General features: G+C 43.7%; 7 protein-coding genes across 15 annotated transcripts; 2 read left to right on the top strand and 5 right to left on the bottom strand.

Moving 5' to 3' along the window:
• Nucleotides 1-18,399: 18,399 nt before the first annotated feature.
• On the bottom strand, nt 18,400-19,298 carry LOC133917162 (uncharacterized). Its single transcript, XM_062361166.1, has one exon. The coding sequence runs from the start codon at nt 19,161-19,163 to the stop codon at nt 18,654-18,656; it is 510 nt and encodes a 169-aa protein (XP_062217150.1). The 5' UTR covers nt 19,164-19,298; the 3' UTR covers nt 18,400-18,653.
• Nucleotides 19,299-19,426: 128 nt separating this feature from the next.
• LOC133917161 (uncharacterized) lies at nt 19,427-32,559 on the bottom strand. 4 transcript variants are annotated; one of them, XM_062361162.1, is made up of 34 exons: nt 32,337-32,559; nt 32,155-32,248; nt 31,971-32,068; nt 31,377-31,855; nt 31,083-31,290; nt 30,628-30,957; nt 30,270-30,420; nt 30,036-30,173; nt 29,232-29,313; nt 28,522-28,790; nt 28,323-28,436; nt 27,964-28,202; nt 27,553-27,780; nt 27,316-27,468; nt 25,936-26,073; nt 25,593-25,823; nt 25,358-25,485; nt 24,762-24,882; nt 24,409-24,573; nt 23,382-23,529; nt 23,160-23,260; nt 22,805-22,951; nt 22,423-22,470; nt 22,221-22,328; nt 22,012-22,086; nt 21,843-21,893; nt 21,632-21,778; nt 21,426-21,556; nt 21,084-21,171; nt 20,841-20,900; nt 20,527-20,773; nt 20,166-20,317; nt 20,012-20,082; nt 19,427-19,935 (listed from the first exon to the last, which is right to left on the bottom strand). In XM_062361162.1, exons 1-34 carry the CDS (start codon nt 32,505-32,507, stop codon nt 19,611-19,613), a joined length of 5,436 nt encoding a protein of 1,811 aa, XP_062217146.1. In that variant the 5' UTR covers nt 32,508-32,559; the 3' UTR covers nt 19,427-19,610. The 4 variants fall into 4 exon arrangements, with proteins under 4 accessions (XP_062217146.1, XP_062217145.1, XP_062217147.1 ...); XM_062361161.1 differs by having other exon boundaries at nt 32,155-32,251; XM_062361163.1 differs by lacking the exons at nt 32,155-32,248; nt 32,337-32,559 and having other exon boundaries at nt 31,377-31,830; nt 31,971-32,067.
• A 4,001-nt stretch (nt 32,560-36,560) lies between these two features.
• Nucleotides 36,561-42,783, bottom strand: LOC133917163 (DNA repair endonuclease UVH1). Of its 5 annotated transcripts, none has more exons than XM_062361168.1 (10): nt 42,314-42,783; nt 41,273-42,221; nt 40,833-41,062; nt 40,636-40,745; nt 40,094-40,252; nt 38,829-39,635; nt 38,009-38,119; nt 37,734-37,916; nt 37,221-37,444; nt 36,561-37,092 (listed from the first exon to the last, which is right to left on the bottom strand). In XM_062361168.1, exons 1-10 carry the CDS (start codon nt 42,561-42,563, stop codon nt 36,882-36,884), a joined length of 3,234 nt encoding a protein of 1,077 aa, XP_062217152.1. In that variant the 5' UTR covers nt 42,564-42,783; the 3' UTR covers nt 36,561-36,881. The 5 variants fall into 5 exon arrangements, 4 of the variants coding, with proteins under 4 accessions (XP_062217152.1, XP_062217151.1, XP_062217154.1 ...); XM_062361167.1 differs by having other exon boundaries at nt 37,656-37,916; XR_009909579.1 differs by lacking the exon at nt 36,561-37,092 and adding an exon at nt 37,656-37,733 and having other exon boundaries at nt 37,384-37,444; nt 37,859-37,916.
• A 20-nt stretch (nt 42,784-42,803) lies between these two features.
• LOC133917166 (uncharacterized) lies at nt 42,804-45,598 on the top strand. 2 transcript variants are annotated; one of them, XM_062361174.1, is made up of 7 exons: nt 42,804-43,083; nt 43,225-43,370; nt 43,463-43,577; nt 43,650-43,730; nt 44,213-44,350; nt 45,019-45,106; nt 45,291-45,598. In XM_062361174.1, exons 2-7 carry the CDS (start codon nt 43,249-43,251, stop codon nt 45,455-45,457), a joined length of 711 nt encoding a protein of 236 aa, XP_062217158.1. In that variant the 5' UTR covers nt 42,804-43,083; nt 43,225-43,248; the 3' UTR covers nt 45,458-45,598. The 2 variants fall into 2 exon arrangements, with proteins under 2 accessions (XP_062217158.1, XP_062217157.1); XM_062361173.1 differs by having other exon boundaries at nt 42,804-43,370.
• A 144-nt stretch (nt 45,599-45,742) lies between these two features.
• On the bottom strand, nt 45,743-47,359 carry LOC133917164 (ribose-phosphate pyrophosphokinase 1-like). The gene is made up of 3 exons (XM_062361171.1): nt 46,329-47,359; nt 46,187-46,256; nt 45,743-46,111 (listed from the first exon to the last, which is right to left on the bottom strand). The coding sequence occupies exons 1-3, from the start codon at nt 47,196-47,198 to the stop codon at nt 45,849-45,851; spliced, it is 1,203 nt and encodes a 400-aa protein (XP_062217155.1). The 5' UTR covers nt 47,199-47,359; the 3' UTR covers nt 45,743-45,848.
• A 950-nt stretch (nt 47,360-48,309) lies between these two features.
• On the bottom strand, nt 48,310-50,869 carry LOC133914927 (protein NRT1/ PTR FAMILY 7.3-like). The gene is made up of 4 exons (XM_062357886.1): nt 50,670-50,869; nt 50,127-50,344; nt 49,488-50,056; nt 48,310-49,156 (listed from the first exon to the last, which is right to left on the bottom strand). Exons 1-4 carry the CDS (start codon nt 50,863-50,865, stop codon nt 48,310-48,312), a joined length of 1,830 nt encoding a protein of 609 aa, XP_062213870.1. The 5' UTR covers nt 50,866-50,869.
• Nucleotides 50,870-53,386: 2,517 nt separating this feature from the next.
• LOC133917165 (protein TORNADO 2-like) lies at nt 53,387-54,519 on the top strand. Its single transcript, XM_062361172.1, has one exon. The coding sequence runs from the start codon at nt 53,598-53,600 to the stop codon at nt 54,408-54,410; it is 813 nt and encodes a 270-aa protein (XP_062217156.1). The 5' UTR covers nt 53,387-53,597; the 3' UTR covers nt 54,411-54,519.
• Nucleotides 54,520-69,153: the final 14,634 nt, after the last annotated feature.

Below are 69,153 nucleotides of genomic sequence, written 5' to 3' on the forward strand. Positions count from 1 at the left end.
AATTTCTGCTCCCATATACCATGACTGCAACAACTTATTCTTTATAAGAATTATTACACGGGTTCACAATATGATATTGATAATGTACTCGTGTTGATTCGAGGCCGGATAAAGGTGGAAGAACTACTGGGAGCATCCCTTGTAAGTAGTTTAGTATGATTCAGTAGCTTCAATACTTTCTATTATTATTTAGTAGTTTTTGTTATTTGTTCAGTGATTCAGTTATATGCTTTTAGTAGTTTTTTTTGTGGTAGCTTTTTGTATGCTCAATAATAATATGTTTGGATATCACTAGGTTTTGATGCCTATCCACAACAGTCGACATTGGACGGTATATTGCGTCAACTTGCATCATGGCCAAATTGATATCCTAGACTCCTACCCATAGTCAACTGAAAAGGCAAGGAACAATCACCATAGAACAATCTATGCGCGTATACGGCAGAGACTCAGTGACCTATTTAGAGTGTTCACTGATGGTGCGTTTCCAGACTTCAATAGCTAGGAGATGCCATTTGTTACAGTAACCTTATAGGTGCTTGAGAACGATTGTGCATTCTTTGCCATGTTGTTCTTAGAACATTATGATGGCATGCTTCGTAAGCTGAGTGTTCCAGTTATACCAGTTAGTAGTTTTGTTTTTGTTCTTCTGTGGCTTTTTGTTTTTTCAGAGTATATTTACATGTGTTCGATGATTCAGTAGTTGAATGTGTTTATATTTTCTCACTGAATTTTTAGGAAAATGGGAGTGAGTACAGATCTGAGCTTTTATACTACATGTTGTTTCACAAGCTCAATCAAGCGAAAAGGCCCTTCCCTGGAGGCATTAAGAAACTAGGGCCAAATTATGTGCCACCACAAGAGACTTTAGATGCAGAAGCGACGAAAGGAGCTAGGCTATTTGGTGATGATAGTGCTACCACTGAAGATGTTTCTACAGAAGCCATTGCGCCTGCTGCTGATTCTAGTACTGGAGCACATGTGTAGTGTGTGATGATGTGTGTAGTTTGTAGGAGTGGACCTTGGTGGATGTCGCATTTTGTGGGCAAAGAAGACCTGATATGTTTTTTGTTTGCTAGTGAACCACTATGTACCTTCATTTTGCGAAGACATGTGTAGTTAACCACTATGTGTTGTCATCTGTTTGGCATTAGCAACATTTCATGGTGAACAACTTTGTACTATCAAACTCACTTGTTTTGTTAAGCAGCATGTATATATTTGCGTTCAGTAGTTTTGTCATATCCTTTTTGCTGTGTGAACAATACTAAACCATTCAGTACCTTCTCGGTAGATGGTCAGTTGCTCACCAGTACCTAGTCGATATCTCATTAGTATTCAACACCTTGGTGGATGTCGCATTTTTGTGTGGCAAAGTGGACCTGATATGTTTTTTGTGTTTGTTAGTGAACTACTATGTAGCTCCATTTTTTGAAGACGTGTAGTTAACCACTATGTACTCTCATATGTTTTTCATAGCAACATTTATAGTGAACTACTTTGTACTGTCGAATTCACTTGTTTTGTTAAGTAGCATGTATATATTTCTGTTCAGTAGTTTTTGTCATATCCTTTGCTGTGTAAACAATATCAAATCATTCAGTACCTTCTCGGTAGATGGTCGGTTGCTCACTAGTATCTACTTGATAGCTCATCGATATTCAACACCTTGATGGATGTCACATTTTGTGTGGTGAAGTGAACGTGATATGTTTTTTGTGGTTGCTAGTGAACCACTATGTAGCTCCATTTCGCGAAGACGTGTAGTTAACCACTATGTGCTCTCATTTGTTTTCCATAACAATATTTATAGTGAACTACTTTGTATTGTCGAACTCACTTTGTGTTTGTTAAGCAGCTTTTATATACTTGTGTTCAGCATGTGCATACCAAACCATTCAGTACCTTCTCGGTAGATGGTCTCTTGTCACTAGTAGCCACTCAATAGCTCATTGGTATTCAGTACCTATGTAGCAAAGGATACGTACTGAACACAAATATATACATAATGAACATTAGAAGCAATATTTTTGCACTCGTTAATACTCGTTCAGTATTATACACAGTATAAGAGTAGAAGCAATATTTTTGTACAGATCAATACTTTTTTCTGTAATGAATTATGCACAAGTGATTTTTTTTTATCATTCATTTGACATTGACACAAACTCGTCTTCACCATCATCTGTCCAGTAGTCCTCAAGTTGATCTTCTTCAGCACTCTCTGACAAGTATTCATCATAGCTATCTTCATGAGTAATTGCAGCACCAACTATCCCTCTTCCGTGACTGCCACGCCCTACGGCACCCCTGACCTGGCTGCTTCTTCTCGGTCTACTGAGATGGAAACCATTTAGTAGTTAATCAAACAAAAAAAATCAGTAACTTGTTTTGTTCATTCAATTTGTGTTGATTGTCACTCAGCAGTTTCAACACCTACAGTTTAGAATTCTCTAGCATGTTGTCTTCAAAGCCATCTTCCTCATGATGACGTGAAGCACCACAGCTTCCTCTCTCGTATCCACTATCTCTTGCGGATCCTCTGCCCCAGCCAGTCCCTCTTGGCCTTTTTAGAACCTCAACATGCTCCCTGCCACAGGTCCGTGAATTGTGCGGCTCCCTCTTGCCACATGTACACCACCTTCTATAGCGCATCTTCTTCTCATGTTGTGTATGAGGTTTTGAAAAATCTTCATCTTTAGTGGGTCTCTTTTGGCTGCCTTTAGTAGTTGATACAGGTGGTGCTGATGCAGAAATATTTGTTGCTTCTTCTTCTGTTGATGCAGCATTTGGAGCAACTCATGGCCCATGTCATGTGGTATCACATCGATTATAGCGCGTGCATCCTTGATCAAAGCTCATGCTTTTTCAAAGGCCTGCCAGGTAGAATGTCAGTAGATATGATTTCTACTAGAAATAACTCAATAATTGCAAGATACACTGAAAAACAACACATTTGCTAGTGATTTTTTTTACCTCTTGAGACATCATAGCCGACCTTGCTAGTCCAAACAACTCTGTAAGTATGAGAGATGTGCGGTATGCTTTTGTGGTGCCGTCTGGACCAACAAACATCTTATCATGACTATCAAAGTCTATCTCCACCGCTGGCTCCCTAGTGTACCGCTTGAGTACATATTTGGATGGGATATGATCAACAAATAGATGAGTGAAGGTGCATATCAGATGTGGGCAGAACATGCATGTGTTTCATTTCACACAACATCAATCAGTAGTTTCTTTTTAGATGCTTCCATTTTTTGTTCAGTAGAAACAACCAGTATCCGACATAGTCAGTAGTCATACATGTGTGTTCCCAAGTCATGCACTTGCAACTGAAAATAGATTCTTCGGGGCTTTCTTCATTCATGATAGCTTTCTCCCAATACTCATGTTGCAACCATGGAAAATCAAGTGGCTTCTTTCTGTGGTCCACAAGCTAGTAGTTCTCCCGATCTGGATCGGGCCGAATGCGAAAAGAGGTGCTTGAAAGCATCCTCTCCCTAAATTCCTTGTACACATTCCTTGTGTACACCTGACTCAACTGTTCATAATACCCATAATGTGTATTGAGCACATTTAGATCCTACAACACAAGTATTCATTTAGTAATACTTCAGTAACAACTACTTAAGAACTATTGAAAATACTGATCAAATAAACAACTACATATCATGTAAAACTACTAATCGTATAACTGCTTAATGAATGAAATACCGGATAGCTACTTAAGATCTACTTAATGTCACAAGTATTTATTCAGTAATACTTCAGTAACACATCTCACAAAAATCAGAATACAACACATTTTAAGAACACTCCAGTATTTTTCCCCTTTTTTACCTGAGAGTTGTAAGCCTCCTGTGCCTCATTCTCCTTAGTGTGCTCTAATACTTCGAGGATTTTTTTTTGCAAATTCATGGAATGCAGTTGAGTTGTCCACATATCCGCTCTTCATGGTTGAATTAACACTTTTGCTTCTTTGCCTCTATACGATGCCATTTTGTCGTATATTTGCAGTAGCGTACATATACATAAAAATATAGAAGAAAAAAAGGAAGAAAATCCTGACCGGACTCTCTCCTTTTGGGTCAGCTCAGATCCCTTCCCCTCTTCTCTACTGCCCAAGCTGGCCCAGCCTGTTGCCTCTCCTCCTTATCCACCCGGTCGCCGCTTGCCCTAGGCGCCCCGGGCGCCTGTTCCTCTTCTCCTGTGCACCCGAGCGGCCGCCGCCTCCCTCCTCGCACTCGCGTCGCCTCTTTCGCGTCATATCGCGCGTGCGCTTAAGTCACAGCATGCCCATCTCTGCTCCCTAGGTCAGAGCGTCCGAGCGCGCTGCCTCGGCCGCGCTCACATCGCGCCCGAGCCGTGCCGCCCCTCTCTCGAGCCGCTCTCCCATGCTTATCCCCTCCCCGTGCTTATCCCTTCCCCCAAATCTGAACCATCTCAATCTGATTTTGCCGCAAGGGAGCCCTAGCCGCTGCTATAAAGGCCGGGAACGAGTGCCAACGAGGAGGGGGTGGATCGAGAGGGAGAGAGAGAGAGTCTAGAGAAGAGAGATAAGGAGGAGAAGAGAGAGCCACCACTTCCTCAATCAATCGCCTCTGTCATCTCCATTCTTGCTTGTCCGAAGCGCCATGGCCGCCGTCGCCCTTGCCGGTGGGTCCCCATTGTGACCCGGTTCTCTTCTCCCTCTTTCTGATACAGGGCGCTAGCGAGCCTTCGTGCCGGGTGTTCACTGGCCACCTTTGTGCTGTGACCGCATGAGGTACAGGTGTTCGCCAGCTAGCATTGTGCCGCGACCGCACGAGGTACAGGTGGAGTCCAATCGACTCTCATTGTCGCGACTATCGAGATGCTTTGATCTGGTGGCTGCGTTTTTGTTGATGAGTCCCGACCGGCCTTCGTGTCGTGACCGTGTGAATTGCAGACGACTTTTGGCCACGTGGGTGCTATCCCCGGCCGGGTTTTTGCTACTGTTGATTTGGGTTGTTGCAGTGTGCATGCGTATGTGCCCCAGCCGACGCTTGCGCCATGGCTGCCTGAGGCGTACAGGCTCTTCTTTCTTCTGGTTAGGGCCTTGGGTATTTTGCAGTTTGGTTAGGGCCGGGTTTCTCCTGATGCCTAATGATGCATGTTTCTCTGTGTTAGGTCAATAGGTGGCTGGCTGATGATGCATATTCCCCTCTGTTGGGTTTATGGAGGGTTGTATGGTGGTTATCTTGCCCTTGTGGCTCCTTTCCTTGAGCCCTACTGTGCCTTCACAACCATCTCTTTGTTGTCGCCCCTTCTGTTATCAGGTGCTTATGGGTTTGTTGCTTGTGCCTTGGTTGCCCTATTGCCGGCCATGGGATGTGTGATTGAAGTTTGGATTAGTTCTTGGGTGATGATATATTGCCTAAATATGATGATAGATATACTCCTGATGCAATGTGTTGGCCATTGCTTATCATGTGACTTCTTGTTGTTTGCTGTGTTGGTTCATGGAGCCAGTATTGAGGGCTTGCTCCTCTGTTGTGGTTGTTCCTTCTGTTGGTCGTGCTTCACTATTAATGGTTGTCTTGTGGTCTTAGCTCCCCGAGACCCTTGCTGGTCGATCTGTAATCTTGGAAAATCTGTGGCTGCCCTCATTAAGATAGCTCAATTGTTTTCTTCTTTGATGTTGGCTGCTGTGATTGTTACCTAGCGCTAAGTGTTGACAGTGGCTATGGTGCCAAGTGTCGGCAATGACTAATGATCAGTATGTGATGATTTATGTCCCTGGGTTGATGGTAATGTCTTTGTGGCTTGACCATAGTCTTGCCCTTCTGTTATCATCCTTATTTTGCCTTCATGGCTTGCTGCTGGATCCTCTCTGCTGTCATTTTAGTGTTACCCTGACCTATGTGGTATTGCCTTTGTGGCAGTGCTGTTGCCTTTAAGATATGGCCGATGACAATGTTGAGGTCTATAAGGGGGTTGCCTATTGCTGAGGACTGAGGTTAGAGGTCGTAGATGGGAATCTAGAAACATGCATAGCTTGTCGGGCTCCTGTCAGGTTGTAGCTGGTAAACTAACGTGTAGCTAGACTCTCTCTCTCCCTCTACTTTTTTATGTTAATTGAGGCCAAGGCCGATGATGAGAGACTACAGATGTTGAGGCTATTCAACCGATGATGACCCAGGATACATAAATAGTCTATAAAGCTCGCTAGACTATTTGTCTCGTCTTCTGTTTTATTTATCTCTAATGTTATAACTTTGCTCTATTTTGATGCGTGTGACTATAGACTTGCAAGACTCAGGGATGACATCAGTACGGCGACCGCCAGCGTAGCTTAATCGGGGGTTGCCTGTGACGGCTTCACGAGGCCACGAGAACCAAAACAGAACAGTCGCTAGATCAGAAGCTAGTCAGATAGCGTGTGTGTGTGTGTGGAACAAATTGTATCGATGAAACTTGTGCTTTATAAGTTCAATAATGAATGAATAAAGTTCAGTGTTTCAATTACATTTGTCTCATGTTTCTTTTGTATATGATGGTATACTGGCACGCCCGCAATTAATACATTCAGCGTTATACAATACGGCAATTCAAACGGCATGATTCGAATACGCGAAACAGCGTCGATGTCATGGTGCTGGAGAATATCTCCTTGAAGTAAGTGGATATCCACATCCTTCTATCATCATAAAGGTCTTGTATCGTCTTACTCTCTTGTAGGCTATATGTCTCAACCTTTCAGCCCATGCATTCTCAAACTCAGCAGGAGTTAGTGGGTGGTTGATGACAGATGTGAGCTTATCACACAAACCTTTGTGTTGGGCATACAACTTGTTCAGTGGGTCCTGATACTTTCTCACCACATGCAACCTGTAGTTCCGATGGTGTGTTTTCTGAAACACCTCTGATATTGCTTTTTCCATTGCATTGTCTTGATCTGCACAAAATAGTCAGTAAATACAGTGGTCGATATTTTTGGTAACTAATCAATAGTTTAGCATAGCTTTTTTAACAACTCAGCATCTTTTTTTAATCCTTTGTAAACAATATCATACCAGTGAATATGACTGTAGGATCCTTGTCACACATGCAAATCTGAAATTGTTAGAAGAGTCATTCAAATGTATTGGCGCGCTCATCTCTTAGTAGTGCATGCCCAAAGACAATGTTTTAGAGCTGATTATTGCTCCAGATGAACATGGCGAGGGGCATGCTATATTGATTCATCATGTATGTTATGTCAAATGTCACAAACTCCATAATCAGCATAACACTTCAGTAGGTTCGTTGGTCTGTCAGCTCTAGTATTTTTTCAGTATTTTTCACCAGGATCTAGTATTTTTTTATTTTGTACCTACATAGTCTCTTTGCTGGCTTGCGTGGCTCCAGAATACATTTCTCACCACGTTTTTGTCATCCACTTGGAACTCATAGTAGCATTTTGGATTATTTGTCTTGCATTCTCTAAAGAAAGCTTGGAGCTTCGGTATATCATCCTCGCGCTCCTCACGCACAAGGGTAGCTCGTCTGAGAGACAACATGCCATTTGGGGGGGGGGGTTAGTCTATTACAGAATGGCAATAACAAAAACTAATTCAGTAGTTGCTCAGTAATGTATTTTTAGGAAACAATGGAGTACCTATTTCTAATGTCTCGCTCAGTTAAATTCAGGTTCTCTAACCCTCCAACGGAGTTTTTAAGCATGTTCATAACATAATTGTGCTTGACTTTGCTTGTATGCATTGTGTCCACAAGGTTTAGGAGGCATGGGTCACGTTATTTGTGTATCCGCATACGCTTTGTCATGCGGGGTGAACGAGTCAACTTGTGGTTATGCTCGAGGACAATGTGATCGAAGAACGCTGGACCCCCTTCCTTTAATACCATTGCACGAACCATTGCCTTGCATCCTCTCCTCATTGAAGTTTTCTCTCGCTTGGGGTCCACGCTAAGATTTGTCTTGTGCTTTTCTCGAACGAGAAATTATACTCCTGACCAAGGCCTCGCCTTCTGTTCTTCTTTACTAGAAATCCAGCCAGATGTGCACATGATTTGTAAAATATAAATGCACTGTCCAGGTTATCAAATTCAAGCTCCAAGGTTGGTACAAATTTCTGATGGACCCTCTCATCCTACACACAGTAGTTACACAAAAAACTAAAACGATATTTTCATCCAGTAAGCATTCAGTAGACAAAAATCAATCATGTTTGGACTCATAGCCAATGGTTCCGCAACAGTGATTTCAGGCGGAGTCAACAAGGCAGTTTCAAGATTTTCCCCTACTTCTGTCGATGTCAGGGTGGCTTGTGGAGCGGCGCCCGAGACCTGCGCCGATTCTAGAGATACAATTGCACAGCTACTGACCAGGTTGGGGCTGGCCTGGCTTATAGGAGCACGAATCACTGCCATCTTATTGAAACTAGGTCTCCTGAAAGGGAAATAACAAAAAAAACAATGTCCATGAAGACTACTGATACTTTTTAATTTAGCAACATGCCCCAAGATAATGGTTAACTATTGAATGTATGTAGTAGGCAACAGATACTCTTCGACGGTTACATCTACCGACGACTACTGGGCAATTATAGAGCATGTAAATTACAGAAGACTATTGATAGAGTAGGTAAACGATAACTATCGAAGACTACTGATAGAGAAGGTAAGCCACAACTACCGAAGACTACTGATAGAGCACGACTATCAACAACTATTGAAGAAAAACATATGGTTACCGACATTGTCCTTCTCGATAGGTGTCGGTGTGCTCGATACCACGCGCTTCCGGCTACCGTTGTCTCACCGTATTGCGATAGCTCCAACTGAAACTGCCGATGAATGATGTCGCCACCACCAACTTACAGCTCTAGCTGCAACTAACGATGAAGGAGGTCGTTGTCGCAGAGGATGTCGCCAATTCAACCTCGCGGTCGTCGATTGTAGGTAGGAGGCGGCAGAGCTCCAACTACCGATGAAACTGATGAAGGAGGTCACGAGCAACACCCTAGGAGGCAACCGGTGGCTCGCGGATTGCGGTGGGGTGGCGATGACTACCGACACTGCGGTGTGGCTCAGCAACGTCTGGAAGGCAACAGATCTCGCTGCGCAGTGGGGCTCGATGGTGGGGCGCGATGGTGCTCGATGGCGGGGCAGGGAGCTGCGAGGCTCGGAGGAGAAGCGAGGATCAGCGGGGCTCGGCGGCGGTGCGAGGAGCGACGGGGCTCGGTGGCGATCCTGGTTCGTTTGGGTGTTCACACAGGAGACTGGGGAATTCATTAAGTGTCGGGTTGGAATCGGGTTCGGTTCGGTTGTGTTGGGGTTAGGTTTGTTCTGGTAGTGTAATAGGTGTAGAATAATATTCTACTCTGTGTGCTGTTCCTAGCTAAAGTACATAATTACATACAACACGGATCACAATGTGGACGAAGCGCATCGGCCATCAGGAGGAAGAAGCAGCACCGGGAGCACTACATGAGGAGCCTCCACGGCGAGGACGACTACGCCTAGCACCAGAGAAAAGGATTCTAGAAGGATTCATAGAATTAGAAGAACTTTTTCTCTTGGACGAAATGGTGATCGATTTCTAGGTTTCGTCGTAAACCTAATTGGTTACTTCCAATTATGTAACAAATTCTTTTTTTTCCAAAGGGGGTCTCAATGATAAAGGAGGTGGGGATGCAAAGACAGCCATGAGGTTTGCCTAGAAGCAGCCACCCTTTAAAGAGTGCGTAATAGCTCACTGATATGAATACAGACGCCTCTCCGCCCCCCCCCCCCCCCACATGGATAAAAGTAAGTAAATAGGAATTAATTCTAACTCCCACATGATAAAAAAAACTACAGTCTTCAGGGGTGGCCAAGGCGCTGGCGGTGGCCTTCGCCATGCTGCTGTTGGGGGTGGTGCTGACAGCCACGGTGCTAGCGCTGATCGTGGTGAAGCCGCTGCTGGTGATCTTCAGCCCGGTGCTGGTGCCGACGAGCATCACGGTGGCGCTGCTGACCGCAGGGTTCGTGTCATTAGGAGGGTTCGGTGCAGCGGCAGTGATGGGCGTGGATATGTACCGGTACCTGCAAAATGATGAGCCTCGAGGGCTCGGTGACTCCGACAAGGCGCATGATCGCCTCGTCCACTGATGAAGCCACGCACCCGCTGCACTTGCAATAAAAATTTTCTAAGTAGTCTTTTGAGAACTAGAAAAACTCTACTTTTGATTGATGGGTTTACACACATATATACATGTTCAAGGGACAAGTACATGTCCATTCGGGTGGTAGTTCCACCCAAATGGGTGTCCCATTGTTGTAGTTGCTAATGACAGTTTAATCACTAATTGATCACATGTTTAACTAAAAGGGTGTCTATTCATAACACTCCCCCTTGATCAATTATCTTGTATGTAAACTTCTTGTTGAAAACTACTCTAAAACCCTGTGGAAAAAATAGAAGGAGAAATATTATATTATATGTTGATATACCATTAAAACTCCTTTAAAACCTAATAAAAAAATATAAGGAGAAAATGATATGGTATATATTAGTTATTGCCTCATTGTAAGGTCATATGAGAAAACTCATTGGTGAGCTTAAAGAGCAATAATTATGATCTTTGGATCATATTAAAACCTCCGAAAACTATTTGAAAAATAGGAAGAACAAAGTAGATATTGCCTCATTAAAAACCTTATATGAGAAACCGTATAGGAAAAACTCATAAAAAAAGAGTACAATATAATAGAACATGTTATTTATTCAGGGACTAACTCCCCCCGAACCTTACAAATCTCGCAGTCGTTGCATACCAATTCTATGAACATATTTTTGGAATATAAAAGTTGGTAAGGACTTAGCGAACAAATAAGCAAGATTATCACATGATTTGATTTGCAAAATTTCTATTTCCCCATTATTTTGTAATTCATGAGGATAGAACATTTTAGGAGCAATATGTTTAGTTATATTGCTCTTTATGTAACCTATTTGCATTTGAGTAATGCATGCAGAATTATCTTCATAGATAATTATCGGTGATTGAATAGAACCAATACCACATAGTTGTTGTATGTGGTTGATCATTCTGCGAAGCCATACGCATTCACGTGATGCTTCATATAATGCAATTATTTCAGAATGATTAGTGGATGTAGCCACTAGAGTCTGTTTTGAAGACTTCCATAAAATGGTTGTTCCACCATTTAAGAACACAAAGTCTGTCTGTGACCTGACATTATGGGGATCTGATAAGTAACCAACGTCAGTGTATCCAATCATATTCATATCTTGATTTCTTTGAAAGAAAAGAGTAAGATCTATAGCGCCTTGGAGATATCATAAGATATTCTTAACTCCTATCCAATGACGTTTAGTTGGAGTAGCGCTATGCCTAGCTAGTAAGTTTACTACAAAAGCGATATCAGGCCAGGTGCAATTTGCAAAATACATAAGCGCTCCAATAGCACTGAGATAAGGAACCTCTTGTCCCAGTATCTCTTCTCCTTCCTCATGTGGTCTAAATGGATCCTTCTCCATATCAAGAGATCGAACAACCATGAGACTCTTGGAAGGGTATGATTTTTCCATATTGAATTTCTCAAATATTTTCTGGGTATATGCGGCTTGGTGTAATAGAATACCTGAAGGAAGATGCTCGAATTGTATTCCCAAGCAAAATTTGGTTTTACCCAAATCCTTCATTTCAAATTCCGTCTTTAGATGATTGCGTGCTTCATCTATATCTTCTGTATTCCCGATAATATTGAGATCATCAACATACACATAGGTAATACAAAACCTGTTGAGGATTTCTTTATGAAGACACATGGACAATCATCATGCTTGGAATATCCTTTTTGTAAAAGAAATTCTTTTAGTCGGTTGTACCACATTCTTCCCGATTGCTTTAAACCATATAATAATTTTTTAAGTTTTACACAATACATGTTGCAGTTTGCGTTTGGATTCGGAATGTCAAATCCTTCGGGGACTTTCATGTATATGTCCGAATCAAGTGACCCATAAAGGTATGCGGTCACTACATCCATCAATTGCATAGATAGATTATTTTGAACTGCCAATGAAATTAGATATCGGAACATGATACCATTCATTACTAGAGAATAAGTCTCATTAAAATCAATACCGGATCTCTGTGTAAACCCTTATGCTACAAGCCTCGCTTTACATCTCACCACCTCGTTGTTTTCATTCCGTTTGCGGACGAAAACCCACTTGTATCCCACAGGAAAAATATTTACTGATGTGAATACCTTTCTTTTGGAGAGCGAGTGTAATTCTGCCAGGATTGCATCCTTCCATTGTGTCCAGTCCGAGCGCTTGCGGCACTCTGCCATGATCTTTGGATCTGGATCATCGAGAAGGTTGTTTGCAATCTTTGAGGAGAAGTAAGTGTCGACAATTGTAGTCTTTCTGTCAAATGATTCTCCAGAATCAATATAATTGATGGAAATTTCATCTACCCTTTCCGACTCATCGTGATTTCTCATTGCGATTGAGTCTAGGTGTTCCGATGTCCCGGTATTAGTATTTGTGTGCACAGTTGAGCTGGAATTTGGATGTTGAGCATCCACTGGATGTACAGTATCCTTAGGCCTTGAGTGTCTTTTAACTTGACGTTGATTTGTATTTACTGTTTTGGAAGAAGGATTCCTCTATTTTCGCGGTAGCTTGCAAGAAGCTTTATCCTTTGTGTCCGTACTGCTCCCCCTCTTATTTTGATTTGGAAGTTGAGTGGTTTTATTTGGTACCTCCACTCTTTCCGGCACAATCCGAGCAGGAATAATGATTTAGTGACACCTTTATTGTCATTAAATGCATATGGCAGGTTATTTGCAATATTTTGCAAATTTATAATTCTCTGAACATAGAGTTTAGATTCTCGAGTACGTGTTTCTGAGGAGGAAATGTCTGTGATATTCCAATTGATTTCCTAGCATTCTTTCTGGTACTTGAAATCTCCCCCTAATACCGGGAAATGCTCCTCATCAAATATACAGTCGGCATATCAGGCTGTAAATAGATCCCCTGTTAGGGGCTTGAGGTATTTTATGATCGACGGAGAATTATATCCCACGTAGATCCCAAATTTCATGTGTGAGCCCATTGATGTACACTGCGGTGGTGAAATCGGTACGTATACAGCGTAACCAAACTTTCACAGATGGAAAATGCTTAGAGGATTTCCACGTACTAACTGCAGTGGGGAAGCAGTGTGATATTCAGTTGGTCGCAATTGAATTAAGTCAGCAGCGTGTAAGACTGTGTGACCCCAATATGAAGTTGGTAGGTTGCAATTATGTAATAATGGTCGTGCAATGAGCTTGATTCTCTTGATGAGAGATTCGACCAAACCATTTTGAGTACGGACGTAAGGTACTGAATGTTGGACTTGAATTCTTAGGACCATACAATAATCATTGAAGGCGCGTGAGGTGAATTTAGCCGCATTGTTCATTCGAATAGATTGTATCCTATGTTCAGGATAATGTGCTCATAATTTAATAATTTGAGCAATTATTTTGGCAAAAGCATGATTTCGTGTGGACAATATACACACGTGTGACCATCGTGTAGATGCGTCAATGAGAACCATGAAATACCTGAATGGTCCAGTTAATAGTTGGATAGGACCACTTATATCGCCTTGAATACGTTCAAAGAATTTGAGTGGTTCAGCTCTAATTTTAAGATAAGAGGGTCTTAAAATTAATTTCCCTGTGACACATGCGGTGCACACAAAATCCGAAGATCATGGGAATTTAGCAGTATTCATGCCATGACCAATTGAGTTGCAAATAATTTTTTGCATCATCCTGACACCGGGATGACCACGGCGATCATGCCATATTTGGAATGTGTCTACATTCTGAAAAATTGTATTATACGCAACATGTGGTACGGGTTTAATGTATGTATAGTACAATCTTGAAGATAAAGAGAGAATTTTCTCTAGTATTTGTTTAGCATATCCGTTATTTTTGGTAATGAGGAGATAATCCTCTTTGTTGTCATCATGGATTTCGATATGGAAACAATTTTGACAGATATCTCTATAACTTAGTAGGGTATGTGTTGAATCGGGATACAAGAGTGCATCGTCGATTGTAATTTGAGTACCCATAAGTAGAGTGATTATGGCGTGACCAGAGCCAACAATCATAGCATCGCGTCCTGCGATCGTCAAAACATTTCTTTAACTTTTTTCAGAGTTTGGAAATATTTAGTCTCCCTTAGTATAGAGTTAGTGGTACCACCATCCACTAAACACATCTCCTCTTCTATTGGATTGTCTCCCGTAATCATCTATATATATAGAAATAGATAATGTGAAATTCTTCATAGATATATATAGAATACATACAACTTTATTGAGTATCCATGTGTTGATATATTATTGGAATATACAACAGTATGTGATGATAACAACCTATTACAACACTATGTATGACATAGATATAATAATATCTAATTAATTGGGAACCTAATTGAGGTCTCCAAATAAGTCAGTGGAAGCAAATTCCACAAGCATATTGTCCATGCTATCAAGGTCCTTTTGCTGTTGAAGAGTGATGTCGTTGTTCGGTTCTGGATGAACGTTTTGGGAACAACTTGTCGTCCTGGTGGTGTCAGGTTGAAGATTGAAATGAGCTTCAAATCTTTTGCCTTGAGTTGGTCGGCTTTGTCCGACGGACTTAAGTTAGAGATCAACTAAGTATTTTGGGGTGTGGTATTTCTTAGTTGTGTGGCTGTAGCAACCACATTTACGACAAATGTCAGATTTGTCTTTGTTGTTGTTGAAAATGCCCTCCCCTTGTTATTTCTATGAAATTTCTGCTTCTTAATGTGGTTCTGCTTGCCTCTGAAGCTCTTTAGGTGGCGTTTGTTGCCGTCGAAACTCTTAGTATTCTGAATATTTGAATTTACTTCAGGTAAAGGGGCGGTGTATGTAGGGCACTGGTGATGATTCTTTAAAAGAAGTTCATCATGCTTTTCAGCCTGAAGTAAAGTATGAATTAATTCAGAATAATGCTGATAGTTCCTAGCACTGTATTGTTGTTGCAATACCCTATGTACAGGAAACATTGTAGATAAAGTTTTTTCTATTTTCTCCGTATCGGTGGAAGCTTTATAAAAAAAAAACAATCTTGAGTAGATCTTGTGAACAACATGGTTGTATTCTCCAATGGACTTAAAGTCCTGGAGGCGAATGTTGGACCATTCATATTGTGCTTTAGGTAGTATTACTATCTTTTGCTGTTCATATCGCTCTTTGAGTGAGTTCCATAGGTCATGTGGATTTTCATCCATTCAGATTTTAAATCTAGATGTAAATGGTGTCTTATGTAGTATAAAACCCCATACTTGATTTGATCTTGAAGTAGCGGATCTCCCTCTTGAGGAGGATTAATTGCCGTCATAAGTCTGCAGGATAATAGACTTATCTTCATGTCCATTGCCCATGTTAGATAGTTTTTGCCATCTAACTCGAGTCTTTCGAACTCAGTGTTAGACATTTTGTCCTACAAATTGACCAATGATTGAATGAATTTATATTTTAGGTAAATTAAAGAATCATGGTAATATTGTAATAGTGCAAAAATTGTAAAGTCAAGTTGATATTTGAGTTACATAGTGTAGACCTTAAATTATATCGGTAACACATTGAAGGTAATCGAGATGGTGTAGACCTTTTAGTAGTGGGGGCATAATCTGTAACTATGCAGTAGATGCCATGAATTTCACCAACTTGTGTTATGCAAATTTTGTGTTAACACTATAAAGTTAATCACCAAAATTGGTGTAGACCTTCTTTAATTCATACTCAAATTGGGTACGCACGTAGAGGATAGTCACTATGTGCAAACATAGTGTAGATCACACAGTAGTACATAGATATTATCTTGTGTATGGCCAATATGAGATATGAATTAAGGTAATTACCTTAAAAGATGTAGACCTTGGTTCTAAATTTGATATTAGGTACGCACTTAAGGATAGTCATTATGTGTTTGACATAGCATAGATCCCATAGTAGTATTAGAGTACTACTTAGTGTATGGCCAATATGCGAAAGTTTGGAACATAGTGTTATATCAAGTGGAGAGGTAAATCACATAGTTTACAATAATAAGTTTTTTGCAAGAAATAGAATTTCTATTGCAAAAACAAAATTGTAAAACAGAATTTATATATATATATATATATATGTAATAGGGTATGCATAAGGGCAAAATACATGGAACATATAAAATTTCCAGAGAAAACAGGGTCTAGAACATATATATACAACATAAAACAGTACGAATCACAATTATAGTTAAAGACATGAGCTATAACATGATTTTACAGTACTGTAAATATTAAATACTAGAATTGGCTATAAATAATATGAAACCTGGGGGGTTTCTGGAAAAAATGCCAATTATGTAGTCATTTTCGGTTGACGGGCCGAAATAACCTAGGCTCCGGCTTTTTTGACCTTTCGGCCCAAGCCCATTTGGTGCCCCCCCCCCCTCCCCACTCCATATATATGAAGAAGCCGGCCGATTAGGGTTAGGGTTTGCCATACCCTAACCGGCCCTTGTGCCGCCGTCACCATGTGGGTGAAACCCAAAACGTCAGAGCCGATCCGGCCGTAGTGGAGGTCGAGCCGCCAGCAAAGGGGGCCGGAGCCAAGCCACCGGAGGTGGGTTCGCTGGAGCCGCTTCGGTCATAGTAGAGGCCGAGCCGCCAGGACGCCGGAGCCCGGAGCTGCCGTTGAGGAGGCGCAGGCTCGCCGTTCAGAGGAGGCAGCGGCCAAGCCACCGTGCAGAGGAGACGGGCTCGCCGTTCAGAGGAGGCGGCGGCCGAGCCGCCGTGTAGAGGAGGCGGGCTCGCCGTGCAGAGGCGACGGCCGAGCTGCCATGCAGAGGAGGCGGTCAAGCCGCCGTGCAGAGACGGCGGGCGAGGGGGTGCACCGCCCCTTCCCCCCTCGCACACGCACGCGCCAGGGCATGTTTAGATGCCCTCGGAGGGGAGGCTGGAGGCCGCAAGGGCCCATGATCCCAGGCGAAGGCCCGGACGGCAGTTGGCCGCTGTAGTGGCGAAGCAGCGGAGGGTTCAACGGACCGGCGTAGTGGGGGTAGCCACGGTGGAGCCGGTAGTCGATGAAGAGGAGCCATCGGCTTGGATGAGCAGTGCAGCCGCCATGGAGACAGTGATGGATGAGTCCTCGTAGAGGACTTCCACGACTTCAACACTGGAGTCTATGAAGGCTGGCGTGTTGAGGTCGATGCCTTGGGAAGAAGAGGCGGGATTGTAGTCCGCCATTGCTCCCGGGAGGCTTCTGTCACGACAGACGCGGAAGATCCAATTGCGATGGCGGATCTCCGGAGTCAGTTCTGCAATCGTCGTAGAGGGAGCCGCATCGGCCATTGGAGGAACCAGTGGAGTATACTCCGGGGAGTACAGCCACACACGCTCCTCTGGATCTTCCTCCTCCTCGGACGCCACCGCCGAAGTGCTGTTGAAGAAAGGTGCAGCGCCGCTGCGTGCTGCCATCGTGGGTGGTGATCCGGCAGGAATAGTGGCTATGGGAGTCACTATAGGGGCTGCTAGTGCCCTTGGAGGACCATGGCGGTGGCACGTCGGCGAGGACCACATGTACGAGCGCGGCGACGACGATGAGCACATGGTTGGCTAAGCGGCGAGATGTGCCAGAGAACTACCGCCTCCAAGTTCATCAGGCATCGAAGGACTTCTCCAGTGGTGGATGAAGGTGAAACCATCTTCTTTCTTTACTTTTTTTTTCTGGGAGAGACCTTCGAGTCATCTGGTTGTTGTGATGGTGGTGGCCGATCGGTCCTTTGCTTCTGTGATTTCTGTGAATGCTGAGTGGTTTGAGGCTATGTGCTGATAACGTGTTCTAAGTAGTCTTTTGAGAATCAGAAAAACTCTACTTTTGATTGATGAGTTTACACACATATATACATGTTCAAGGGACAAGTACATGTCCATTCGGATGGAACTGCCACCCGAATGGGTGTCCCATTGTTGTAATAGCTAATGACAGTTTAATCACTAATTGATCACATGTTTAACTAAAAAGGTGTCTGTTCATAACAAAAATAAATCTAATTAAGCACCTTCTCTTCGCGTGCAGGGTTGGTCATGGATCCACCACCACCAGCAGCAGCAGCAGGAGGTAGCCTTGTAGTAATTGCTCCATGCATCCACCGGGGCGGGTTTGTTTGATATACGCATAAGCATACGCATGGAGTGTGCTCAATGTTAATTAGCCATGCTATCTAATATCTATTCAAATGTCTGGAGTAATTTATTTCTAAATGCAGACACCAGACTGACTGACTGAGAAACAAAACAAAGTTGCTTCTCACAGTCAAGTCAGTCCAGGAGATATTGCAATTGTAATTGTAATTGTAATTCTAACTTGACGGTAACTAGTGTTACCTATCTATATATCTATCTATCTAGCAGTATGATTTGATTACACGAAAATCCAAACACCAAGTGAACAACATGACAAGGCTGGCTCATGAGTTCTAGTTACTTGTCTTGTGCGAAACAAAACATATACAGCAAGCACTCCAAGCATATATTGTAGATCGGATTGGCATAACAGGCAGGCTGAGGCTGCTTCCTTGCCGTTACCGTCAAGTTAGAAGAAGAAGCCGCGCTGGCGAGCAAGCGCGAGGAGGTCGCCGGTGGGAGCAGCAGCAGGAGTGGTGGGGATCATGAGCACGGCACTGCAGAGAGGGTCAACAACGCTGCTGCTGTTGCGGCGGTCGGGGCTGAGGCTCGGGGTCCTCCTGATCCGGGCGCCTCTCACCTTCCTCGTGCAAACCCTAGGCTTCCGCGGCTGCTTCGTCTTCATCTTCGACTCCGAAGAGGTTGGGGAAGGGGACTGGGTGAAGGGGAGGGTGCACATGGTGATGGCATCTTCGTCTTCCTCCCCACCTTGGCCCCCCTGTTGCTTCTTCTGTTCTTGGCGCCCCTGTGTAAGAGGGGTGCTCAACACCTCGGGCTCCTCCTCTTCGCCGCCGCCGCCGCCGAGAAAGGAGGAGCGGGCGAGGAGGTCCTCCTGCGAGGCGGAGATGTCGCCGCACTCGCACTCCAACTCCACCTCCTCATCCCGAGCCCGAGCAGAGCCAGAGGCAGAGGCGGCCATGCCAACGGAGGAAGAAAGCTGGGAGATTGGAATCAGAGGGAATCGCGCGTTGTCTCACTCACTCACGATGGGGGCTAGGAGGGATGGAGTCGAGTCGAGTCGAGTCGCCGGCGAAAAGGATAAAAGGAGCTCCGGATCTAGGGGACTGCACTGCATCCGGGCAAATGGTTATGATGGGCCGGCCCAACAGCGAATTTTTCTATCTTTCTTTCGGCCCAGCCCATTCACGCCTGCCTCCTCAGCCCATTCATGGATCGGATCTGTGAATGTGCCTAAACAATCGTCTCCTTTTCCGATGAGTGTTTTTACATTACAGATGAGAACAACTTTATCAGGTGCTGTAGCAGTAAGTAACAAAGAACACGGCGACTCAAAACAAAAAGAAATTAGTCAAAGCCAAAGGCCATTGAAAGAAATAACAAGTCTTGAACCGGGGATTAAATGAAATCAGCTTGGTTGCTTGTGTTGCCGCGTGTACTCCCAGACTGCGATGGCGCCACTGACATGAACGTTGAGCGACCGCACCACGCCCAGCTGCGGGATCTCCACGCACGCGTCCAGGATGTGGATTATGTCCACGGGGATTCCTTCCTTCTCCCGCCCCAGCACCAGCACCGTCTTGCTCGGGAAGGCGAACTGGTCCAGGGGCTTGCTGTTGGCCGTCTGCTCCAGCCCGATCACCGAATACCCTTCCACCCTCTTCTTCTCCAGGTACACTCTCACGCTATCCACCGGGACCTCCACCATCGGCACCCATTTCTCAGCAGTCACACTGCAATGCTATGCACCACAACTGAGAAACAATCATAGACGGTAACACAAGAGAAAACAAGAATCAGCTACGTAACCTGATCAGCCGGAATTGCTTGTCCTGAACAATACTCTTGTCAGCAACAACCAAACCAGCTGCTTTGAATACCTGTCAGCACAACACAACAGGATAGGAATTAGCCAACCCTCTAAATATAGCTAGGAATCAACCATCAAAAAGAATGGCAATACCTCACATGTTCTTGTCAGTCCGGCAAGATTAGGTATGCGGTCTACCAATGATGCAACCACGATCAATTCTTGCTGGCTTTGCTTGATTGTTTCCACAGCATGTTTTCTTGCTTCTAGCGCTAGGTTGAAAAGTTGGTCATCTTCCTCCATCTCTGCACACGTAACATAATACAATACAAGGTGTGGTGAGAGGAGGGCACGCACCAACAACACGGTGGCAAAGAGAGGTTCAATTAACAAACAATAACGCACCTAAAGCTTGGATATTTGAAATTTTAAAAAAACAAAAGTTACAGAATCGGATAGAGGTAGGCACACACAATATATAGACCAACAAATTTGCACTGATGAACTCACATACCGGAAATTAAACTTGAAATACCGTCATCACCAACTGTTCCATGACCCCTGTAGTTCAATGGTTGCTCAGAGTCCCTATGGGGTGTAATTTTCTTCTGGAAATTGAGTGCATCTTGACTAGGTTGCAAGAACTCTGATATGCTCCCATCAGTTTTGTCCTCATTGTGATGCTCTTCCACTGCGAGATCCTCATTCTTGATTGTTACTGAATCCTTTGCTATAGAATGTCTCAAGTCCTCCCTCACATCCTGGGATACAAAAAAATTTAGCTTGCAGTTCCATGGAAACAAAGATAGGCTAGGTCCAAGTGCTTACATTCAGGAAGTCAATCACTCGCTCCATCACAGACATTGGAACACATTCAAAGTCAGACACCTACACAAGCAACAGAATACTCAGAATTTTATCAGAAGGCTCAATCATCCAGTGCCCATCAAAAGCGTAATGGTCCTCAGTTAAAAAAACCATAATGGTCCTAAACTTTGTCTTGAAGGAATTAGGCGTCCTAAGACTTCCTGTCCTTTAATATGTTAAGAATGAAAAGAGAATATTATGAACCTCAGGACGAGCGCCAAATATTCCCAAAGGAGTCCCAGATGCATTGGGATCAAAAACATCAAGGAAACCTTCAATTGAAACTCTGAGCCTGAAATCAGAAGACGGGAATTATATAGACATTGAAGGAACGACTGATGATTTAATATTATATTTACTTTGCCGAACAATTGGAGGTTGGATCAACAAATGGAGTATTTAGGATATAAGTTCAGATCAATAGTTGTAAAGAAACAAGACCAAGGTTCAGAACTCAAACTAACTCCATAACAGGGTGATGTCAGGACTCAGGACAGCATAGCTAAGAACACATGTAGAAAAGAAAAACTTGGTATGTGGATGTACCTCACGCAGTCAGAATTTTCTGCCAGATAATTTTTCAATTCTTGAATGCACCTCCTCTCAAAGACTGCATCTTCTGAAGTTTCGAGTTGCAAAGTAGGCCACAACCTTGATAGCACTGAGTGCACAAGTAGCTGCATACAAAATGGATCTTCAGGTGACTAGAACAATGTGATAATCCAGAAGAATTTCAAAGTAGATGGTTTTACCTGAGTAAAACAACGTAAACTGTGGTGATGAGATGTTAAAAACGGCATTATAGGAGGAAGCAGTTGATTCAGGTGGTTTATCTGGGTAGCCAGCTGCCTTGAATGGAGGATCACGTTTGCTACTATAAAAACATAAGATGACAGTGCCTGCAGAGAGGAGAGAGATGAATAACCAAAACAACGTAGAAAAATGTCTCACTAAAATGTTCACCTGTTGTCGCATCCCTTTGTCATGAAAAATAGGAATAAGTTGTTCTTCTGCCTGCAAATGATAGTACATCAGAAACATCGACAGTTACTGGGGATAAGATTGTACTGACATCTAAATAACTGCACATTAGCTGCATAGATCAACAAGAATGGCATGAATGAGTTCTCACCAATGTTGGAAATTTTAAGTAAATAAGTATAGCGAATGTCTCCAAGTACTGCCGGACAGCGGGCAAATTATTTCTCTGCAAAAACGTAAGGAGTATGTCATTTGAACTTTCACCAATGCAAAAGTAATGCAACAAATAACAATAATGCATCACAAGTAAACTAAGTGCCCACATATGCAAACACTCATGAAGATTGATAAAATTCTTACATAAAGACAGATGTGAATGATAGATGTCACTTCTCCAACTATATCGTCTTCTACATAGTGTGACAAAACACATATCATCTGCCACACACGAACTTTACGCCTATGTACCTGAGAAATATGAATAGTTTAGAAATATGATACAGGATATCAAAGTTCTCAATAGTAAAAACACCAAAAAAATCACATAGAACAAAAGGCTCACACTGCTATATTTCTTGTAAAGTTCTTTTGAAAGATCCTTGTCATTCACCTGTCGGACAAAAGTGCAAAAACAAAGTGTCAGAACTCCCCTAATTCGTGCCGTGCTTTGGAATAGAAGTAAAAACGACCAGTAAAATTTACAGCATCAGGCAACTCAAGATTTCGTCATATTTTGGCAAGGTGATAAACCAGTATTTGGCCCATGGCAGATCGAAATTCGAATGGACAAAAATATCTGAATAGTTCAATACGATAATACCATACAACCATCAAATACAAGATGGTGGCCAGAGCATATTGGAAAGCTCAGGCAGCATTGTCCAATATAGAAAACTACAGTCATATATAAAACTGTTGTGAATATGAAAACACTAAAAAAGTACCGCGGAGTCAAGAAGTTTTAGTAGAAATAGTTTGCCAGGTTGAAGAGCTTCAGTTTCCAGGCTACTCTTTTCTTTGATTTGTTTCCAAATCTGATGAAAGAGAACAGCAACTGAAACGCGAGCATATAATTCTGTATTAATGAAAACCTGCAATAAAATTGCCAATCCATTTAAATGTGAGATGATCAAACTGCTCATTCATTGGCAATACCGAAAAAAGAAAACAGAAGGTTCCGCAGTGCCGTATTCCACTACATCGAAACACTTATTGTTAAGAAAGGTAACCAGATTAGGAAGCTAAGGAAGGTATTAGATGCGTACTTGTACCTCACATGGTAATTTCAAATGAACTTACCTCCATGAATTCATGATCTGGACTTTGCGCTAGCATGGAAACCTCAAATCTTGCTTCGTGGTTTTCAGAGAGTTCAGCTTCAAAATCTTCGTCAAATGCCACTATTCAATAAACAGCAAGTACTGGTTGGAAAGAATATAATAATAGACAACAGGCATATTGCCTTGCTTTAGTAAGCTACCAACAGAAGGAAAGGAGAAAATAATAGAAAAAAAGTATTACCAGATCCATATAACGATAGTAGCTTCAGTTCATCCATATAAAATCTAAGAGTTTGTGGGTACATCAACCATAGACCACTCAAATGCAAAGCTGCTAGGCGAGTAGTTCGAGGACTTTTTGAACCTTCATTAAGAAGATTCCCAATAAACTGAAAACAAATGGATGAGTTATTTGCAACGCTTACTATTACAAGGAAAGCTTGGAGCTAAAGAAGAACAGCTTCATAGTTCTTTGTGAATGACATTTAGAGTCCACTTAATTTATGTACAGATCCAGTATAGGTCAATAAACGAACATTTAGTAGAGACAAAAAAAAATGCACGATTTTCCTTATTCTGAAGGTTGAAACAACATGTTTAACTGAATTGTGCTTTATCATGGCATATTTCACATCAGCTGTAGCAGCACAGCGTGAAAATGTGAAAGAGGTGGCAAAATTATTACAATGTTTTAAATGACAAATTTCGAACACATGCACAAAAGGACAAAATACAAAAAGGATAAAATTTCAGACACGTCATTTTTTGTATCTCATGAACAGGATCAACCGATCAAGTTTGGACTTCAATTTTTGTATGGAATCATAACATATACTCCCCTATAGATGAGGAATTGTTCATGTTTTTTAAAGACTTATAGGTATGTTTTGTAAGAAAAATTTCAACTTTCCAACACTTGACCCATTTTCACCGGATATGTGCCCGGTCACTATTTTCTTTTTTGTTACTTAGCAATCAGCATCACAATGATGATCTCAACTCCTCTCATGCATAAATCGAGAATCATATGAACAGAATACTTGTCATCAGATAATAATTGTATTCATGTACCTAAATTTCACAATGCAGACTACATATATGATATATCAAAAGCCAGCATCACTTTAGCTGAACAGGCAAACAAATGCACACACAGCAGCAGTATCAGCAACAATGCATTTACATCTGCTAACTACTCAATTACAGAACAAGAAGAATGTGTTGCATCAAAAACAGTAAAGTAATAAAGACAATATGTGACTACTGACCCATTTCAAAGGGCCTGGCCCTTTTTCGTTTGTCTGGTGCATTTCCAAATTAGGAAAGATTGCTGGGTGCAATATTGCAGATAATAGTGCAGCAATTGGCGCCACTCGGCGTTTGTTGCAGCTAAGGTGCAAGATCCAGGAGGATTTTACTAATTGCATCATAATCTGGGTAAATAGAGATGAAACATAAATGTCCACTGAATGGTAACTACAATTGAAACAAGCCAAAGCTAAAATTTAAAAGGAAAAAGTAACACCAATCATAAAAGTTTCAGGTTACCCTCTAGTGTTAGCAGCTGTGTTTTGGGGAATAAATAGTTACACGGGAGAGAAAAGGCATAAATGAATAGTACCTCATAACTAATGCCTAAAGAGGTAAAATTCCTGGAGCCCATATTCAAGTGTAACAGCCCCAAAACAGATCTCACACATCTCAGGATGGATAAGACAGAATTTTCGCCAGCATTTTCAAGGCTGCATAAATTAAGAAAAAATAACTGAGTTCAGAGGAAAACAATGCATCTCAGTATAGAGTGCAAATTGAAGCATTAACAGCAAAGCAAAACAAGAAAATATAACCGAGTCCCAACACAGCACCAATTTGCATTAGAAAATGGCAATTGAACGCAAATCAATCATTTAAATTAGCACTTTTGGTCGCTCCTTTAACTGACCTTGCATTGACTTCATATATTAAAAAATGAACAAAATGAGTATTGAGTCGACATAGGAAAGCTATAGATTTGTAGTCACACTAGCAAAACAACTTGCGAAAAAGTTACAACTTTCATCTTTGCAAGGTTCCCTCAAATAGAAAGGTAACAAGTAGTGGAATGTGATTGGATGCCATCTCAGGCAACACTCCCACGGTTTGGCTTATCCATTACAATATGAATATAAATATAAGAAACTACAAAGCTAAATTTTAGCAAATTCGTACCCTGCTCACCTTTCGATAACATCAAAAAGAATGCATCGGAGCGTTGAATATGAAAATAAAGGATCCAAACTCTTCAGCTGAGACTCATTCTCACTATAGCAGCAAGAAATGGATAGCATGGAGTCCACACAAAGCCACTAAATCAAAATCAACAATTAGGAGCCATCAAAATAGGCTTATTTGTTTACATAAGTTGGGTGATGCACACTAGTGACTACAGAAGGGAGCAAGATGTTACTCTTACCTTCCAATTCATTAAAACAGCTCGTCTGCTTCGTGTTAGAGTTCCATTCATAAGGATATAGTTGATGTTGTCAAGGAAAGTGGTGACCAAATTATCCAATGAAAATTTCCTGGCTTGATTTGTTTGCTTCGCTTCCACAGGATCCAGAAACCGAGAATTGCGAGCAGTAGATAGAGTTACTAGAACATAGGCTAGAGCTTCATAAGCTGCCAAGTGAAGTTCAGCTCCAGTCTACAGGAAGAAAGAGAGTTAAGTTGGCATGAAAACTTACATAAAGAAAGTTAACAGAAAGACATTGAAATAGAAATAATTCAATAAAATATTTTTAAAAAAAGTAACATACCTCGGTGGCATTAGTGGAGTGTTGTATAACTTCCCAACAGAAGTCCCATAGGAAAGAAAATGTTGAAGAAAGAGAATCACCGGAGCTGTAATGGTTACACCATAAGGCAACAGAACTAATACACCTCATTGACCAAATCTGTGAATAATGAAATGGAAATTTGTCAAACCTAGGCAATTAAATGGTGAGATGCAATTGAAGACGAAGGTAAAGATAAAGTATGCTGCGCTATTATAGGGGAGATATCACGTGCAATCACATTTAAAGGTGCAACTTGCAACATATTTTGTTTTATGCACTAAATCAACACAAAAATTGTCAACTGGTGGTCGAGTCCAACAGTATGGCACCCATGTTTTGTGGCAAAGGGCCACGGTTGGAATCTCACTATCTACATGTTAGGTGGATTTATTGTTGATTTTCCAGGATTTGATCCCGTGATAGCCAACTGTGTCCTCAGGGAAATAAATAACATGAACAATTCCAAAACAAAATATATACTTCTCGGTTGACACTCAACAACAACAACAACAAAGCCTTTGTCCCAAGCAAGTTGGGGTAGGCTAGAGATGAAACCCACAAGATCCAACTAAAAAGAGTAACAAAAATGGGTAAATTCTGACAAACGATAAAACTAAGGAAAAAGGAAATGACAAATGTTACTATCCACAGTAAACTTATCTCTTTTTTCTACTAACGAGTTTGGAGTTTGAAGCTAAAATCTTAAAGGATGACACAACACATTGTAGACCATATTATTATTTTTCAGAACTTTTCATGTGTATCTGGCGCCAGACCAAAAGTTGAATATTATTACAAACTATGGAAAAGGAAAAGATAAATGTTACTTTTCATAGCAACTTAATTTTTTTGTTTCTACTAACACATTTGAGTTTGAAGCTGAACTCTCGAAGGGATATCGTGTTTGTTGGAAAAAATTTATGGTTATCTAGCACCAACCAAGAAGTTGCATGACTACACCTCAAGAAGTGGAAAAGCTGGCTTTCAACAGCCAAGAATCCAATTATTTTTTCCAGAGTAGTAGACGTGACTTTAATATATGATAAAAAGGGAGAAATCAAATTCTGATAAATAGTAGAGTATATACCACAGTTGCTAGTTTGCTACTAAATTAACTTTAACAACATTACCATGATTCAAAATTGAAGAAAGGATAGTAGGCAGAAAACCGTGATTGAACGAGCACAGCAAACAAAGTTGTCCTCTATCCAACCAAACAGTTCAAAATACTAGGGAACATTTTTCTTATTATACTTGGCACTTAATCAAGATAGCAGTATCTCTGAAACGTAATATGAAACATGCCAAATGAAACCTTTTACACGCAGTAAAAAAATTATCAGGAAGGAATGAACGTACACCCTGCAACACTGAAGAGGTTATAAAGGTAGACAAACGGCGCTGACTTGGGCCTCCCAGCTTCCCTTTAACTGAATACGGTAAATCCGTGTTCTCCACACTTCTCAACCAGAAAATTGAGCAAGATGTCTTGCTGAAGAGCACCATATTTTCCTAAGTAAGATTTAAGCAACACAATGATCAAAAGGCTGCTACACAAAGGGCCATCAGTGACAGTTCAAAGAAGAAGAGGGTTACCAAAACTAGAGATAATGATTCTGCAAGCTTCTCATTGAGATCATGGTGCTCTAAGCCATTTGCTCTATGTGCACCTCCTTTCAAGATGGTATTATTCTGGCAAACAAGCTTTTTCCGCCTCACTTCAAGTTCCTCAATCAAGCTTAAAACAATGATAAAAAACTTTACAGGAATGCATTCTCCAATGGGACATTGGTCAGAGAGCTTGTAACCGTATGCTTCCACAAACTGGAATGAAAAAATACCTTTTAAACAAAGATAAATTGAAACAAACAAGAGGGGCAACAGAAAGGAAAATTGAATATAACTTGAAGTTCCAGATCTGAGCACAATATAGAGCCCTTATTTACTCAATAACAAATGTGAAATCATTTCATACAACTTAAAAAGCAGGTGACAAGCAAAACAAACCACAAAGATTCGCTTCAAATATTGCTCCTCTGATGTTACAAGAAGAAGGATCCTTGCCCACCTCCGTGCTTCAGCTTCCCATGCACCCACATCCTCATCATCAAACAATTTTGAACCTTCTTCCTGTTTGTGCTTCACAAAGGTGGTAGGGAAATCAATAAGTTTATTCAACAAAGTGTTACCGGCAGAACATTCTTTCTTCTGAACAAACCATTTCTGAACTATTACTCTCAGTGGTCCTACAAGGATGTACAACAGCAATGAGAAGCAAAGGATACCACACAACCACAATAGGATGGTAATATTAAAACAGATACTGCAGACAGAAAATAAATCCTCCATTTCTCTCATGTACATACCAAAATAATCAGTGAACTCTCGAGGTATTGTAGAAATGAAATGCGGAAGCTGATTAAGTGGAATTTCAGTGGCACTTATCAGCGATGTTGCAACTTTGATAACCTGCTCACAAACTGCATTTGACTTCAAGTTAACAAGTTGTCTGTTCACTACTTATCGTTTGATCAAAGTTTCTCATAGGAGACAGAGATGTAGAACCTTTCAGACGATACTTTGGATTAAAGTGTTGTTTGCTCCTCTCGCTAAGAATACATAAGACATCTAACAAATCCACAATCCTAACTGCTGCAGGTGCATCTCCGTCACATTTTACCACTTCTTTCCGAGAGGTAGCACATGGCACATCATTTGTATCTGACTGACATGCGCATGAAGCAACACAGAATGCAAGAGTCATTAACCCTGCTCGGCCAAATGAATCCTGCTTAGCAGCAGATGCCAAACTCCAAACCAGATGTATACGGTCACTGTAAAGAACACATGAATGCAACAGAAGGAGGTTCAGCATAACACTGCATGATGGCAGCTAAGCTGAGTTATTGAAAACAAACCAAACTAAGGCTGAGTAGCATGTTTGTGGTCAAACATAAATAGTCCTTGGGGACACAGATACAGAGTCCTTGCAGCTACAGCATGTGCATATAGGCTAAGCCTAGTTATAGTGCATACATAACAGTTTCCACTGTGATATATGTAAACTGAGTTAAAAAGTGATCTTCATTGAGACACAAATACAGAGCAATCCGTAAGTTTAATTCTCGTTTGTGACACACCATATGCATAAACACCTTTCAACAGATGTAAAGACTTATAAATGATAACAGAAAGTGTATTGCTTTTGAACTGAAACTCAGCTCCACAGTCAAAAGTATCAAAATAATTAAATGGAAATATAAGGCAGTAGTTACCGTTCCGTCAAGTTATGGGCATAAGTGTTGAAAAATCTCTCTGCACCTTTTATGGTTTTCGAATTATAAACACCCCCAATGCCTAAAAGTAGTTTAGAAAGATACCTCAGAATTTTAAAGAGAATGTACTATTGAACAGTATGCCATAAAACAAGAAGAAAGAAGAAAGCATGTATGGCATCAAAGAACTAGAAGATAAGAAAGCAAGCTAAAAGGAAGAAAGCAAGCTAAAAGGCTAAAACAACAATAATGTGAGCAACATAACTCACTAAACAAGAGAAGGTGAGATGTATTTAACAAAGTAACTCAATGAATTCTGGTCTCAAATAACAAGCGAAAAAGGTGAAATGTCTACCCAGGGATAAAATTAAAATAACTTGGATAGGAAGGGCTATTCACAGCCAAAATTTTCATTAACTAACAAGTCTCCCACCATGTCCCAAGTTCAGTTTGAAATGTAACTTTAATCCATATTGCTGCAAAGGGCTAATATCAATGAAGTGATGCAAGCTTCTTGAGTAATTTTATCTATTTGGTTCACAGTTGATACATTGTATGAAATTTGCTATATCCATCTCTATGTTTACAAAGGGGCATAAATGTTTCTCAAAAAGCTTTTAGAGGCAGAAGAATATTTTGTATAACTACAGAGGTTCCAGAAAAAATTACTAAGAAAAGTAACTACACCACAAAGTGCGAAGAAAGGCACATATATGATATGATAATAAAACAAAGCAACTTCGTTCCTCTCAGAGCAGAACCACCCATGTTCGATTGAATTAGAGCAAAACAGATAAAACTAACCGAAATCCTTGTGGTGAACTACATCGTTCAAACCACGTATCAGAGGACCGAGAACAAAGCCTCTTGGAATTATCTGGGTGCAAACCTTGTAGCGTTCCCATGCAATATCCAAAAAGGATTGCATAACCAGGCATCTGACTGCAAAAGGCATTCATGCAGGCAGATTACAGGACAGCATTCTAAATATATATGTTTTATACATAACTACATAGGGAACTACATATCAGTACTCACCTTGAGGATTATCATGAGTAAACCCACGCTCCCAAAGAACTGCCATCCAGTGCAAAATTCCTTCCAAAGACTCCATCTGAGCATGAAAGGCTCCATGGGAGGTGTGACTCAAATAGTCACTCTGTGGTGTAGACTCAAACAGCAGCACTACCTGAACAATTTTTTTAAACATATTAGCCAATATAAGCCAAAAATGCCGGTATTATTTATTACTATATTGCTGTGCTATCCCTAATATTGACTGAATATTCGGCTATATAGAACTCAAAATGTTAATTCAGGAGTACTATACATAAACATATGACAATGTGGACATTTTTTATAAGAGAAACATGATTAAATGAGGAAACCAACTAACCTGGTGTGTCCAGGCTGCTTCAACTAAATGTGTCCCGTACTCCTGGAGCATCTCATAGAGTAACTGGAAGACCCTCCACCGATCTTGACCACTCGAACAGTGTTCGCCTGATTGGCCCATCTCTCTGACGCCCAGGGACTTAGCTTCTTTGCTAGCCCACCTTTCTCTTTTTGTCGCTGCAGTATTTGATTTGGTTTGAGCAGGAAAAGCAGTTGAGCTCCTGCTGGAGAAATGATGGGTGACATCATTCCCAGAAGAAGAGGTAAACATGCTAAGTGATAGTTTCAAGACAGAGAAGGCCTGTTTCCTTACTAAAGAATCCTTGTCAACCTGGTGTGTAAAAGGCACATATGTTACTGCAACACAAAATTGACCAGCAATTTTCTAGCAGGCATTCAAATTTGGGTGTATATAACTAAGAACTAAGAAGAATAGGTCAGCACCGAAAGGCTCACCAGTCCCCTGCGTAGTTCATCCCAAAATTCGCTGACATTCCTAAGATCAAATTCCTGGACCTCGTCAGCTCCCAAGACAGCGTCTAGATTTCCCGATTTGAGTGTTGAGAAGTACAAAGAAAGTATGTTGTATGCGTCCAGCCGCTCGCCACACCCCAAAGAAAACAGAGAAACACAGGACTTCCATATACATTCTAGGAAACCAAACCTGCAGAACAGATATAAATTGAGTAGGGAAAGTTTGAATTAACATGTAGTGGCACATAGCTATCTGACACATGGAATAAGAGCAACCTCGATAGCTTATGCTGGACTGCGCCAAACGTTAAGTTGACGCAGGAAACATCTGCAAGTGAGATGAGTAGAGGCTGTAGGAGGATCCGGGCTGCACAAGACCGATACTCTTGACCATGTGCAAACATCTTGAGTACCAAGGTGGATATGTCCCATGTCAAATTCTGCACCAGTGCATCGAGATCAGCAGCACATTCCTGAGAGGTAAGCAACCCCACGCTGAGGATGGTCCTTCGCCTCTTCAACGTGTCCCCCAGCACTGATGCTAACACACTGCTCGCCTTGGAGAGCGGTAGCATGTGTGACAGATTCTCCCCATCAAAACCCGCTTCCATGGTACTGTGGTAAAGCATGGAGTCATCATTGGCGTACAAACCCATGGCAACAGCAGATGACCGAATGCAGAATGGAACTATGGTAGCTCCTAGTAGGTCCCAGGATCCGGTATTGGAGACTGCATCGCACATCAAAGCAATCACCTGAGGCACCACACCATAAATGCATACATAAGCGAGCGGGGGATAGACTAGATAAATTTCTTTATTTAAGAGGGAAGGAGCAAATTTAAGTGGGCTGTAGATGAGGAGCACGCACCTGGTGAAGATGATTGGGTACGATGCCATCTCTGAGCAGCGGCAGGAAAACCCTCCACAGCAGCAAGCGCAGAGCATCCTTAGCCTTCGGGGGGCTGTCTGAAAGCCGAAATCAAGCAAGAAATTAGACTCTCTTGTCAAGACTCAAGAGGCGGAGGGGGAGGAGACAAGGGAGGGGTTGCGACCGAATTGGGCGAGCAAATGGCAGAGCGCGGCGGTGTAGGAGATGGCGGCATGATGGTCGGACTGGGCTTGGAGACCCTGTTCCTGCTCCTGTTCCTGCTGGCAGGAAAAGAAAAGGCAAGTGATTGAGCCCTGGTTGAGGTGGGAGCGGAAGAGAGCAGCAGCAAGCAACCAATCAACCAACCTTGGAGGAGGAGGAATGGAGGAGCGCGTGGAAGAGTTGGGAGGGGGAGGCCGCGGAGGAGGAGGCGAGGACGCAGTCGACGACCGCGGGGACGGCGTCAGCCGGAAGGAAGCGGAAGCAGCTCTCCAGGGCGGCGAGCGCACGGTCGGCAGGATCAGGGGCAGACGCCATTGCGGAGGCGGAGGCGGAGACCGGAGAGAGAGGGAAAACCAAAACCCTACTACTCTACTTTTTCTTTTCTTTTCTCGAAGAGAAAAGGATAATAAGTTGTAACAGCTTGGGCTTGAACAATTCAATGGGCTTGCTTTGCTGGAATGGCCCAGGTCCCCTCCTCTCCTACCTGTAATCCTTGCTAATCTTTGTCTAATCCTCTACCCAAACTATGAAATACCTTTGCTATTGTGCTTTGACATAAAAAAAAAAAGGGTAATGCTATATTTAATGCATCTAAAATCGTCAATTTTTCAGTCAACAAATTCTAACTGTTAAATGTTGATCCAATGGACCAGAGATTATCTTCTACCTCCAACACCCAACTTCTCTCTGTTTCTCGCTATAGCTGCACCATCAGATTGCTTCCTCCGCGCCGGCACTGGCCCATCCACCTCCTCCACTAGACCGACCTACTATCCACCGACCTCCCTCTAAGCATGAAAATGGAGAATCTCACAAGAGAAAACCGTACTCAATCGAGTTTTCAAGCGTCTAGAACTTAGGGAGCATGTTAAAAAGAGGAAAGGAAATGGTTTGGAGTCTTTCCCAAGGGCGGACCCACAGGGTAGTCCTGGTAGGCCCAGGACTACCCTGGTTCAGCCCAGTTCAACTAGTAATTAGTTAGCCCGGTTGTAAAAAAAAAAAAACTACGAACGGTTTCGGTCTTCGTCGCACGACGACTCGCCTCCTCGCGCCGCTGCCGAGTGCGACTCGACTCCTCGCCTCCTCGTCCTCGATTCCTCACGCAGTCACGCCACTGCCGCCAAGTACTTCCTCAATCCATCGCCCATCGGTCCATCCACTGATCCGCACTCCGCAGCACGGCCAGCGCCATCGCCATCGCCGAATAGCCTCAGTACGTGAGTACCAGAGTACGTTCGGGTGGTCCGGCAATGGATCCATCGGTCCATCCGGCAGCACCAGGTACTTGAGACGTGAGCAACTAAGTAATGAGTATGTCCATTGACCATCGGTTTACATGGTGCATCATATGATCCGTCAGTTTACATGGTGCACTACAGCACTAGTGCTTGATTTTTGCAGGAGCAGGACAACTGGTGGCCTGGTGCATTGTCAGTACAACAACTAAAAAAATCTCAGAACTACTTGAACTCCCGTGATCATCTAGCCTCAGGCCTCAGCCACTTCACTCTCACAGCCGGTTAGCATCTTCCTTTTCTGACTTTCTGTTGCGTCTCACAGCTAGTCACTCTTTCTGAATAATTGGCTTCAATCAGGGTAGTTTTACAGAGATGAAGAGGCAGGGAGATATTGCTTCGCTTTTCCGAAAACATTAAGCAAAGGCAAAGAAAATTGTGGCTGAAAAGCATACTCAAACTCAAGAACAAGAACCATCTCCGTTTCCGACTATGGCTGAAGAGCAATCTCAAGAACAATCACATCCTGTTCTGATTTCGGTTATGGCTGAAGAGCGACCTAAAGAACAAGAACCACCTCCAATTTGTGATGTTGATCGTCTCGAACATGATCCTGGCTTAAGAGTGTATATTGCAAGCTATAATGTTAATGATCAAAATGCAGTTTAGAGAGGATATATTTTAAAAGGTCCATGCCAACCTTATGCTCATGATTACCCAACCAGGAACATATACGGTAAAGATCGTCGCTTTAGTATTATTTGGTTCCATAAATATCCTTGGCTTGAATATAGTATTGAGAAGGATGCAGCATTTTGCATGATATGTTATTTGTTTGGCAAGGGAGGCAGTAAATTTGTTAAGGGTGGTTGGAGAAATTGGAACATAGGTAGTGATGCACTTGACAAATATGTGGGAGGTATAGATAGTGCTCACAAAGCTGCGCAAGAGAGATATGATTTACTATGTTATTTTGGAGGTGTCACAACATGATCTAAGTCTATACAAGGTTAGGTTGACCTATTCACTTAGATGTTTGAGGTTTCTTTTGCGTCAAGGTTTGCCATGCCGTCGACATGATGAAAGTGAGAAATCTAGCAATAAAGGGAATTTTCTTGAACTTTTGGACTGGCTTGCAGGAAATAATGAAGATGTTAATAAGGTTGTTCTGAAAAATGCTCCAAAAAATTGTATTTTGACTTCCCCTAAGATACAAAAGCAAATTATTAAATATTGTGCCGGGGAAACCACTAGATACATAATTGAAGAACTTGGTGATGACCACTATGCAATTCTAGCTGATGAGTCTAGTGATATATCACATAAAGAACAACTAGTTCTTTGTTTGCGTTATGTTGATAAACTTGGAAGGTTGTGTGAGAGGTTTTTTGGAGTAGTTCATGTAGCCAATACCAGCTTTTTCGTCACTTAAGGCAGCAATTCAGTCTTTACTTGTTGGTCACCACTTGACTCTTACTCAAATTCGTGGGCAAGGATATAATGGGGCTAGTAACATGAAAGGAGAGATTAATGGGCTGAAAACATTGATCATGAAAGAGTCTCCTTCTGCTTATTACATCCACTATTTTGCACATCAACTCCAATTGGTTCTTGTTGCTATTGCCAAGGGAAATGTTGGTTGTGCTATTTTCTTTGGACAAGTTTCTCGCTTGCTGAATATTATTGGAGTTTCTTGTAAACGTTATGACATGCTTTGAGATGTTAGAGCTCAAAAACTTAAGACTGCACTTGAGTTGGGTGAAATAGACAATGGGAGTGGATTAAATCAAGAGATGGTGATAACTAGGCCCGGTGACACTCGGTGGGGTTCTTATTACAAAACTATTTTGCACATTATTGATATGTATTCTACAATTCGAGAAGTACTTATAACTCTTGGAAAGTATCCCAAACAAATGGATGATTGGCCGAACATACATGCTATAGTTGATGTTTTGGAGTCATTTGAGTTTGTTTTCAATGCACACTTGATGCTTATCATTCTTGGATACACAAATGAGTTATCTCAATCTTTGCAAAAGAGGGATCAAGATATTGTTAATGCAATGCCACTTGTTACTTTGGTGAAGGAAAGACTGCAACAAATGAGGTCTCATGGGTGGGAAGAATTCTTTGAAGGAAATGTTACATCATTTTGCATTAAATATGGTATTGATATTCCTGCATTGGATGGTAGATATGTGCCTCATGCAAGATCTCTACGGTTTTATCCGGTTTAAACAATTGATGATCATTATAGAAGAGAAGTGTATATTGGTGTCATTAATCAAATTCGGCAAGAGCTTGACAATCGGTTTGATGAGGTAAATATGGAGTTGCTTATTTGCATGTCGTCCTTGAATCCCTTCAATTCTTTTGATTCTTATGATGCACATAAAGTCCTTAAGCTTGCCAAGTTTTATCCCAAGGACTTTTCAAGTGTGGAATTGATAAGACTTGAACTCCAACTTGATAACTTTATTGATGACATGAGGAAAGATGATAGATTCAAAGGCCTAAACAATCTTGGTGAGCTCTCTATTAGGCTTGTTGAAACGAATAAGCATGTTGTTTATGATTTGGTGTACTTGCTTCTTAAGTTGGTATTGATCCTACCGGTGGCGACAACAAGTGTTGAAAGAGTATTTTCGACATTGGGTGTAGTGAAGGATAAATTGAGAAATAGAATGGGTGATGAGTTATTGAATGATTGTTTAGTCACATATATCGAGCGGGATATCTTCTCCAAGGTAAGTGAGGATGACATAATCAAGTCTTTCATGATCATAAGAAAGCGCAAAGTAAAAAATCTAGAATAGTATCATAATATGATATAATTTTCTATTTATGTAAGACCTTATGTCATGTTGAGACTATTTATATTACGGTTTTATAAATTTGTGATTTATTGTTGAATTATAATATTATACTGAATTACCAAATTTGTATTATCTTTTGTACAATTTTATACTTCTTTATCAAATTTATAGTATTAAAAATTTAGATATCTACCCTATGAAAAAATCCTGGATCCGTCACTGGTCTTTCCTGCGTTTCCATGAGAAAGGCCGCAAAGATCTTGCGTGGGTTTTTTCTTACTACGTGGTCAAGTAGTAGTTCGGACGAGTTCTCAGAAAAAAAAAATACCGTAATTATACTACACACCAAGGTGAGTTCAATTGTCCATAAGATTCACAGCTGCAGCCGGTATGCAACAACTAATTCTAATTTACCACACACAAATAAAACCAGTAAATAGTTTCTATCTAATACACTAGCATCGCCTCATGTTCATTGACAACTGACGATATACAGGGGCATCAGCAGCTTGTGTGAGCCTCACTCTCACATGCAACCCGTCGCCAAGCAATTGCTCACTGCGCTGCACCAGCTTCCACTTCTGTGAGCCTCACTCTCACATGGCAGGCCAATTTCATGCAATCAGCAGGACATGTCACAGCATAGTTGGACACTTGGCGTCGAGAAACTCCTTCAGCGTGCGTGCTCCTTTCTGACTGCCCATTAGCTCCGCCAACCTTTCTACCGGAAGCAGGGCCAGCTCCGCCAAGCTACTGCATCCATCCATTATTGCTCTGTAGTTCGAATCTGTCACCCCAGGAAGCCTTCTTAAGAACTCAATCGCTGATGTGTTGTAATTCTCAGCCCTGGAAAAATAATCATCGCAATTCTCAAATATAACATGCTCTGCAGTTGCTGTGCTTCAGCAACATTTGCCCCCCACCCCAACAAAAACTACTTCCTTTTGGTTGTAATAATATAAGACACAACTTACCTCACATCATTCTCCACAATTCCATCCTCAGAGGGCACACCGACTCTCATTGCCTTGTTCTCATCAGGTTCATCCTGGTTTCTTTTGAGTGACATAAATATCTCCGCCGTAGCATACAAGCTGCGAGACCAGACTATGCGAAGCCGAGGAAAATGCAGGACTAGCAATGAAAGCTTTGAGATTATGTTTGTCGGAGAGACATCATCCCCAATCTCACTTGCTGACTGTAGGATAATTGAGCAGGCCAGCCAGTTAGCACACAATCAGGTGATATAACCAATTTAATAGTGCACTCTTTTCCCCATGGCAATGAATTAAAATTTGATCAGCGGTGTTAGCTCAGGTGACTAGAAAAGACCTCCGTGAAGACCAACTATAAAAAAACAATGAAGGACCTGCCAACTACTTTTTTCTTGGGAGGGGAGGGCTGGATACCTGAAAGGAAAAGCTCTTATCTTGTGAGAACTCTATCAGAAGAACTGGGATCTTGTAATACCGTACCATGGTCTCAACCTGATTGTACAGACGGCCAGAAGCAAAGCTTTGGAACAAGTCCGCGATACTTTTACGTTCAACACAGATCAAAGGAGAAAGAACATAGTCACCAACTTCAAGGGTGACCGGTACTATTCGAATACCTTTCTGGTGTAATACATTCGGAAGGCTGCTCATGAACTCCCTCATGTCTACAATGACCTAGAAAATGCAACACTAAACATTTTAACAATTCGGCCAGCAAAAAACACACTGTATCGTCTGTCCATTAAAATAATGATCACAAGTATCACCTGCATCTCATTCTCTGGTACCTTTCTACCACCTGCCTTTCTTGTAATTGAGTTCTGAGATAAAAGAGGTTCTGGTTCACTTGTGAGAGTCGGTCCAATGCAACTGCCATCCTGAAAAGTAAGATAGATGTGTTTCATTTATCAGAAAAATATGGAATGATCTCCAAGTTAAGGCAGCAACTTTGCCCATACATGGCTGATTGAGCTAAAATAAGCACCAGCATAGTTATTATGGCGGTAAGGCGAGGCAAGGCGCCTGACTACCTTCACACCTTTTAGGCGAGTATGGCGTGAGGTAAGGCAACGCCATACTCACTTCACATGAATGGATGGTAGACTATCAGAGTGCTACCCAATAATAACAAATCTAGTTTTTAGAAGAAAGCAGATTAGCAAGTTTTCGCTGGAGCACCAAACTAGTATGAGCAACCTGGTTGCAGCATATCAGATGGCATATAGCCACCAAAGATTACCAAGACGCCAGAATGAGCAAAAGAGCCATACAGCTGGCACAAGAACTTGACAACATGTATTTCAAAGGGTTAACAGGCGAACTTCAGTTCACACAACTACACAGGGGAGCACATGGAGGAGCTGCTAGGCGAGGCAACGGCTGCGGCGAACACCACCAAGAGCCTCAACGCCTAGGCGACATCTTAAGAACTATGAGCACCAGATCTGGAGCATATGGACTAGCATGTAAATTAATCTATAAGTGCAAAAGTCATTTGATAAAGCATTCTGTGGCATCATTCATACAGTAAACACTTTGCTGAGGTCAAACTGAAATTAAAATTTTAGTGACAGAATGAAACATCACCTGATCAACAGGTATCATCATTAGGGACTTCTGTCTGATCAAAGATTCAAATGCTTCATTTTCCCGTCGAATGCTGCACTCAAATTTTTGCACCTCGGTGGAATCTTCATAAAATAGGAAGTAAACTTTTAACTTCCTTGATGGGTTTTCTGCCTTGTATACTTCAATTTCTCTAACAAAGGTTATATCTGGATGATAAACAATAATTACAGAGGGCTTCCATACATCAAGTACATGCTGTTCACTGTCTAGGGCATAAAATTGCACAGGAGGTAGTGGTTTGCCATTTGCCAAGTCTTCAAAAGCAGATGAATACTTGCATCCATCGCCTGCAGTGGAGGCTGACACTGAAACATCATCTGCAGACACCTTAGAAGCATCAATCTCGGCCTGTTCATCCATTTTGCCTGATTGACTTTCAGCATCCAGATCAGTACCTTGGTCAGTATCATTTCCTCCGTTACTTTTATTTTTTCTATTACTGGCTTGTCTCTTTGCCATGGTTTTCTTTGGCTTCCCCTTTCCTTTTCCCTTTACCAACCGCCTCTTACTGCAGCTGACATTTGAATCGTCCTTGACATCTGCTTCCTTAGTTAAATTTCTTATTTCAGAGGCAGCTGCAAGTAAGGCATCAATTTCAAGCTTGCCAATGCTAATAGGACCTGCACTTTTGCTAGGCCCCATTTGAATATCCCCGTCCAGGAGACCAAACCCTTTTGGTTGCTGAGATTTTTTCTTGTTCTTCTTATGTAATCCATGCAGCTCAGCTTTCCCAAGCAAATACTTCTCCCATTCTTCTAACATAACCTTATCGAAAACAAGTTAAGTCAACATTATGAAGGATCTACATGGTTTGCTTTATCATCAACTCAGAAATAAACTTACTTTTAAGATGGAAGAAAGGCACTTGTGTACAGAGGAAATGGCAAATAAATAGCAATACAGTAGTACACGCAGCGCTTTAGCAGTCTCACGCCTAGGAGATATGTTAGTTAGCTTGCCCGTTCAGTTAGATTAGATAAGTTAGAGATAAGTTAGCAATTAGTTTCCTTTAAATCAGATGTTAAGATTCTTATTGTTAGGCAACCCATTTATATAAAGAAAGGAGGATTATCAATGAAGGGATAGCAAGAAGTTAGAAGAAAACATCCTTCTTGACACATCCTGGGTTTAGGCCCCGGCCAATGTGGTCCCTGCTTCCCTTTCCCCACCACCCAAACCGTGCACATATGACATAACACTACATTTAAGACTTGAAGTGTTACCTGATGGGAGCCTTTTGATATGTATTCTTGCAGCTGCAAGCATGAGCGCTCATCTTTGCATGTTACTAAAACTATGCCACTTTCATCATTTGTGTCTCCATCTTGTGCATTCTCACCATTTCCCTTTGTCTGTTCTTCTGCTATCTCTTGCAACAATTCCTGCGAAGATATGTATAGCATATCAGCTACAGAATTTGAACAGAAGCAAAAAACGTCTTGTTGATGAATACTCTACTTGTATTATCTGATAGCTAGGGGTGATGTTGCTACAAGAACAGAACAAGAAAGGTAGGGTACAACAATTAACTTTTACATTTAGCACAGCATCAAAAGCAGGGAAGAGAAGCAAATACATGCTGCATGTGCCAAGTTTAGCAAAAAAGAGATTGGAAAAGACAGTTCTTGTGTAAATGTAAATGCGCCAAGTTCAGCAAAATTTGCTATGGTCTTTGCAAAAAGGATAGGAATGGACAGTCCTTGTGTAATGTATGCAGAAAATATCTGCCTGAAAGAAAACTGAGAACAAAAACTGAATCACTGACCCTTAACACTTTCCATTTTGGTGCCTCCTCAATAACCTCCTCCAGTACGATACCCACATCAGCATTAACCTTCCAAGTGTCATCCTTGGCAGCAGTGGAATCATCATTTTCTGCAGGAAAGAAGTCATATGTTACACTAAATTCTTCAAGTAAAGTACAGTTTTTTTCATCCGGATGAAAGGGCTAAGAGCCGCTACCGGCTTCTTTTCCTTTCTTGGTACTACTGTGTGTCAATTTCCTCTTCTTTGTTGGTGTGCCCTTGTTATCTGTGCTAACCTTTGTACTGTCTGCTCTCACAACCTGGTAAACACGCCTTTTTGCGAGCTCAAATATCTTGTGGCTTGAGTCAGCAAGTATCCAAACTGATCGAACACCTTCGGATACTCTCAGCGTGTCCAGGTACTTCAAGTATGTCACAGCATCATACCTGTGGATTGGTTAAAGAGTTTAAAGAGGATGCCTGATTTTCAATTTATTTTGTAGAACACTAGAACTTGTATAATTATGCCAAACAGTGTAAAGATGATGCCTGATTTTCAATTTATTTTGTAGAACACTAGAAGTTGTGTAATTCTTTCTTATCAGTCAGCACAAACATGAAATAAGTTGCTAGGGGATGTAGCCAGGGGATACCTACCTGACGAGGTAATCTAGCAGCTTGCGTAGTGTCCTGAGGTCGGCGACGAGCTGCTTTGTCTTCTTGCCGAGCGTGTGCCAAATGGGGTCGAGCTGCCTCCTAACGATCTCGTCAAAGGACTTGAAGAGGCCCTTGTCGACAGTGAGGTCCTCGACATCCACCTTGTTGGTGCGCCTGAGCTCCTTGAGGCAGGCGTCCATTGCGGCGAGGACGGCGGCCTGGATGCCCCTCATGGGCGGCGTCATGGGGACGCGTACGTCGACGACGTCGGGCGGGGCGTGCTCGAGGTCGGCCGCGGCGAGGACATGGAAGCGGGGCCAGAGGTGGAGGCGGCGGACGTAGAGGCTCTTCATGGCACGCTCGGCCTTGGCAAAGCCAGCGACCATGGCGTGGGGGCGGTCGGAGAAGGCGTAGACGGGGAGGAGGTGGCGGTGGCGGAGGAGGCGGGCGACGAAGGCATCGGAGGAGGTGTCGGAGGAGCGGTGGGCGGAGAGGAGGAGGAGGGCCCGGACCTGTGAGGGGAGGAGGCGGGAGGTGAGGAGGTCAGCGGCGAGGGCGCGAGGGGAGAGGAAGAGCGCGGCGCCGGAGGCGTAGAGGGAGGCGCGCTGCTGGGCGGGGAGGTCGGGGGCCACTTCGTGGAGCTGGAGACCGAGGTCGTGGAGATGGAGGCGGCGGCGGATCCGGGTCTTGAGGGGGTCGGGTGCGGAGAGGAGGAGGATGCATCCTCCCCCCGCCGCCCCCACGGGGGGCTGGTGGTGGAGGTGGAGGAGGAGGGCGGCGGCGAGGGAGGCGAGCGGGAGGCCCGAGGAGAGCACCACCAGACCGCCGTTGGGGTCCTCCACCAGGTCCGCCACCACCTGCTCCTCGAACGCAAGCATCGCCGCCGGCCCCGACTTCACTGCGATACCTTCTCCACGGACGGCGATGATGAGTGGGTACGAACGAATTTCTACATCGACTTTTTGAGTTAAATTTTTTTTTACGAGAGTTAGATGATAATATATCTACACTATATTAAATCCAAATCTCAAAGAGTGCTACCAATCTGAAATCCTGCTTGGTCCTCCATTCTCTTCTTGTTTTCGTGGGCCTTACATCGTATGGGCCCAGCAAACCAACCAACTCCGCAGCCAGTCCCGGCCCGTCCAGCACAGGCAGAGAGGAGCTCTCCCCATCTATCCATGCCGCCGCCGCGGCCGGGCCCGAGCAGGCGGAGGATCGCCGCCGAGCCCCCTCCCGGCCTCTTCCCGTCCAGGGACGACCTCCTCCGCCTGCTCGCCGTCCTCGCCATCGCCGCTGCAGCCGCTTCGGTCTGCAGTCTCCTCAACCGGCGCCCTCAGCCCTTCTGCGACTCCCTCCAATCATTCGACGGCAGCGACTATGCTGACTACGGTGATCCCCTTCTCCACTTCTTCTTGCTTGGTCAGATTCCGACTAAGCTTACTTACTACTCTCCGTACTCACTACTCCGTAAGTAGCTCAAAGCAATCAATCCCCATGCGCAGATTCGTGTGAACCTTGCCCTTTGAATGGGAGATGTGTGGACGGTGAGCTTGAATGCGTCCAGGGATTCAAGAGATACGGCAAGACATGCATAGAGGATGGGCTGCTGAGCCAGACAGCTAACAAGATTGTACCGCCCTTGCCTTTTCATTTTTTCTTTCTTTCTTTGTTGCCTGCTCTTTCTACAGCACACCTACTCACGCTCTACCCGTGTTGACGTTCTCAACAAAATCAAGTCAGAGTTGCTACAGTTGAGGATCTGCGGTCAGCACGCCCGTGCTTTATGTGGCCGACCTGCCAAAATCTTGGTCTGTTATCGTCTCCCACGTTATTGTTTTTTTCTCTCGCAAGTCACAATTCCCTTGTCCAAATCCCTTGCATTTACAAGTATATTCCTTTTCCTGCTACATCTACATATCCTACTGCAACTTCTATTGCCTCAATTTCAGTTTGAGGAGCTTGACATCTCAAATATGGTTGATGAGCTCTTATCAAAGAATTCTGCTGGCCTAAGTGAGGATGGAATTAAGCTTGTGAAAATTAGGGTGCTGGAGAGTGCACAAGGCTTCTTTGAGACAACATTGACTCTTAACAAGTATGATACCTCCCAACTTGTACCACCCACAAACAATACATGTTTAGCTAGCACGACAGATGTTTGGTAACCCTTTGAACTTTTCCATTTAGAGTCAAAGGATTTCAATGTCCTGAGCTGGTCGCAGAGCTTCATATGCCCCTGACTTGTCAAATTCGTCAATGGATCATTAGAAATATAATCTTTGTGATGACCTTTTGTAGCCTGGTACGTTTGTAGAATTACTACCTTAGACATGCAGCTTGTTTAAAGTCAGATCAAGTGATGATTGAACCCAAGTTTGCAGCACTGCTCTGGATACTGTGGAGCATTTACCAGAGACGGGCATTATCAAACAGAGCTGAGCAAATATACGAGCAGGTATGATATTTCGTTTCCCCCCTCTTTTATTAAGTGTTTATTCATTGACTGGTTAATTGTTGCTTGCATTTGCATTACACTGATGCCATCGATGTGCTATTGATATGTAAAATATGTTGTGCAATATATCACATAGATAATGTCATCTAACAACTATGGAAAATTGAGTTTACTTGGATCGATGAATTGCAAAAGTGTAACATGTTCTTGTTGTAAGCTAGCTATTGCTATTTGGAAAATTTGTTTGAAGCATAACAGTAAGGGAAAAAAAATTATGTGATTTACGAAGCATTTTCACCACCTTCTCCTTTGCTTCTCTAGTGTGAGGGAGGTTGAGAAAGGTGGACAATTTTTCTGTTTCTAAAAAATGTTAGTCATGTACTCATTCCAAGTGTTGTTTACATCATTTGCTGTGGAGTTTATTTTGCAATAATTCTTTGGACCTTCTGGCATTTGTGTCTTTGTCTGTTGTTATTCTGTAGGTGTGTGAAATCCTTGAAGATAACACCATAAATGCCAAGATTGGTAACTCCGAATGTGATCCTTGGGTGGTCGCCTCATGGCTGAGGGATCATCTACTGGTTCCTCAAGAACGAAAGAATGCTTTCTTGTGGAAAAAGGTATTATTTTGCAGTGCATTGCACTACATAATTATGAAGCTATTGAGTTATGTTGTTGAGTGCTATCTAAATTGATCGCCATGTTTGTTATGATTCTGCAAAGTTACTTGTTGAAGGCACAAAATGTACATGTGAGCATATGAAGCAATTTTATGGACATGACTGTACTTGCCTGTCAACCAAGCTATGTATGAACTACTTGCAATAAATTTTAAAAAAATGCTGATGGCTTCAGAGAATAGATTATGCTATTAAATTTAATTACTCACGACATTTATAAAATAACGCTTACAATTTCATGTGCAGAGATAATTTATTGATCCTAGGCCCCTTGTATACTTGCATGAAATTATGGGTTCAATCTCTTTTTTAAAAAAAATATTTAAGTAGTTCAAAACCAATGACTGCTCTTTGCTGCAAGCCTGCAACTTATTCATTACACTTAATTTCTTTGTCGATGCCAGTGAAAAATCTGTTCGGGGCACAGCTAGCTAGTATACATGTGTTGCTTTGTTATTGGCCAAATAGTTGACAGGATTCTCTTAATTATAACCCTTTGTTGTTGATTAAAAATGACATCAATTAGCCTCTAAATTTTTCCCACCTGCTATTGAATTCTCCATCTATACGAAACAAAAACTCATTTTCTCGTTTATATTTTGACGTAGGTTGAAGAACTGATACTGGAAGATTCTCGCATAGATCAATATCCAAAGGTCATTAAGGGAGAGTCAAAGGTTGTTTACGAGTGGCAAGGTACAATTCAGTGTTGCTAAGTACTACTACCACTATTCCTGGATTAGGTAGTATTGGTATGAATTTTGCTGAATGTTTGTCATAAAATCTGCTGCTACTTTTTTGTATGAATGAGTTTGTGCAAGTGTAAGATACCTATTGCATATTTATTTACTTGCTAGTTCTTCTATCTCTGTCTTTGCAGCTAGTGGCTCGCTTAGTGCAAAGATTAGGAAGGTTCAAGGTGCAAGAGGCAAGTCAAGGACTGTTGCCGGTGCCATAAAACTTGCCGAAGAAATGGGTACTTGCATGGGTGAGGTGAGGGAGCAGGGCTCAAGCAATTTAACACACAAAGATAGAACTAAGGCTTGAGTTGAGCTCACATGTAACTAGGGTGACTTGTATGCCTATTCAGCGATGGAATTGTTATCCAATCGTATGTGAAGGCCAGGAACTGACATTGTATAGGATTACCTGGTATCGGCATGGAGGAATGTATGCTGTTGTGAGGAATCTGATCTTTGGCCTTTGGCGAATTCTGTTGTTGCAGTACGCAGCAACTGCAGTAGAAGCATCCATGAATAGCTTATAGCTCTGGTCAGGTTGAGATTTGGGAAGATGGCAGGGAATGGCAGTTGCCAATCATGCACCCATCAGTTAGAAAGCAGAATCTGCGAATCATGTATATATGTAGGTGTATGTATAAACAGGACATGAGGCTTGTGTTTGTTTTTGGATGCCATGGCGACGAAGACGATGGCGATCACTGGAAGATGCTGCTGACGGAGCAATCGTCGTGAACACGCCAGATGGTCTCCCCGAGGAGATTGGCGACGGAGAGGACGGTGAGCTGGGGGAAGCTCTGGTGCTGCACCACCGGCACGGTGTTGGTGATGATCACCTCCTGAAAGAGGCCGCTCGAGAGCCTCTCCACCGCCGGAGGGCTGAAAACCGCATGGGTGCTGCAGGCGTACACAGCTCGAGCTCCCTCCTTGTGCAGCAGCTCCGCGCCCTTGGCGATCGTTCCTGCGTGCGTATTCGTATGTATCATTCAGTCATGCAAAGGAATTGAACACAAACTAAAGTTAATAATATTACTACCTGCTGTGTCGATCATATCATCCACCATGACAGCAACTTTTCCTTTGACATCGCCGATCAGATGCACCACCTGCAGGCAACGTAACTTAAGGATGGGAAGATCCATGGAAGAAGAAGAAGAAACAAGAAGCAATCGAGGGACCTCGGCCTGGTTGTGGCCGTGCCGCCTCTTATCAACGATGGCCAGGGGCGCATCCGAGAGCTTCTTGGCGAAGGCGCGCGCCCTGGCCACCCCTCCCACGTCCGGCGACACCACCACCACCTCCTTGGGGCAGATGGTCTTGCTGGCCAGATAGTCCAGGATGACCGGCTGCCCGTAGACATGGTCGACGGGGATGTCGAAGTAGCCGATGGACTGGCTGGAGTGGAGGTCGCACGCCAGCACGCGGTGTGCGCCGGCCTCCGTGATGAGGTTGGCCACCAGCTTTGCAGCGATGGACTCGCGGCCCTGCATCTTCCTGTCGGCCCTGGCGTAGCCGAAGTAGGGGATGACGGCGGTGATGTTCTTGGCGGAGGCCCTCCTGCAGGCATCAATCATGATGAGGAGCTCCATGAGGTTCTCGTTGGCGGGCGGGCACGTCGGCTGCACCAGGAAGACGTCGCAGCCGCGCACGCTCTCCTGCAGCTGCACGTAGATCTCGCCGTCCGCGAACCGCTTGATCTTAATCTTTCCCAGCTCCATCCCCAGGTAGCACGCCATCTCCTGCGCCAGCCGCGGGTTGGCGCTGCCGGAGAAGATGCGCAGACGGCTGCCACTGCTGCTGCGCGCCGGGGTTGGGAACTGCAGCGGCGACAAGGAGGGCATCGGAGGAGCAGAGTTGTTGTAGTCGTACATGCTGCTGCAACACCTCGGCCTCACTTGCCGCTTTGTTATGCGGGCGTGGGAGTGGGCATGGGCATGGCTTCGAGGACGATGGGCAACTGCAAGTGCAAGGGGGGAAGATGACGATAGGCAGGCGCAGGCCATGGAGCTCAACGCACTGGCTCCGGCCATGAGAAGGAGATCAATCATCACGGGCCGGGTACCAATCGGCAGCTCACCAGCTGATGATCAGGGAACGCATTATCAATCAATTCGATTCAACAATTTCTCTTCCAGCTGATGCTTTGCTATGGTTGGGATATGCTATGCATGGTCGGCATGCGACTCCCTCGATCAGTCCCTCCGATCCGGATAAGAAAGAAAGAAAGAAAGAAGAGGATGTCAAGCTCATTTTCTTAATGGGCCTTCTTTTCTTCTCGACAGCCCAGCTCATCCGGCCCACTTCATTCTTTTTTTTAGGGCAGCCCACTTCATTCGTTAGAGTCGTCTCCGGCTCCGACCGACCGTTGTCAAATGTGAATCAATCGCTGCCCCCCTCTCGCCGGGAGGGCGGCCGGCCGACACTCCTCCCTCACTGGCTCCCTAGTAAGTCTCCTTCCCCCTCCCCTCCCCTCCCCTCCCCTCCCCTCCCCGTTTCCTGCTTCCCTTCTTGTTTCATCGCTGGACCTCCACCAGTATAGTATGCAAGCTTCTAGTATCTACTACCAGATCCATTCTCACCTGCCTTTCCTCATTCAACTTTGACATAGAATTAGGATGCTATGCCAACCAAACCAAACCAAGAGTTGGGTTCACCGTATTCGTCAGGTGATGCATGCCTAATTCACCTCTCTCGAGTGAAGTGTCTCAACCATCCTCAAGAAGCATCTACCTTTATTATGTTTTTTTTCCTCCCGAGAACGCACCTGTATTATGTTTAGTCAAGTTCTATTCATCTTATAATTTCCCTTTATTTTTCTAGGACATAAATCCCCTTTATTATGTGTTCACTACCAGTCCAGTACATTCGACAAATTGAACACATTACCTTTTCTCACATCACATGTTATGCTGTGCAAGTAAATTCTCCTACACAGCTTTAACTTTTAGATATGAGCATCCATATAGGAGCACATAATTCAGGGCAACCAAGGAAGAGTGGAGTAGCTAGAATAGAAAGCATCACCACTACTTACTCACCATGGCATATAACTAGATCGATTTTTTCTTTATTTTTGACCGGGATGGTGCAGTCAAGTTACTACATATGCATTCACATTCCTACCCCAGTTTGGTCATAATATTGATGGTGAGGGACCATTCATCTCAACTCGACACCGTTTTCATCTGCCACAGTTTTGACCAATACAGCATGTCTATACCTCTTGGCAAACACTACAAACACAAATAAATCCATGGCGTTGAGCACTGCTATGAGAAAGAAGAACCTGTCTACGTGACCTTTGTTGAGATCTTGTGGTATCCACCCAGCTTGGTCGTGTTTGCAGGTGATCGCCGTCACCAAAGTAACTAGCAGGCTATTTGCATAGTTCCCAGCTGACATGGAGGCCACAGATAGCGCACTTCCGAGGCTTTTTAGGCCATCTGGAAGCTCATCGTTGAAGAATTCTGTCATAGTGACATACATGAACACTTCAGACGCTCCGATCAGCACGTACTGGGGGATTTGCCAAAGGATGGTTAGAGAGCTGGATGTTTCAGCATCTCTCGTGGCATATTTTAACCTCTGCTGTTCCACCAACCCAGACGTGATCATCGCTACTGTTGATATGACAAGTCCAATACCCATCCTCTGAAGCTCAGTAGGCTCCTGTGATATCTTTGAGCAGATTTTAGCAATGCAAAATCTGTAGATGAACACAAATAATGTTACACCGACTATTTCAAATACAGATACGCCCACAGGAGGGATTTTGAACTTTGAAAGGGAATTGTCCATGGCTTCTGCCTGTTCGATGAATACCGATGACATCTGTGAGTATGCGGTGGAGTAAAGGATGCTGCAGAGCCATATTGGAACCAGCCGCAGAACGCATTTCACTTCTTCCACTTGAGTAACTGCGCACAGGCGCCATGGCTCTGGTGAATGGTGCTCACCTGGTGAAAGGGCAGATGGATCTTTAATCACTGCTGCCTTGTCCAAACACCTGAAAAAGGAAATAAAACATTGGGGATCGCCAGAACTTTCCAAGATGACTATTTGTTATGATGTATGCCTCCATAATATTGCAGGCAAGCAAACATTATGGTAATTAGATAGTCTATCTCTATACAAGAGGTTGTTTCCTATTCTGATAGTAAATCAAAATAGCTAAACTTCAGAGTTTTGTTCCTTCTAATTTTGGATGCCACATGGTTATCTTAATGTTAAAAATTAAAGCTTCGGTATTTAGAATGTGTCTTTTTTAGACAATGCGGCCAAAATGCTTGAAACAACAATATAGAGCACTTATGGTGAGGTCATAATTTATTGCATACCTGTAATCTGGTGTGTGTAGCATCTTTCTGCCCCCATTCTTGCTGTGGGTTCCATCAACCTCATATAGATCTTCTGCTTGCTGTGGAGTCTTCACGTGTCTATTCTTTATTGAAGCAACAATGACCTGGCAAACACTTATGATAGAGTTACCATTGGGCAAAAAATGCCTATACCTTAAGGTTCCAATGGCAAATAGAACTAAACCAATGAATGCTGCCCCTGTTGAAATCCAAAATGCCAAGACCCACCCACCCCTGTCCTCTATGTACGCCAGTGCAGTGACAGATACCAGGCTGCCTAGGTTATTTGCAACGAAGAAGTAACCAAAGAAGGCAGCCTTTGATTTCCTTTCCTTTATGTCAGCTTCATCAAACTGATCAGCGCCAAGTGTTGTGATTGCAGGTTGATAGGCTCCATTTCCTAGCGCGATCTGGTATATTGACATGTAGAGTATGAGTGCCTCTGTTTTTGTGGGTGGCCTGCAATTTGCTTGTCTCCATCCTCCATCTCCGAAGTCGCAGTATTTATGAAGGAAGAAATGGGATGATATTGATAGCTCCACCAATCCCTGTTGATTTCAGTGTTCAATTCATCATGGAAAGACTGAAGTACCATTAGATAGAATGAAGTGAGCTTACAGCAAGGAAGATGAGCTGAAAGATGATGCAGGCCTTGAATCTGCCCCAGTAGGAGTCGCTGACAAGTGCCCCTATGATGGCGAAGACGTAGGTGGTTCCAGCCCAGGTGTTGGCACGGTTGGCGGCGTCAGCGTTGTCCAGCCTCATCACCACCGCCATGAACGTCACGAGATTCGTCCCTATGCCATTTACTGCTAATGTCACAAGCGCCTGGTTTACTGCTTCCACCAAAGGCACACAGGTTACCTTTTTATCCTTGTGGTTAATTTACTGATACTAGTTCTGTTTTGTGACTTGAATTTGTCATGTTCATTCACTGCCCAAGTTAGTCTAGTTTTGCATACTATTCTTTTCACTTGAGCTGATCAGTTCTTAGAGGAAAAAAGAAACTAAGAAATTAAAACTGAATATAAATTCTGCTAAACCTCTCAAAGGGTTTCCAGTGACAAACAGGACCATATTCCTTTTGGGCAAGTCCATGCATGTAAAGTCAGAAATTGTGAGCTGAGGTGAAATCATGCATGGATTATTTGATTTACTTACGCAGGATGAGGAAACCGGCAATCCATCCTCCCGACTTGTCTCTCAGGCACCGCCTGCCGCTCCAGTTCACCGACCCATCCTTAGTCCTCCTTGCAGCATGCAGATGATGGCCATTCGGTCGCAAGTCATCCTCCTGCTGACCCTGACCCTGTTCGAGAGAATCCACTGCTCCCTGGGGCTTCTCAGCAATCTGCATGCAGCTAGCATCCTGTATGATTCGATCATCGTGTCAAGGGTAACACATCCCTTTTGGAAATTTGGAAGGAAACGAAATGAAATGCAGAAATTCATGCCACATACATTCATGCTGCGCAAGCTGAAGAGTGAAGGATGGTTTTAGTCTTCTGCTCAGAGTCGATGAGATTAGAGGTACTTCCACTTCCAGGCAGAGGCAGCATGTTTGCCACTACTCATATAGTCGTATGATGATGTAGTATGTGTAGGTGGTTGGTGTCTGTTGCTAGAGAGAAGCGGCCGCGGCAGCAGGGCTGCGCGGCATGCAACGTGGTCGGGGATGGGACCCGAGGTGTCATCCTCTACTCGTCGTAACCGCTTCAATTCGGTGCGCCGCAGCCCATATCCTTGGGTTGCATCCTTGGCTATTGCTACGCTATGTCTAGATATGTCTCATTATAAAATTAATATATCCTTGACTTCTTTTCATCATCCTCCGCAGGCACAAGAGACTTGTTGCATCTCTCTCTCTCTCTCTCTCTCTCTCTCTCTCTCTCTCTCTCTCTCTCTCTGAAAAAGAAACTGCACATCTGCCTTGGCTTGCAATTCTCAGCTATTGGATGCATCAACTGCAATGGAAAGTTACTGTGCCAATCTTTAATTTTCCCAACATATATAGGAACACAACAGTCTCTTGTACGCAGTGAAACTCATACATGTATGCATCTTAACAACATTGATCAATCATGCTGACTACTATATATCTACTTCCCCTCCCTTGCATCTATACTCTACGCGATAGGAGTACTTGGCGTCGTATATTACAAATACTAGTCGATCGTATTGATTCCATCCTCTGCTCCTGCATGCATGTACCTGGTGCAGTATATATCTTCAATCTTGTACCTAGTATCTTACTGTAATTCATTAGCTAGCTAAGCTAGGTATCAAAACTTGCTCTTGCTTGCCCAAGTAAGATCCAACCATCGATCCAATCCAATGCATAGATGTCTAGCTTCTCCCTTGGCGTCTAACCTGCTGAATCCGCTGCCGTAACTTTCTCTTGTGGTCGTGGATTTTCCACAGCCCATGCCCAAGCACGACGGCAGAGTATATGCCGTGGGTGATCATGGGTGCCAGGATATTGTCGGTCTTCCTGCATGCATTACATGAATTTTCAGGACACATGCAGAAAGTTATTCTGATGTCATTCATGCATGCAGGACGCTAATCATTCATGCAGGACGAGGACGTACCTGGATTCATTCGAAGCCAAGGTAGAAAGCCAAGATTCCTTCTACAAGCGGGGAGTATATCTTCCTCATTTTCCTCCTCTCGTACCAAGCTGCAAATCCATCGAGATTAAAGCTCAAGAATTAATTCAATGATGTCATCTCTGGAGGCCTGCAAATAAAAATCTCTCTCCAGAGAACAATTACCTGCAAATAGTTTCTTGAGATTCTCCCGCCCCGTTGTTGGTGTCACCACATAAGTAGGGTCTGAAACGAAATGAAGAAGATTTCAGCAAGGAAAAAGAAGGAAAAAAGAATATATACGCAGGCATGCATGCAAATTAGAACAGTCAGTACGTAGTACCTTTGGGAGCTGTAGCGATGTGGTAGAGGGAACCTGTGAGAGCTGCAGTGATGGCTGCTGCGAACGTTTGAGCAAATGGAACAAAAGGAGGGACCATGCCGCTCTGCATTGTATGTATCGTCGATACAGATCAATTTAGTCGCGGATATATAACACGAAACTCGATTTCGATTTCATTTCAGTCGATCGAGCTGAAAGAAAAAGCATTGTATATTCTTACCAGGGATGCAATCCCTTGGGCATCTTTCATGAGCTCTGTGCCTCTCAGGAAAATATCAGCCAATGCTCCCTACAAGTTCAGTTTTGTTTTTATTTTAGGGTTTTCCCAACAAATATCAGCCAGTGCTAGCTGCTTTATCCACAGTTGCAACTAGCCAAGTGCAGTCATCAAGAACCATAAGGAGAATGGACAAGCAGCAGATACCTGAACAGCAGCACGATAGAAGAGCTCCTCACCAATTGAGCTAGCAGTCACGATGAGAATGAACTGCAAATTAATTAGTACAAGATATGGTTAGACAGACACTCACCACTATATGTTTATTTTGATTCACTTTTCGGTTCATGGAGTTGTGGTGTCTTGATTGTACTTGTAGCTACAATTGATTTAGACTTGGAAAATTGAGTGAATAATATGCATGCTTCATACTATATGCTAGTACGATATTTGCCTCTGCCTGTCTCTGTCTCTCTGCTAGCTACACTAGGCAAGGAGGAAGAAGAGAAGGTGGAGAATTGGAAAAGGCAGGTTATGTTAATCTGGAACCCAACCTGAAGCCCAAGCAAAGGTTGATCTTCATGCATGCATGCGTGGCGTGGAGAGGAGAGGAGGGAATGAATTGTCGAGGAAGCAACGAATGGAATAACTTAACCAAGCTGGCTAGGCCAGGGTGCATATATGCTCCACGCGCAAACCGCCCAATCTCCCAATTGATTTTATAGCGCAAAGCGACCAAAGGCAAATTGAGCTAGTGGCCGTGTTGATAATATAAAGCAGAGGCAAATCAGTTATGGACAGAAGAAGGAAGGTATCTCGGCTAGTCTAGGCTAAGGCTAGCATACACGTACGTTCCGGCCGGCGGCTGCAGGCAGGTCACCACAGTACGCACGCAGCTAGCCAGCTCGTCGTTGGACGATAGATCGATCTCGCCGCCGGCCATGGCGCTCAACTACATGGCCGTGGCGGCCATCAACTTCGTCGCCGCGCTGCTGTCCATCCCGGTCATTGCGGCCGGCATCTGGCTGTCCACGCAGCCCGACAACGCCTGCTTTCAGATCCTCCAGTGGCCCGTCATCGCCCTCGGCGTTGCCGTCCTCGCCGTCGGCCTCGCGGGCTTTGTCGGCGCCTTCTGGCGCCTGCCCTGGCTCCTCCTCGCCTACCTCGTCGCCATGCTCATCCTCGTCGCCACGCTCGCCTGCCTCGCCGTCTTCGTCTTCGCCGTCACCAGCAGCACCTCGGGCCGCCCAGTGCCAAGCCGGGCGTTCCTCGAGTACGACCTCGACGACTACTCGGGCTGGTTGCGCGGCCGCCTGGACGCGCCGGGCAGCTGGGACCGGATCAAGACGTGTCTGGCCGCCACGCCCACCTGCTCTGACCTCAACCAGACATACGCCACGGCGCAGGACTTCTTCGCGGCCGCCTGGCTGAGCCCTCTGCAGTCGGGCTGCTGCAAGCCGCCAACCAGGTGCGGCTACACCTTCGTCACCCCAACCTACTGGATCAGCCCCATCAGCGCCACCGCCGACCCCGACTGCGCCGCCTGGAGCAACGAACAGAACAAGTTCTGCTACTCCTGCGCCTCCTGCAAGGCCGGCCTGCTCCAGAACCTCCGCAGAGAGTGGCGCCGCGCCGACCTCATCATCGCCGTTGCCACCGCCGCGCTCCTCGCCGTCTACGCCATGGGCTGCTACGCCTTCCGCACCGCCAAGACAGACGAGCTCTTTCGCCGCTACCGGCAAGGCTACACATAGACCGCCCGCCGGGCCCATCCAAACATTTTATGTAATTAATCGAGCACATGTATTTTCAAAGGGAATTTTGTTCTTAAATAGCACACATATTCTGCTGCAATTTCGCTTACCTAGCAGGGGGCCAGCACCCGATTTTTGTTTTCCTAATATGTAACGCGCTAGGTACCCACATACCTGGAGTGTTGTGGTTCGAAATTACCCGATGTCTTCCCTGCAGAGGTGCCAGGCCTTATCATTTTTAAGAAGAATTAAGGAAACAACTAGATGATCTGTTGTTTAAGTAGTTGATTTGGTGTAGTGTGTCACCTTGGCGAATTTTTTATCTATTTACTAAGAAAAAGGATGGAAATTGGTGCATATGTGTGCTGACAATCAAGAACAAGTATTTATTGCCCCACATTGATGAGTTGTTTGATCGACTGAAAGGAGCCAGAATGTTTTCCAATATCGATCTACAATTGGGGTACAATCGGATTCCAGTACATGAAAAGGATATTGAGAAGACGGTGTTTTCCACGATGAATGTGCACTATAAGTTTAGAGTTATGTCTTTCAAACTTACTAATATGTCTGCTTACATTAAGGAGATAATAAACAACATGCTACATAAATTCGAGGACTTCGTGGTGGTATTTATTGATGACATACTCATTTTCTCAAGACTGAGGAAGAGCATGAGCTGCATTTGAGAATAGCACTTGAGACCTTGCAGGATAATAAATTTTATTCCGGGATAAAGAAGTGTGAGTTTTGGCTTCCGGAAGTTACTTTTCTAGGACATGTAATTAATCAGCATGGTATCTCAGTTGACACAAGTAAAGTTTCTACAGTGGTGGAATGGGAAAGGCCAACTAGTGTCAAGGTGGTGAGGAGTTTCTTTATGGGCATGATAGGTTACTATCGATGTTTTGTGAAGGATTTCTCGATCATTGTCAAGCCTATGACCATGCTCACAAAAAAATGAAGTTCAAGTGAACCGACGGAGAGCGTAGCAAAGTTTCTAGTGATTGCCTATGCGTCGAGGCAGTTAAAGAAGCACGAGGAGAACTACCCCACGCACGACTTAGAGCTTGCTACCGTTGTGTTTGTTTTGAAGATCTAGAGACATTACCTATATGATGAGTCTTGTGAGATCTTCACCGATCATAAGAGTTTAAAGTATATCTTCACTTAGAAGGCAGAGAATATGGTTGGAATTGATTAAGGATTATGACCTCAATATCCAATACACTCCAGGTAAAGCCAATGTGGTTGCCGACGCTTTGAGCCGCAAAGTTGTTCCCCCTACCTTGAGTTGCTTGATAATTGAGTTTGAACAGATGGATATCTCATAATGCTATGTTGGAATAACAGAAGCAAAGACATAAGTCTTTCTTGAGTCCCCATACCTGAGTGTGTGTTGCAAGCACATTAAAATGATCGGTTGCTGCAAGAGGTTAAAACGCGTCTTGGAGAAGGAAAAGTTAGGGATTTCGCTTTGCATGCTTCAGGAGCAGTGTGGTTTCGTGGTCATCTTTGTGTGCCACATAAATTCCAAGTCAAAGAGGATATACTTCGAGAAGCACAACGCACACCATACACTGTAAACCCGCTGGAAACAAGATGTACCATGATCTAAAGAAGAGCTATTGGTGGAAGAGGATGAAAGTAGACGTGACGAAGTATGTGGGTTCATGTGGAGTTTGCCAACGAATTAAGGCTGAGCATGCACATCCTACTGGGAAATTGCAATAATTAGAGGTTCCTTTTGTGGCTCTCGGATGACATTGCTATGGGTTTCATGTTTGGTTTACCCCGCACCAGTCGGGGAAAGGATGTTATCGTAGATCATTAAGTAAGATAGTGCATTTTATCCCTATCCGTTCCACAAATTCAGCAGGTGATTTGGCACCGATCTACATGCATGAGATAGTGCGGCTGCATGGAGTACCACGCTCCATTGTTTCTAATAGAGATGCTAAATTTGTTTCTAAGTTATGGAATATCTTGCAAAGTGCCTTAGGTACCAAGTTGAGGCTTAGCACTGTTTTCCATCCTCAAACAGATGGACAGTCTGAGCGTACCATTCAAACCCTAGAGGATATGCTTAGATCATGTGTCTTATTTGGAAAGACAGTTAGGAAGATCATGTGCCCTAGTGGGCCGGCCCAGCTCTGCAGCCTGCTTTGCCAGCACTGTGTAACCTGAAGCCCGGTCTGGTCCATCTAGGATCGGACTCGGCCTATTTAAGCCCAGTGCGACCCAATCCAGCACTGTTCATGTGGGCCCCACTGAGTTACTGTTAATGCGGGCCTAGACTACTGTTCATGTGGGTTCCACATGTGGCTCCACCCATGAATAGTGCACTTTCGTAATTTTTTGATTTAATTTTAGATTAAATCTTCCGGGAGCGATAACTTCTCCATTCTGACTCTGATTTCGGTGATTCCTTCGCCAAAATTCATCTAAATTCGTGATCTACCCATCTATAACAGTGTGATATCCGTTATAGCTCATTTGGCTTTCCATTTGGTGTTAAATTTGGTTCTTCTCTAGCATAGCTTGTTACTAATCGTAGTTGCAATTACAGAACCGCCAGAATTCTGGGAGTGTTGCGCAGGAAGCGTCAGGAGTGAGGAAGATCCTTATTACAACCAAGACTTTGAAGAAAACCTCGGAGAAGGCAAGTCCTATTTTCTTGATCATATTGAACCTATGTTTTTAAATAATCTATACGATCAACTTAAAACTGGACTTATATCGCATGTGCTATGTATTGTGCTTTTTACAAACTGCTTGTATTAGTTAATCCTATTAAACACTTGCCATACCATAAATGTTATCATTCAAAATACATATCACCCTAGGATTACTTGTTGTTATCTATATTAATAACAGATGACGTCTTGATATCTAGCATGCTTATGATTGAATACGTCTCCTAGGAGACGTCACTTTTAAAATACATCTCCTTGGAGATAAGATTTACTGTTATCAATGATAACTCATATACTATGAATCCTTGATGGTTATGAAATCCTTGATATCGTGTGGGATGTGAAGGGTGATGTGTAAAAATGGATGAAAACTGTTTTGGCGGGGGCAGGCTAGATGAGGATGCTCCTGAGGGCTTGAGTCACCTTTGTGGTATTCATTGCCAGAAGATACCTATCCTGGCCGCTTAAGGACCGAGTCATTGCGCCATCTAGCCTAGCCACTCCATGCAACCATGCGTCCTGAATGGGCAGGACTTGACCTCTCCTTCACCATAGTGAGTTGGGCATCATACTAGGAGGCCGAGAGTAGTGAGCAATCAAGTAACCATCTTTCCCTCTGTTTGGAGGTTGCTAGTACCGGCCTAAGCTTAAAAAGGGGGACTGGCCTTCAGTAGATGGACTCTGATGCTCGGGGGTAAATCTCATAGAAAAGCCTAGCATGAAAGGTGTTTGGAGGGTCTCGATATGATTCGCTCCTCCGCTTGCAACGGTTGGAGGCTGAGCATATCGCGTGGGTAAAGTTGTATAACCTCTGCAGAGTGCAAACCTATTCGAATAGTGGTGTCCACGGTCATGGATATAGGAAAGTAGCAATCGCGTTGACTAGACTCCGAGTGCATGTGTCTTGATAAGTGAGTGTGTGGACTAGATGTCTGTATGATGAGGTTCCTGGCTCAATCTGCCAGAAGATGTGTGGTACTAGAGGTACACCAGATGTGATGAAAGGGACTGCAGAGTGTGGTGTAGCCCCTCCCAGGACCGAAAACCCCATAGATATAGCTTGTTACCTGGTTTTGAACTGTTTAAACTATTTTTAAGTCAATCCTAGATGATACAATTAGATACCTGCATAAACTATTTTATACTTAAAACTAAACCGTAAAGCCTTATTCTTAAATTACCCCCTTTATGCATCTATCAACACCTTAAAGTACACTAGGGTTTGCTGAGTACCTTCTGTACTCATTCTTGTTGTCATTCAGATGAGGAAGCTGATGCTAACTTCGCTGGAGGTGAAGGCGAGGATGAAGAATAGTCTTAGAAGTCGCGTCCACACCCTAAGTTGCTTGTGGCTTGGGCTTTTGCTTTTCGCTGTGTTTGGTTGGCTTCTTAGGAGGATTGTAATATACGGTATGGGTTGTAACTTTTTGTACTCTGAACCTTAGTAATTATGTACGAAGTTGACTGTGATACTACTATTGTTATACTGTGCATTTCAACTACTTGATCCAGGGACTGATAAAGATGTACAGAAGATTCCAAATCTCGAGGTCTTACATTCTCGAGGTTGAGGTCTTGAGGCCAATAATTGACAAGGTCGAGGAGGTCCTTCAAGAGATTGATCGTGAGGCACCTATTGTATGGTTCTAAGCTATCCTCTTTTCCCCAGTAGATGGAAGACGAGGACTGAATACAGTGCGGTGTCTATGAGTGAAGGGCTTTCTCAAGTTGTTGTGAGAAGCTTGTTGTCACCTGGGATATACCCGATGCCCAAAATACATTGGGCATGAGTATGACATGAATGGATCCCAGAAGTGTCAGGTTTTGCTACAGATCTTCAACTGTCCGAGATACCCCAGCTAGCAGCCATGGCACGTCGGCACCATTGGAGTACAGTACCCTGACACGTACCAGTTGGTGGCCTACGAAGCACTTCAGAACCTATGCGGGAGATTTGTCAGAGAGGTGGCACACACTCCCGTGAGGCACTTTCCAGCTACTGCTAGCCAGAGAGCTGCTTGGTGTGCACGCCTAACCACCATGGAGGATGCAGGACAGGAGGAAGAGGTGGACGACACCACCGTGGCCGTCACGGCACAGTACCTCCATGCCTTGGAGCACATGCATAATGAGACATATCAGTTGTTCCAGGATAGTCGCTAGAGAGCAGAGGAGTCAGAGACACGAGAGAGAGCCCTCCGTGTGATGCTGGATCAGATCAGAGTCCAGGTCGCAGCCGCTGAAGACTCTGTGGTAAGGAACCGCGAAGGATGGCAGAGGGCGGTAAGGGCGCATCACAACGATCTTAACAAATAGAATGCCATGAATGGTTCTTGAGTCAGAACAACTGCCAGGAAGAGCACCTTTAGTTTACACACGAGTTGGACCCAGCGCATTGTCCTTTCAGGTGCCCCCCTACCAGCACATATAGCAACAACTATAGTGGACGACAGGATTGGCCCCTCGTCAGTTCTAGCAGCCAGTGGAGGATTAGTGCCCGCTGAGCTGATTCAGGATGGAGACATGGTGATACCCACCAATGACTCAGAGGAGGAGGACCCCAGCGAGCGCGAGCTCGCTAGTGACCACGACAGTGACAACGGCGAAGATATGATCTGTGACCCAACTTCCAACCCAACATCAGCAGGGACCCTCTCACCTACTGAGTCAGCAGCTGGCAACACTGCTGACAGGTCTACAGATGATGCATGAGGATGATGCATCGCGGCTAGTTAGTGGTAGGAGTATATCCTTTTGTAGCTTTTGTTGTAGATAACCCTATAGTCAGATGCTCTGTGAGCATACTTTTGTCCTGTACTAGTGACTTAGCAAAGATAGTCCTAGGTTTGTTTAATACATATTGTTGATGCTTGTGTTTGATGTTGATGGCTCCTGATTGCGTGATTAGCAAGGATTGTCCTTGCTTCTATATTGTTTGACCTTATCTTATAGTTGCATCTCAACTCTTGCTTCCTCTCTTGTCTACATAGAACAGATGGAATCATCCAAACAGTCGCCTCGCCTTCAGCAATAACGTGAGCAGGCCCTCATCGTCATGGCCCGCGAAGGTGGATCTAAAATAGGGAGTGCAATGGGATCCTGAGAAAGGGCCACTACAGGCCAAAGTAGAGGCAAAGTAAGAGACAGGGTCATCAACTCGCAACCCAGCCAGGAAGTCCACAAAAGCTGCCATAGCAGTCAAGAATGACCTGGTGGAAGTGATGGCCAATCAAACCTTCCTACTAGAGGCCATAACATAAGTAAGGAACAACAACCGAGGGTATGGAACTCAGAACAAGATGACAGAGTTCATGAAGATCAAACCTCCAACTTTTGATAATACCGAAGACCCCTTAGAGGCTGATGACTTGCTAAGGGCCATCACCAGAAAGCTCAAAGTCATCAACTGTGAGGGTCAAGAAATGCAATAGAATGGTGGGAGAATTACTGCGAGGCATCAGTATATGCCGATGCCATCACTTGGGAGGAATTTTGTGAAGAGTTTTGAAAGTACCATGTGCCAGAAGGGACCATGGAAATGAAGGCTGATGAATCCGGTGTTCAGAAAAACTCTGAGTGGAGTTCCAACGGCTAGTTTCTAGAATGTACACACCAGATGGTCTGGTGCTTGTACTTCTGTTAACGCCAGATCATCCAGTGTTCACAGAATATATGAGTTGTTGGGATAACGGCTAGTCCGTGGGGTTGAGGCTATAAATACCCCTCCACTCATTCATTTGGAGTTTCTGGAGTCCAGAGAAACCCTTGTACACCTAAGAAGACATCCAAGCCATCCAAGAGCATAAAGTGTTCATGCAAGGCGATTAAGCACACAATTAGTGAGTGATTAGTGCTTATAGGCCTAGAGAGAAGAGTTGCTAGGTGTTACAACGTAGAGTGTGGATCAAGGAGTGATCCAAAAGTGTACCGAGAGGTACACCGACGCCTTGAAGTCTTTGTGACTCGCCGGTAACTTGTTGACCCTTCAGCTTGGTGTGGAGTGGCGGCAAGAGGATTGTGCAGGGACGCAGATGCCCTTATCTTTATGACTAAATCTCCAAAGTGAAGACAACGTACAAATGATCGGAAGAGAGGTTAATGGTCAGACCTCGCCTTGGTGGCTTGATGGCTCATCGTTCTTGAGGTCTTGTCGTGCTGACTTGGTATCTCAAGAGCCGTGACCGAAAGAGACTTGGCAACCGGGAGCATATCCTTTGTGCAGCTCCAACGTGGACTAGGGGTGGCTTGTGTGCCACCGATACCACGAGATAAAAAACCCTCGTGCTGAGTTTGTCTCTCTACCTCATTTATGTTTCTACATTTACATACTTGCAATTTACCTTGCAATCCTTAAGCGGTAGAAGTAGACACTAGATAAGCCTAGAGCGCATTTAGATAGAAATTGATATAGGCTTATCTTGTGAAATTTATGGAGCCAATATTTTTTAAGTGTCCTAATTCACCCCTCTCTTAGGACGTCCTCGATTCCCTTCAATTAGTATCAGAGCCTCGTGCTCTTCAATTGGTCTTAACCACTTAGAGTTGTGACATCCGAGGTTAGGGATGGATATTGGTAGTGCTTCATACTTTGATGACACTAATTTCTCCCATTGGAAAATTCTTATGATATGTTGTTTGGAAGCAGAAGGTCTAGATGTTTGGAGAGTCACTAAAGAGGGGATGAAAGAACGCATCACCAGAGCAGAGAAACAATTTAATGCTTTAGCGAAGAGTATCCTTTTATCATCTTTATATGTTTATGCATTCAATAGAGTATATTCTCTCACCAATGCACATGATATTTGGACTAGTCTCATTGAAATACATGAAGGCAAAAAGGATGTGCGCAATGAGAAATATCATGTTCTTGTGACTAAATTAATAGCAGCAAACAACTTGCCCATAAAAATGCTAATGACATGTACTCACGTATGAATATTCTTGTCAATGAGATCAATGGGCTAGTTTTGAAAAAGATTGAAGATTACACCGAACAATCTAGTGTTCATAAGAACTCTGAGTGGAGTTCCAATGGCTAGTTTCTCGAATGTACACACCAGATGGTCCGGTACTTGTACCTCTGTTAACGCCAGATCATCCGGTGTTCATAGAATATGTGAGCCGTTGGGATAACGGCTAGTCCGCGGGGTTGAGGCTATAAATACCCCTCCACTCATTCATTTGCAAGTCCTGGAGTCCAGAGAAACCATTGTACACCTAAGAAGACATCCAAGCCATCCAAGAGCATAAATTGCTCATGCAAGGCCCTTAAGCACACCATCAATGAGTGATTAGTGCTTATAGGCCTAGAAAGAAGAGTTGTTATGTGCTGCAACCTAGAGTGTGGATCAAGGAGTGATCCAAGAGTGTACCGAGAGGTACGCTAGCGCCTTGGAGTATTTGTGACTCACCGGTAACTTGTTGACCTTTCGACTTGGTGTGGAGGGACGACAAGAGGATTGTGCAAGGACACGGGGGCCCTTGTCTTTGTGACTAAAGCTCCGAAGTGAAGATAACGTACAAGTGATCAGAAGAGAGGTTAGTGGTGGGACCTCGCCTTGGTGGCTTGGTGGCTCATCGTGCTTGAGGCCTTGTCTTGGTGACTTGGTATCTCAAGAGTCGTGACCGGAAGAGACTTGGCGACCGGGAGCATATCCTTTGTGGAGCTCCAACGTGGACTAGGGGTGGCTTGTGTGCCACTAATACCACGGGATAAAAATCTCTCGTGCCGAGTTTGTTTCTGTACCTCATTTATGTTTCCTCATTTAAATATTTGCAATTTACCTTGCAATCCTTATGAGCAGTAGAAGTAGACATATTAGATAAGTCTAGAGCACATTTAGATAGAAATTAATATAGGCTTATCCTGTGAAAGTTTTTGAGCCAATAGGTTTTAAGTGTCCTAATTCACCCCCCCTCTTAGGATGTCCTCGATTCCCTTCACTCCCATTGGGCTCCAGGTGGACAGGTAGCAGCACAGACATGGCGAAAACCTCCTGGCGCTCCTTGGCAGTACGTTGTGGTAGGTCAGCGATGATGGAGTTGTGGCGTAGAGAAATGGTGTGATGGCGTGAGTTGTGGCGGAGATTTGGGGAAACGGAGAGAGAGAGGCTGACCAGCTCTATTTATAGAGGGAGAGGGAGCACGACAAGGTAGTGCAGCGTATGATGTCATGTGGTTGTCAGTGGCAGCGTATGGTGAGGTGGCGGAGTGGCACCAACCATATTTCCCGTGGCATGGGCTCTCTGCACTGTCCACGTGCAGGCTAGGCGTGAAAGTCGCGCGGTGTCAGGCCCTTGGGTTGCGGGAGAGAGAAAGTGGAGAGGGAGAGAAAGAGCGAGAGAGTGCGTTGATATGAGACACACACACACACACACACACACACAGAGAGAGAGAGAGAGAGAGAGAGAGAGAGAGAGAGAGAGAGAGAGAGAGAGAGAGGGAGAGAGCAAGTGGCTCGCCGGCCATCATGGTGATGAGAGATAGCAAGGCGCGGCGTCGCGCTGGAGGAGGAAGGAGAGAGCACGGCGGGTAAGTAGTCGAATGCGTGACACATGGATGGCTGAGAGACACGTGACGCGAGAGCGCACGTGGGAGCAGGCCGGCACGGTGCGAGCTAGGTTGGCACGAGAGCTGGGCCGAGCACGGGGGAAGGAAGGCCAAGCGCACACGGGAGGAAATGACTGTCTAGGCCGGCTGGCTGGGTTGCGCCAGGGAAAAGAGAGAGGAGAAGAAGAGAGGCCGGGCCCGACTGGCGCTTGGGCTAAAACAGAGAGGGAGAGAAGAATCCTGCCCCGGGGAAGAAAAGAAAAAGAAAAGAAAAAGGGTTTTGAGATTAAATTCAATTGAGAGATTTGAATTTTACTTTGGATTAGGATCATTTCAAATAAATATATTTGAATTATGATTTGGGTTTGTATCTTGAGCTTTTTTTAATATGATTTGAATCAAAGGATTTGAATTTGAATTGGGTTTGAGCTGAATAGAATCTAAGAGTATATTTGAATTTGAGAGATATTCAATTCAAATCTCCACATAAAGAACCATAAAGATCTCAAACCAAAGCATATGAACCAATTTAATGCAAGGATTATTTTGAAATTGATTCTAGTGCACTTTGGAACACCTATTCAATTTAGTATACTTAATATATATGAATGTATACATACTGGTATATATACATTCATATACTTATTTCCTTATCTTAGCTAGCCTAATTAATCATAAAAAGTTTTAATTTGGAGCAAAATTTGCAATTAATTAACACGTTTAAACTCAGGATGTTACAAACCTACTCCACTTAAACGGAATCTCGACCTCAAGATTCGGAAAGCTCGTCAAAAAGATTTGGAAACTCCTTCATTAGATCATCTTTGCGTTCCCAGGTAGCTTTTGCTTCCATATGATTACTCCATTGTACTCGACATAACCTAACTTCTGTTCTTCTGGTTTGACGGGTTGCCACATCTAAGATTTGGATGGGTCTCTCCTCATACTGAAGATCTTGCTATAGATCCATAACTTCCAAGGGGACTTGTTCCTTTAGAACCCTCAGACACTTCTTTAATTGTGAAATATGGAACACTTTGTGTACATCGAACATCTCTTTCAGAAGAGCTAACCTATACGCCACTGCTCCAATTCTTTTCCGTATTTCATAAGGTCCCACATATCTTGGTGCCAGCTTTCCATGAATTTGAAAACCTCCGAATGCCTCTGATTGGGGTTACCTTGAGGTAAACATAGTCTCCTACTTTGAAGGTCAAATCTCTCCTTCGGTTATCCGCATAACCTTTCTGTCTACTTTGAGCTGCTCTCAAATTCTTTCTTATCTTGGCAACTTGATCTTCTGCGTCTCTAATCAACGTAGGCCTGAAGAGCGTACGCTCTCCTATTTTTGACCATAGTAGAGGTGTTCTGTATTTCCTTCCATACAGTGCCTCAAAGGGCGTCATCTTCAGATTGGCTTGAAAAATGTTGTTGTAAGAGAACCCTGCAAATGATAGACGTTTCTCCCAGTCTTTCCCATAGGTGACTACCAAGCTCTCAGAAGATCTTCCAAGATCTGGTTTACTCTTTCAGTCTGACCATCAGTCTGTGGGTGGTAAGCAGAACTAATGTCCAATTTAGTTCCCAGGGTAGTGTGCAAACTCTTCCAAAACCTTGTTGTGAACTAGGGTCCTCGGTTGGAGATGACCCTGCTTGGGATTATGTGCAGTCTTAGAATATTATCAATATACAAGTAGGCTAACTTGTCTCCACTATAGGTTTTTTTTGTCTGTGGACACATCTTCTGGGGCATAGCAGGAAAGACGGATGAACTTCTAGACGTACTGGATTACTTTCATTGATCCTTGCCTTAGGCTACGAAATTCATTAGACTTTATTTCCATGGTCCCTTCCGGCACATGGTACTTCCAAAACTCTTCATAGAATTCTTCCCAAATGATGGAATTAGCATCTACCGATGCCTCACAGTAGTTCTCCCACAATTTTTCTACAGATCCAGTAAGCTGATGGGCTACTAGATTCACCCTTTATTGACCCTCACAATTGATGACTTTGAGCTTTTTGGTGATGGTCTTTAACTAGTCATCAGCCTCTAAGGGGTCTTCGGTACTATCAAAAGTTGGAGGTTTGATCCTCATAAACTCTAACATTTTGTTCTAAGGTCCATAACCTCGGTTGTTGTTTCCTGCTTGTGCTATGGCCTCTAGTAGGCGGGTTTGGTTGGCCATTACCGCCACTAGGTCATTCTCCAGTGGTGGGGACAGTGGGGTTTCTTGACTACTACGGTGGCCCTGGTGGACCTTCTGGTCCATTGGTTCTCGGCTGACTTGGGAGTTGGCAACCTTGCCTCTTCCTCTACCTTGGCCTATAGCGGTTCTTTCTCGGGACCCTATTGTACTTCTTGCTTCAGATCCCACCATGGGGGCTACATTGATAGGTACGAGCTAGCGTTGTTGGTGACGGTGCGAGGACTGCCTGGATGACTCCATCTGTTCTCCAAAGATAAGAGAGGAAGCAAGAGTTGAGACAAACTGCATGATTAGGGCAAGCAAGATAGGAGCAAGGGCAGCCTTGCCAATCACGCCATAAAAAATACAAATAAGAAGCAACACCATGCAAGAGTACAAGCAACATGCATTACACAACATAGGACTATCTCTGCTAGATCACTAGTATAAAAGTTTCCTATCTACAATGAAAAAAGCATGTTCGTAGAGCATTAGACTACAGGGTTATTTAAAACAAAGGCTACAAAATGATCTACTCCTCCTGCTAACTAGCCGCGATGCATCGTCCTCATGTGTCATCCACGGACCTGTCAGCGATGTTGCCAGCGATAGACTCAGCAGGTGAGAGGGTCCCTGCTGGTGTCAGGGTAGAAGTGGTGTCGGAGATCCTGGTGACATCGTTGTCGTCATCGTCACTAACGATCCTGCCCCTTTGAGTCATTGGTGGGTATCACCATGTCTCCATCCTAAATTGTCTTGGCGGGCACTAAACCTCCACTGGCTGTTGGGACTGGCGAGAGGCCAATTCTACCATATGCTATAGCTGTTGCTATATGTGCTAGTAGGAGGGGTACACCTGAAAGGACGATGTGTTGGGTCTGACTTGCAGGTAGCGTGAAGGTACTCTTCCTGGCAGTTGTTCTGACTCGGGAGCCATTCATGGCATTCTGTCTGTTAAGATCCCTGTGATGCGCCCTTACCGCCCACTATCATCCTTCGCGGTTCCTCACCATGGTGTCTTCAGTGGCTGTGGCTTGGACTCTGATCTGATCCAGCATCACATGGAGAGCTATCTCCCATGTCTCTGACTCCTCTGCCCTCTGGCGACTAGCCTGGAATAGCTGATAGGTCTCATTATGCATGTGCTCCAAGGCGTGGAGATACTGTGCTGTGACGACAACTATGATGTCGTCTTCTTCTTCCTCCTATCTTGCATCCTCCATGGCGGTTAGGCGTGCACACCAAGCGGCTCACTGGCCAGCGGTAGCTGGAAAGTGCCTCATGGGAGTGTGTGCCACCTCTCTCACACGTCTCTCACACAGGGGTTGAAGTGCTTCATAGGCCACCAACTGGTACATGTCAGGGTACCGTACTCCAAGGGTGATGACGTGCCATGGTCGCCAGCTGGGGTGTCTTGGGCAATCGAAGATATGTAGCATAACCTAACACTTCTGGGATCCATCCTCGTCGTACTCACACCCGGTGTACTCTGGGCGCCAGGTATATCCTAGGGGACAACAAGCTTTCCACAGCAACTTGGGAAAGTCCATCACTCATAGACATCGCACTGTGTTCTGGTCCTCATCTTCCATCTGGCCGAGGAAAAGGACAGCTTAGAACTAACATAACAAGTTTTCAAAGGTAACAAGATAGAAGGTAAATACGGAAGCAGTTTTGATAACATAGTTTTTGGAAAATAGACAGACATGATCAAGTCTTATCCTAAGGTCACGTCCTAGAGCCAAGCATTGTCTCTGATACCACTCCTATAAGATCTCAAACCCATGATCTCCTATACCTCCTTTATATGTCCCTGGATCAAGTAGCTAATACGCACAGTATAATAGCAGTAGTATCATAGTCAAACTTCGTACATAAGTATTATGGTTCAGAGCATGAAAGTTTACAAACCATACTATAAATTACAAACCTAGCCGAGAGGCCAATAAAACACAGTGGAAAGCAAAAGCCCAAGCCACAAACAGTTAGGGTGCGAACACAACTTATAGATTATTCTTCATCCTCGGTTTCACCTTCGGCGAAGTTGGCATCGGCTTCCTTATCTGAATGATAGCAAGAGTAAGTACGGAAGGTACTCAACAAGCCCTATACTACTTCAAGGTGTTGATAGATGCATAAAAGGGAGTTATTCAAGGATAAGGCTTTTACGGTTTAGATTTAAGCGTAAAGCAGTTTATTCAGGCATCCAATTGTATCAACTATGATTGACTTCAAAACATTTTAAATAGTTCAAAACTAGGTAACGAGCTACATCTGGGTGGTTTTTGGTCCTGGGAGGGGCTACACCACACTCTGTAGTACCTCTTGTCACATCTGGTGTACATCTAGTACTACACAGATCCTGACAGATTGAGCCAGCAACCTCATCACATGGACATCTAGTCCACACACTCACTCCTCAAGACACAAGCACCTAGAGTCTAGTCAAAAAGGTTCTGCCTTCGCATGTCTATGACCGTAGACATGGCTATGCAAATAGTTTTACACTCTGCAGAGGTTGTAAAACTTTACCCATACGGTATGCTCTGCGTCCATCTGTTGCAGGCGGAGGAGCGAATCATATCAATACGTTTTAAACACCTTTCCTGCTAGGCTTTTCTATGAGACACCCCAAGTCCCAAAGTCCTTGAACTGAATACCAGATTGTCTATGCCGTCTCTCAAAATATTCGAACAGAGGGGTAGATGGACACTTGGCCTCTCGTTGCTCCCCAGTCTCCAAGTATGATGCTCAACCCAGTTTGGTGGAGAAAAGTCAAGTTCTGCCCATTTAGGACACATGGTTGCATGGGGGTTGCTTAAGCATGGCGGTGAAATCAGTCCTTAAGCATCAAGGGCAGGTCTTCTGGCAATAAATAACACAGAGGTAACTCAAGCCTCCAGGAGCATACTCACCCAAAGTACCACTCCACCTGCCCCAGCCAAATCAGATTTTCCCCAATTTTACACACCATCTACCATATCCCACACGCCATCAAGGATTTCAGAACCTTCACGGAATTCACAGCCATCAAGGATTCATGGTATATGATTTATCATTGGTAACAGTAAATCTTTGTTCTGAGGAGAGGTGTTTTAAAAGCGACATCTCCGAGGAGACGTATTCAATCCTAAGCATGCTAGATATCAAGGTGTCATGTGTCATTAATATAGAAAACAACATTTAATCCTAAGGTGATATGTGTTCTGGATGATGATATTACATGCATGACAAGTGTCTGGTAGGATTAACTACCATAAGCAGTTTGTAAAAACATAATACATAGCACATGCGATAATAAGTCTAGCT

This window comes from Phragmites australis, chromosome 4 (genome assembly GCF_958298935.1).
Source record: "Phragmites australis chromosome 4, lpPhrAust1.1, whole genome shotgun sequence".
Taxonomy (NCBI): Eukaryota; Viridiplantae; Streptophyta; class Magnoliopsida; order Poales; family Poaceae; genus Phragmites; species Phragmites australis.

What these genes read in the sequence shown, in the direction of transcription:
- LOC133917162 (XM_062361166.1), bottom strand. Translation starts at nt 19,163, where the DNA reads ATGGCCGCCTCTGCCTCTGGCTCTGCTCGGGCTCGGGATGAGGAGGTG.
- LOC133917164 (XM_062361171.1), bottom strand. Translation starts at nt 47,198, where the DNA reads ATGATTGATCTCCTTCTCATGGCCGGAGCCAGTGCGTTGAGCTCCATG. An exon ending in ACGGCCACAACCAGGCCGAG is followed by an intron (nt 46,257 to 46,328) that starts GTCCCTCGATTG and finishes CGTTGCCTGCAG; the next exon opens with GTGGTGCATCTGATCGGCGA. An exon ending in TGATATGATCGACACAGCAG is followed by an intron (nt 46,112 to 46,186) that starts GTAGTAATATTA and finishes ATACGCACGCAG; the next exon opens with GAACGATCGCCAAGGGCGCG.
- LOC133917161 (XM_062361161.1), bottom strand. Translation starts at nt 32,507, where the DNA reads ATGGCGTCTGCCCCTGATCCTGCCGACCGTGCGCTCGCCGCCCTGGAG. An exon ending in CCATTTGCTCGCCCAATTCG is followed by an intron (nt 32,069 to 32,154) that starts GTCGCAACCCCT and finishes TTCGGCTTTCAG; the next exon opens with ACAGCCCCCCGAAGGCTAAG. An exon ending in TACCCAATCATCTTCACCAG is followed by an intron (nt 31,856 to 31,970) that starts GTGCGTGCTCCT and finishes GTGGTGCCTCAG; the next exon opens with GTGATTGCTTTGATGTGCGA.
- LOC133917163 (XM_062361167.1), bottom strand. Translation starts at nt 42,563, where the DNA reads ATGGCGAGGACGGCGAGCAGGCGGAGGAGGTCGTCCCTGGACGGGAAG. An exon ending in CAAAATGGAAAGTGTTAAGG is followed by an intron (nt 40,253 to 40,635) that starts GTCAGTGATTCA and finishes ATATCTTCGCAG; the next exon opens with GAATTGTTGCAAGAGATAGC. An exon ending in ATAAGAGCTTTTCCTTTCAG is followed by an intron (nt 37,445 to 37,655) that starts GTATCCAGCCCT and finishes ATTATCCTACAG; the next exon opens with TCAGCAAGTGAGATTGGGGA.
- LOC133917165 (XM_062361172.1), top strand. Translation starts at nt 53,598, where the DNA reads ATGGCGCTCAACTACATGGCCGTGGCGGCCATCAACTTCGTCGCCGCG.
- LOC133914927 (XM_062357886.1), bottom strand. Translation starts at nt 50,865, where the DNA reads ATGCAGATTGCTGAGAAGCCCCAGGGAGCAGTGGATTCTCTCGAACAG. An exon ending in TTCAGCTCATCTTCCTTGCT is followed by an intron (nt 50,057 to 50,126) that starts GTAAGCTCACTT and finishes TGAAATCAACAG; the next exon opens with GGATTGGTGGAGCTATCAAT. An exon ending in CTACACACACCAGATTACAG is followed by an intron (nt 49,157 to 49,487) that starts GTATGCAATAAA and finishes TTCCTTTTTCAG; the next exon opens with GTGTTTGGACAAGGCAGCAG.
- LOC133917166 (XM_062361173.1), top strand. Translation starts at nt 43,249, where the DNA reads ATGGTTGATGAGCTCTTATCAAAGAATTCTGCTGGCCTAAGTGAGGAT. An exon ending in CTGAGCAAATATACGAGCAG is followed by an intron (nt 43,731 to 44,212) that starts GTATGATATTTC and finishes GTTATTCTGTAG; the next exon opens with GTGTGTGAAATCCTTGAAGA. An exon ending in GGTTGTTTACGAGTGGCAAG is followed by an intron (nt 45,107 to 45,290) that starts GTACAATTCAGT and finishes CTGTCTTTGCAG; the next exon opens with CTAGTGGCTCGCTTAGTGCA.